This window comes from Zingiber officinale, chromosome 1B, assembly GCF_018446385.1.
Source record: "Zingiber officinale cultivar Zhangliang chromosome 1B, Zo_v1.1, whole genome shotgun sequence".
Lineage (NCBI taxonomy): Eukaryota > Viridiplantae > Streptophyta > Magnoliopsida > Zingiberales > Zingiberaceae > Zingiber > Zingiber officinale.
In genome coordinates this window covers 126,904,117-126,976,205 of record NC_055986.1, presented here as the reverse complement: position 1 = coordinate 126,976,205, position 72,089 = coordinate 126,904,117, and the positions used below count along the sequence as shown (strand labels likewise).

General features: G+C 38.5%; 3 protein-coding genes across 8 annotated transcripts; all 3 read right to left on the bottom strand.

The window, feature by feature from the left end:
- Window positions 1–393: 393 nt before the first annotated feature.
- LOC121978133 (putative casein kinase II subunit beta-4) lies at window positions 394–5,885 on the bottom strand. Of its 3 annotated transcripts, XM_042530512.1 has the most exons (6): window positions 5,736–5,885; window positions 5,396–5,639; window positions 2,756–2,974; window positions 1,109–1,218; window positions 858–1,023; window positions 394–718 (listed from the first exon to the last, which is right to left on the bottom strand). In XM_042530512.1, exons 2-6 carry the CDS (start codon window positions 5,610–5,612, stop codon window positions 588–590), a joined length of 843 nt encoding a protein of 280 aa, XP_042386446.1. In that variant the 5' UTR covers window positions 5,613–5,639; window positions 5,736–5,885; the 3' UTR covers window positions 394–587. The 3 variants fall into 3 exon arrangements, with proteins under 3 accessions (XP_042386446.1, XP_042386449.1, XP_042386455.1); XM_042530515.1 differs by having other exon boundaries at window positions 861–1,023; window positions 5,396–5,885; XM_042530521.1 differs by having other exon boundaries at window positions 2,756–2,971; window positions 5,396–5,885.
- A 39,319-nt stretch (window positions 5,886–45,204) lies between these two features.
- On the bottom strand, window positions 45,205–46,965 carry LOC121978115 (cyclin-P4-1-like). Its single transcript, XM_042530497.1, has 2 exons — window positions 46,272–46,965; window positions 45,205–45,712 (listed from the first exon to the last, which is right to left on the bottom strand). Exons 1-2 carry the CDS (start codon window positions 46,610–46,612, stop codon window positions 45,439–45,441), a joined length of 615 nt encoding a protein of 204 aa, XP_042386431.1. The 5' UTR covers window positions 46,613–46,965; the 3' UTR covers window positions 45,205–45,438.
- Window positions 46,966–47,378: 413 nt separating this feature from the next.
- Window positions 47,379–56,967, bottom strand: LOC121978046 (zinc finger MYND domain-containing protein 15-like). Of its 4 annotated transcripts, none has more exons than XM_042530439.1 (11): window positions 56,750–56,967; window positions 55,804–55,915; window positions 53,632–53,728; window positions 53,356–53,402; window positions 53,182–53,282; window positions 51,659–51,746; window positions 51,159–51,267; window positions 50,331–50,502; window positions 49,436–49,507; window positions 47,886–47,999; window positions 47,379–47,767 (listed from the first exon to the last, which is right to left on the bottom strand). In XM_042530439.1, exons 1-11 carry the CDS (start codon window positions 56,906–56,908, stop codon window positions 47,675–47,677), a joined length of 1,164 nt encoding a protein of 387 aa, XP_042386373.1. In that variant the 5' UTR covers window positions 56,909–56,967; the 3' UTR covers window positions 47,379–47,674. The 4 variants fall into 4 exon arrangements, with proteins under 4 accessions (XP_042386373.1, XP_042386377.1, XP_042386381.1 ...); XM_042530443.1 differs by having other exon boundaries at window positions 53,635–53,728; XM_042530447.1 differs by having other exon boundaries at window positions 55,810–55,915.
- Between the last annotated feature and the right edge of the window lie 15,122 nt (window positions 56,968–72,089).

The window sequence follows — 72,089 nt, the reverse complement described above, 5'->3', positions numbered from 1 at the left end:
TTCTCTAACCACAATTAAAATGTAGTAACCAGTGAAGTGGCAAATTTTAAAGGACAATGAAACAGTGAAGTGAAATTATAAAGTTATGTTCAAGAAAATAAAACAGGTGTACAAATTTTAAGTATATTTTCCTATCCGCCGTGAGGGAAAGAACTGAAGCAAAACAAAGATAAAACTTTAAAATCAAAGAAATATCACTTTGTGGCAAATGAATCCACATTATGCAGTCTAGAACATCTGCATCACTAATATATGAAAAACAGAAATTAGTATGCAAGAAACTTTGATGTTACCATCATTCAGTAGCCATGGAGGATACACGAATTTAATATCAAATCACTTTCAAAAAGTAAAATGGCTAAACCAACATGCCAAACCAATAACCCTGCAAACTGAAGCTAGGAAATGAATTGATTCTGTAAAGTTGAACTTGCTCAGTAGTTACAAGATTAAGATAAAAATTTTTGAAGAATATTAAAGCCCAATATAAACAGTTGCTCATCATCATCTAGGGCAAATCAACACTAACAGAAATGGAAGCCCTCCAGTCAACAGAATTCTCAGCATGTGGCAGCTCAACTTCACCATCATGGTCTGTGGATTTTATAGCCAAACACCCTAGGTATGTATTTCTGAGATGGTTTTTGTGGCTTCAGGTGCCCATACGTCATGAGAAACAGGTGAGGAAACGTAGTTCCAAAGTAAGCTCCATCAATATCTAGAAGGGTCAAGGATTTAAATAGGAGTAAGCTCCATCTATATTTTGCAGTTGACGTACTTGTATTTAGTTGAATATCAATAAAAAAATTAGGAGAAAAGCTACTTGTTGTGAAATTTACAAGAGGGAAAAAGGATACTGCCTTGATACTTGGATCTTGGATAGTATATATCTTCACATTTGGGACAATATACTTTCACAGTACTTGATCGAGGAATGTCAGATTGTCCAACAGGAAGACAAGGCTGACCTGAGCAGTAAACTCGAGGGCATCTTCCAAAATCATAGTTCTTAAACTTTTCAAGCTACACAAATTGTCACTAGAACATGTCATAAATGAAAAATAAATAAGTAAAAAAGAATATATAGAAATTCAAAGAATAATTTTACCATTGCTGCCATCCCTTTACTGGTTAATATGTACCGAACATGAATCATACCATACAGCATTTCTGCTGCTGATTCAACCATCTCATTTTCTTCCTCAGTGAATGTGTCTCCTGCTCAGTCAATAAATCCATTAAAATTACTGAGTTTATTACACTACAAAGCTTGCAATTGACCAACTAAAAGTAATTTAAAGAGCTATAGCAATCTCAGGTAGAAAGTGCAATATAATAAAATGCATAAAACCCAGTTGATCACATACATTTCATATTTTATTGTTTCTATGTGTGTTCTCTATTAGTGTGCATATGTTGCTGTTCGGTTGCATATGCTAGAGGTGACATAGCTAGGGTTATTTTTAGAAAAAAAAATTTGTATCTTGTTGGTATAATCAGCTCATAGTTATATTGATGAAGAGTTGTGGTTTGATGTTTGTTGATTATGTTAAGTAGGTCAAAATTGACCGAATACTGGAGTGTGAAAGAAGACCAAGTGGTTCGACACCAATTAGACATACAAGCCAATGTGCAATAGGTACTAGTCATGATAGTGTGCAATATTTACTAATCATAACAGTGTGCAATATTTACTAGTCATGACATACATGTAAGCATATAAACCAGAAGATATATTGAAAAATAATATGCGAAGAATTTTCAGAATATCAATGTCTAATTCTTATACAGATATGCAAGAGAAGTTCAAACTATTTCTAAAATAAATAGTGGAAATAAGAAGGCCGCTTTAATACCAACTTCACAGTCTAAATTATAATCTCAATTGACTCAAAAATTCCTAAATTAAGTATATGTTATTTGTATGTTTGAACCAAAATCACAACAACCAAACAAAATGTTCATGTAGATATGATTATTCTAACATGACTTCATAGAATTATGCATCAGGACATCATTTCCTTTCAGCGATGTACCAGAAACACTTCAACTTATCTTGCAATTGCCAGATTTGCCTTACATTTGGTGTTTCCCAGAATTTTTTATTATCAGATAGCATTTTCTGATCAATGAATGGTATACTGAATTTTAAGAAAATCACTCAAGCAATTACTTATCACACTATTGCCTATAGGATAAAGTTGTAGATTTACCAAAAAGTAGAAACAAAGATGATAGATATGTAGTCTTCAGGTACTTTTTGCCTTCTAGAATAAGGAAATCATTGTGATTATACATGTCCCCACAACCATAATACTCTTTCTTGAGAAGGAAATAAGCGTTCCAAATAAAGATACTTCTGTTATAGTAAAGGGATGATAGGGAAACAAGTATACTTGTAGCACATATATCCCATCCTATGTGCATTCTATAAAAAGATACAAACACCTAGTCGAGCAGCATGAATGTATTTATAACAGCTTAGATATGTAGGGTTTGCATCCAGGAATATATTTTAGCATCCAATTAATTCAAACAAGAGAAAAAGTTCTATGAAATGATGGATAGTTCTTTCTGAATGTGGTATGAACTTAATGTGCCAAAATACCAAAGCTAAAGAAATTGAAAAGAAGCATTATGAACCAAGCAAATGGAAGAAAATTGATTATAAATTTTTGCTCAAATTACAAAACAAGATCAAGCCTATGTGCTGCAAGTTGTCTTGAAAGGGGGACATAATTCCAAACGAGCTTACCATGAGAAGACTCGACATCCAAGATCAAATCAAGAGCATAATCATAATATGGAACTTGATTGCTTAATTCACATAGATTGAAATCATCTTGTATATAGTCATCATCAACTTCGCAGAAGAACTCATTCCCTCTTAGGTTACAGAACCATGAAATCCAAGATGAATCTTCCATGTCAGATCCACTAACATCTGATTCTTCACTATCTGTTTCTGATTCTTCTAAAGCAGACAGAAAAAGTAAGGCTTATAACCAATGAATGGTGGAAACCCAATAAAATACGAAATTCACTAAAAAAAATCAAGAAAATCAGAGTTATCCAAAACAAACAACATATGTGTGTGAATGTTCACACACTAGATGGGACACCACTGTATTTAATTGGCAGGTGCCATCATTTACATGCAATGTTACAATCAATAAACTAGATGAGAACTGAACAAAGACTCTTAGAGTAGGGAAGGTTTAAAATTAAAATGCATGTTTCCAAATGAAACATGGGAACTCTAAGTTGAGATCATCTACCTTGCACATCCATATAATTGTAAAACTAAATATAGAAATGGCAACAATTATCGGAAAAAGATAGCAATAAGATTGCGAAGAAATCATATGGAATGACAAGGGGTAGAGACCGCTATCCCATCTGACAATCAAAAGCAACAGAGAGCCAAAACAACCAGCTAACCTCCTTTTTTGAACTATATGTCCATCCAGCTAAACTTAACTTGCAGAGGAACTTTGACAACCAAGGTTCTGAACATAAAGCCGATCAAGACCAAGTTCTACGAATTAAGAGTATGGCATTTCAGTAAATAAAATCCTAATTGAAATATCAATGCATCTACAATGCCATGGAATCATAAAACCATTATAGGCACTGAGAATAAAGTAAGGAGTTTTCCACTGAATTAACTAATATTTTTCACAAGCTATTGGATGCTTAACACCTTGACTAACTTGGGTATCACATGTAGAGTTCCATGGGATACCCACAACCTTGAGGAGATTGTCCCAGGTGATCAATTTGGGATGATGACTTTGGGTATCAGCACATTTGGCAGAAAATTTTCTGTTGAAGCACTTCCGGAGAAACTAAACATGAAAAGTGCAGCTCAAATCCATAATCATCTTTAAGGCACTATGTCAATTTAAATAGCAATAACCTACTTGCGCAACAATACTTAGATTGAAAAAATAATGGAAGCCACCTGTATATCACCACCTTTGGGGGGAAAAAAAGGTATCAGTCTTTATTGGAGATTGGAGATGTTTGCATTCCAAAATCCAAATTTGAAGATTGGATAAGAAATTGTTGTCATGATTCACTTCTTTCCTTCAATTTGTTTTTGAATAAAATGAAAGAAAAAAATAAGCAAGATGTTTGAAAGCATGAATTCATAACTATGAATAATTAAAGATCCACAATGGATTATACTTATTTTATAAGACAATGAATAAAAAATTATGGACAAAACAAGAAAGGATTGCATATGATCTTTTTTATTGGGTTAGAAAAAATTTTATGATAAGAGTTCATAGAAAATTATTGTGGTGGGTTTCAAATAAGAAAGGATTATATGATCATATATTATAATGTAGTAATGGGAGTGTGAATTGTGGGTTTAGATCAAGGCTCAGTTCTAAGTCTTTATTTTTTATAATAGTACTAAATGAACTTTAATTTACAGATAGTATTATTCTAATTGATGAGTGTTAACATACACAACTCAATTGAATTGTAAAAAAAATAAGTTTTAGAAAGGTTTAATTTAAGCAGAACTAAAACTAAATCCATAGAAATTTAATTTGAATAAAAAAAATGAGTTAATAATTAATACGTATGGACATGGAAGTCCTTTTTACATATTGAATATATTATTAAACAAAAAATGGAGATTTGGATGAAAATATCAATATTAAAATAAAGATTGGGCTGTTCAAATGGAAAAGAGCTTCTGAAGTCTTGGGTGATTATCTTACGCTCCTTAGGTTAAAACAAAAATTCTAATAAAACCACAGTAAAACTCAGAATGTTTTAAAAATCATAATATTAAGCAATCAGGAAATAATAAGTAAATTTTAATATAGCATAGATGAAAAGTTCTAAGATGGATGCGTGAGATTACTATGAAAGGTAAAATAAAAAATTGAGAACAATTGGGTGTCGATAACTGATAAAATGGGAAAAAAAAAATAGATTGAGATGATATGGAGACACTTAAAGGAAACTGATAGACAACTAATCACTTCCATAGTCAAATGACTTGAATCATTTAACAAAGAACAGATTTAAAAAGAAAAAGAAAGTCTAGTTGATATTGTAAAAAAGTGATTCAATTATCTGAATTTTACTAGCCACATAACATTGTATAGACTATAGAGATCCATAGTAGTTAAGATATAGTAGTTAAGATCCCTGCAGCTGATCTAAATAGATTAGACTTAGGTAGCTTGATGGTGCAAATGATGATACTAGTATATGTGTTATTCATTCCCGATACATAAAAGACCATAAACAGATCTTGAGGAAAAAAAGCAGTAATCTCTTAATGCACATGCTGCGTTCGACAATCTAAAAAAAAAGTGCAATTTAAAACCAAAAAATAATAGCGAGCAAGATAAAAGTGAGGAAACCCTACCATCTGAGCACTTGTTATTGGACAAGGAGGGATGCTCCGGCTGCTTCCCGGAGGAGGTGGAAGGTACAGACAACCTATCCTTTTCCTTTAAATCCATAACCCTCAAAGCAGTCGGCGGAGACTTCTCCAAATGATTGTCGAGGGAATCTCCGAATCTCTTACGATCTGCGGCTCCAATTTCCACCTTCGACCCGCTCCCTCCCCTATTCCAATGCATAACTACCACCTCCAAAACCCACTCAATCTTATAGCAAAAAAAAAAAAAGAGCTCAATCTCGATTCACCAGAACATAGCAAACGTAAATAAATGGAAACCCTGAAATCGAAGAGCAAAACCAACTCTGTTTCCAGAGGCTCTCGATTTGCAGAAATAGGCGAGAGTTCCGGAGATGAAGTGAACGAGAAGTCTGTATTCTCCAAAGCGAGAAAAGACGGGGAGGAAGGAGCGAGGGAGAAAGCGTGCTCGCGGCTTCGGGATCGAAGGATTCGACAGATTGGAGAGGAGAGTAAAAAGGGTAATTATCGTAATGCGTTGGCACTCAGCAATTCGAACACGATTGAACTTCGTCCGTCCGATGGAGAAATTCCGGGTGGATGTCATCGTGCGTCTCTGACAAAGTCTCTTAGCGACGACGATTGCATCGGAGCCGTCAGATATTTCACGGGAATTGTATGACTTTGTCTCCAAACTTTATCGGCTTGTTTGAGGTATTTATTAACCATATTTATGGAATTTCAGATTAACAGGGTCACCATCCTAAAAAATTTTATTAAAAAATCTCAATTCGATCTGATCCAAATTACACAATCCAAATCCGGATAATCGTAATAATACAATTAAAATATTTTTAATTATTTTCTTTTATAATTTTTTTTTATTTCAATATTTTATCATTATCACATTAATAAATATATATATATATATATATATATATATATATAAATATATATATATATATCTTTATATATATATGTATATATATATATATATATATATATATATTGTCTCAATGCCTCCTGCACGATCATGAGCCCTACCGCGAGCCCTCCTTGTCGCGAGCTCTCCCTGCCGCCTGCTCTCCCTACCGTGAGCCTCCTGCCGCGAGCCCTAGCTCTCCCTACCGCGGGCTCTCGGAACCGCGAGCCTCCTGCCGCCTACTGCCGTGGGCCCTAGCTCTCCCTACCGCGGGCTCTCGGAACCGCGAGCCTCCTAGCTCTCCCTGCCGAGGTCTCAGCTCCTCTCCGTCGCCGACGAGTAACAAGTGGCCCTTGTGTTGTTACCCTTGTTCCTCTGGTCAAGTTAATTCCGATTCAGAACCCTAAGTCCATGTTCCCTTCGATTCGATCTGTGGATTCATCTCCTTGATTCAATGTTCCCTTTCTCTCATTTGCAGTAGATCGATTCCGAGAGGAAGGAGGTCGTAGGCCCCCTTCTAGAGCGCGTCAGGACCCTCAAGATCGTAGGACATTTCCTCCATCCCCTTTTTGTGTCCTTATTTATTTGGAATACTTAATTTGATTCATATTATCGATGTCGATTGTTGCAGGCGCCACCGCTTCTGAACTCGCTGCCTTCAGCGGAATCCGGCTTATCAGATATTCTTGTTAGAAAACTCTCCTCATCGTCCTCGGTATGGTGACCATGCTTCTTGTAACGCCCGCCCCTCCTGCTAGTAGGGCGGGGTTACTTGCAAGGGGAAAACATACATGCATATTAAAACTTCTTTTTAATATAAAACAGCGGAAGTACTTATTTTTTTATATTCTTTTAATGAACGAGGTCACGATGTCAAATTTTATCATAAACCTGAATAAGTATCATGAAGTCATGCGAAACATTAACATAAATAAACTTAGTTCATGTCAACATAAAATAACATAAGCAGGTCTTTCTCTTTTTCTTAACCGAGCCACCACCACATATATCTCTTGCCTCTCCTGCGACTCCCCTAGTTTATCCATTCTTTGTCTTTATCTGCGATACAAGGAAAGTAAGCTATAAGCACACAGGCTTAGTAAGATCCTTTCCTACTCACAAAAAACGTATTTCATATCATAATCACATAAGCATATAACAATGGAGACATAATCATCTAAACATCGTATCATGTAAACAGAGCATCATAACATATCATATCATTAAGAAACATCATGCTATATCATATCATAAATAAAAGAGCATCAGGTCATATAGATCATAAGAGCATATCATATCATAAAGAAACATCATGATATATCATATCATAAATAAAAGAGCATCATGTCATATAAATCATAAGAGCATATCATATCATAAAGAAACATCATGATATATCATATCATAAATAAAAGAGCATCATGTCATATAAATCATAAGAGCATATCATATCATAAAGAAACATCATTGATCCGGCGGTAAGAACAGGGGACCCCCGTTCTGGGGAGTCAACGCCACGTGGAAGTCAAAGGGCCAGGTGGCCGACCGGAGAAGGGTGGACTGACCGCCCGGCCGGCCGACCGGTGTCTGACTGATGGCAAAAGGTGCCCCGGCAGGAGTCGGGGTTCCGACGCTCATTGAACAGGATCGCAAGGCCGAACGGATGTCACGCTCGGCCAAAGACATAAGGTAGCATACTGCTAACAGTCTCCACAGAGCACGTTATCAAGAATCTCCCAAGTAGACCACTATATATGACCGGCCGGACGTAAGGCGAATGCTGGCCGGTCGGACCCCAGGCAGGGAGTAAGGAGAAAAGGATAAGGGACATCTTCTGACAGCGGACATGCTCTATAATTCGACCATACTCCAAATCTTACGACCAGGGGTTCCGCTGTCCCATCGAAGACGTGCGTGGACTGTGACAGTATGGTGACAGGTAAGCTCACTGACAGGCCTTTACTTGGGTATGGGCTGAGGACACATGTATACCTCGGTATGTGTGCACCCGCTTCTCCACAGCCCTATATAAAGGCTCTCATCCTTCGACGGAGGTACGCATTCTACGATTCTTGGAGCTACTTTCTTGTTGAGCTTTGCCTGACTTGAGCGTCGGAGGGTCGCCGCCGGGAACCCCCTCCCGGCCCGACTTCTGTGCAGGTTCGCCGGAGGACCGTACGACCGGTCGGAGATCCACGTCATTGACTCGGGGAGCGTCACGTGCCCAGCGTCCGTTGATTCATCTTTCGGACAGGATCAATTTGGCGCCGTCTGTGGGAACGCTCCTGCATCCGATTGAAAACAATGGACGAAGCTGGACGACCACACTCGGTGATGCTCTCCACAGAGGAGCTCGATGCTTTGATCGAGACTAGGGTCGCCAAGCTCATGGAACAGAGACAAAAGTCACAAGCCGAGCGGGCGGAGCAGCAAGCGACATCAGCATCAGGCGGCCGAGCGGAAGCACCGCAGGCCACCTTTGCCTTCCATCGGGCCCTATTCCGCACCCCTGAAGCAGCAGCAACTAATCGAGATCGGGGATCTTCTTCGGATGAAATGCCAAGACGAGACGACAAAAAAGGGAAAGCCCCCCCGAACGGACTCATCGCCCGAGCGGATCAATCGCCAATTTTCAAAGGCTATTCTACGGGACCCTCTGCCCAAGCACTATGTGCCTCCGACGATCGGCGAATACAATGGAACCACTGATCCGGATGATCATTTGGGTAAGTTTGATAACACGGCAACCCTGCATCAATACACAGATGGGGTGAAGTGTCGGGTTTTCCTCACCACCCTCTCTGGATCGGCTCAACGGTGGTTTCAGAGACTGCCGAACGGATCTATCTCAAGTTTCAAAGACTTCCGAACGGCTTTCCTCCACCACTTCGCAAGCAGTCGGCGCTATCAAAAAACCAGTGTTAGTCTGTTTTCCATCAAACAGGAAGCCCGCGAATCGCTCCGAGCCTACATCTAGCGGTTCAACAAAGTGGCCATGGATATTCCAACGGCCACCTCGGAGACCATGATGAATGCGTTCACACAAGGCCTCGTGGATGGGGATTTCTTCCGATCACTCATTCGGAAGCCGCCCCGAGACTACGACCACATGCTACACCGGGCCAACGAATACATCAACGTGGAAGAAGCCCAAGCGGCCCGGAAAAAAGAAACTCCAACCGAGCGAGCTCCCCCTGCCGAGCGAAAGCAGCACGCCGCTCATCAGCCACCCAGAGGACCGAGGGCCGAACCAATCCGCTCCCCCCATGCTAGGTCCCACGTGCAAGAGGTAGCTGCCGCTCGATCCAAGCCAAAGAAGAAATGGATCCCAATGTTCTGCTCCTTCCACCGGACGGATACGCACAACACAAGAGATTGTCGAAGTCTTCCCTTGATCGCTCAGCCCGTTCCCCGGAGTGGCGGTCGTCAATCGCCATCAGCCGACAGGCGACAGAGGCCTCGTGAAGTCGATCGGGCGCAAGTTGACAGGCGACAACAACAGACTCCCGAGCGGCATCGCTCTCCGAGGCGGGAGAATCTCCGGATGTCTAGAGAACGGCCCCGACCGTCCACTCGGGAAGAATAAAATAGAAGTAATACTTCTCGAGGCGAGATCAACATTATTGCTAGCGGGCCAACCGGAGGCGACTCTAACCGAGCAAGGAAGGCGAGCGTCCGGCAACTCCAGATCCATGCGGTCGGCTGCAGCCAAATCAGTTTCGGGCCCAGGGACTTGGAAGGAGCTGAAGTCCCCCACGACGACGCTCTTCTCATCAAAGCGGTAATAGCCAATTACACTATTCATCACATTTTTATCGACACAGGAAGCTCGGTCAATATCATATTCAAAAAGGCATTCGATCAACTGCAAATTGATCGAGCCGAGCTGCTGCCCATGACAACCCCCCTTTACGGGTTTACGGGCAATGAAGCTCAGCCGGTCGGACAGATCCGGCTGGCCATATCGCTGGGAGAGGAGCCGCTCAGAAGGACGCGTACTGCAAACTTCGTCGTGGTGGATTCTCCATCGGCATACAATGTCATATTGGGGCGACTGGCTCTTAGTGAATTCCGAGCGGCCGTTTCCACCTTCCACCAGAAGATCAAGTTCCCCGTTGAGGACAAAGTAGGAGAAGTACGAGGGGATCAACTGGTAGCTCGGCGATGTTACGTCGAGATGGTCCGAGCAGAAGCCAATGACGCTCGGAAGATGCCCCGGATCGAGGTGAACGCTATCACTGAAAAGCCACCCTCTTTGATTTATGAAGAAAAAGAGGAAGTGCAAATTCACCCGACCCGATCGGAGGCCACGACATTCATCGCGTCCGATCTGGAGGCAAACCAGAAGGAGGAAGTGATCCAATGCCTCCAGAGAAACCATGATGTCTTCGTCTGGGCGACGCATGAGCTGCCCGGAATTTCACCAAGTATAGCGCAGCATGAGCTCCATGTCCGACCGGATGCTCGGCCGGTGAAGCAGAGAAAGAGGGATTTCAGCGCCGAACAGAATGCCATCATCCGAGCGAAAGACCGTCGAGCTCCGACGTTAAATATCGAGAGACGAGTCGGCGTCTATAAATCATCCGAGCGGAAGACCGTCGAGCTCCGACGTTAAATATCGAGAGACGAGCCGGCGTCTATAAATCATCCGAGCGGAAGACCGTCGAGCTCTGACGTTAAATATCGAGAGACGAGCCGGCGTCTATAAATCATCCGAGCGGAAGACCGTCGAGCTCCGACGTTAAATATCGAGAGACGAGCCGGCGTCTATAAATCATCCGAGCGGAAGATCGTCGAGCTCCGACGTTAAATATCGAGAGACGAGCCGGCGTCTATAAATCATCCGAGCGGAAGACCGTCGAGCTCCGACGTTAAAAATCGAGAGACGAGCCGGCGCCTATAAACCCTCCGAGCGGAAGACCGTCGAGCTCCGACGTTAAATATCGAGAGACGAGCCGGCGTCTATAAATCATCCGAGCGGAATACCGTCGAGCTCCAACGTTAAATATAGAGAGACGAGTCGGCGTCTATAAATAATCCGAACGGAATACCGTCGAGCTCCGACGTTAAATATCGAGAGACGAGCCGGCGTTTATAAATCATTCGAGCGGAAGACCGTCGAACTCTGACGTTAAATATCGAGAGACGAGCCGGCGTCTATAAATCATCCGAGCGGAAGACCGTCGAGCTCCGACGTTAAATATCGAGAGACGAGCCGGCGTCTATAAATCATCCGAGCGGAAGACCGTCGAGCTCCAACGTTAAATATCGAGAGACGAGCCGGCGTCTATAAATCATCCGAGCGGATGAGGGCAATAAAAAGGATGCGAGTGTCCAAGGGACTCGTCGTCAATATTATTCGACCGTCTCTGCGTTTCGCTCGGCTCAGTACCCAAAGGTACTTCATCAGCATCTAGCGAATGATCTCTGCTATCAAAGCGGAATGTTACGTATCCGGAGTATTACATATTTAGCCGAGCGGAAGGGTCACGCCAATTACTTTGTAAAAATCCCTTTCGGATACTAAAGGTGCGATAATAGATGAGCGGACAACACACATCGACTAGCAAAAGGACAAAGTACGCGAAAGGAAAGCATTGCATTAAAAATAAAACTTTAGGCCGAGCAGCCTAAGTACAAAAAAGGATCATTTTTGGCCGAGCGGTCGAGTTACATACAAAAATATCTACTCTATATAATCGTAAAGATCCTTGGGAATGTTGTCCAGGAGCGCCACTTGATCGCCGGCCGGAATAGTAGTGGACTCCGGAAGAAGACCCTTAGACTTCAGATACGTAGTGGTGGCGGTCTTAGCTAAGTCGAAGGCTGTGTACATCCGCTCGCAGATTTTCTCCGAGAATTCAGGCGAGCGGATGTAACCCTGTCTTAGGGCAGCGACCCGACTTGGCTCGGCCTCTTGATACTCTTTGAAGGCCGCCTAAGAGGCGGTGAGAGCCTCCTTAGTATTTTGAAGCTCCTCCTTCTGCTTGTCTGCGTCGGCCGAGCGGCCCGCCTTCTCTCTATCGAGCTGCTCCATCAGCTCCTTTACCTTCTACTCCAGGCCTCGAGCCTCCACGTTCTTCTTCTCCAAGTCGGAAATGGCCATGTTTTTTCGAGTGGTGGCCAAGGTTATTTTTGTGTCGAGCGACTTGACTTGTCGCTCGGACTCGGCCAAGGCATGGGCCTGATCGGCCGTCTTTTTCTGCTCAGCCGCCAACAAATCTTGAGCTTTCTTCAGCTCCTTTTGTAGCTCAGAATAGGAGGGGCCTTTAGAGCCGGACGGACCGACGGTCGCCTTCAGTTGCCTTAGTTCTTCATCTACCAAGGCCAGGCGGTTGGAGACAGCAATCTCCTCCACCCATCTCTGACAAAAGAAATAAGAAGTTGTTATTGGCCGATCGGAAGGAATGCACACAAGACTCCGAGAGAAAATAAACTTACCCCCATGGCCTGCTACATATGGCTATTGGCCAAATTTCTGAGGGGGATGAGCGCGACGCGTGCCCGAGCGTCGGCTCACATCTCAGCTAGTGGGCCCTTCAAAGTGATGGTATGCTGGGGCGTTGTTGGTTGGTCGGCCTCTGGCAGCAGTTCTTCAGTTGGAAGATGAAGAGTGACTCGTATGGTGCGGCCATGACCTGGGGTCGTCCGACCGGCATCCGGAAGAGGATCAGAGGCCGGCGCCGAAAATTGAGAGTGGATGGTTGAACGCCTGACTGGTTGAGTGGGCGGAAGGGTGCTGACCGGAATAGCCTCAATAGGGGCCTCCGGCTCGTCCCATTCCGAAGGAGTCCGATCGGACGAAATGGCTTCGATCTCCGGAGCCTTTCCGCGAGCACTTGTAGTGGCTCGGGCGGAAGGTTGAACAGCTGATGTGGCTGAGCGGACGAGAGTCTCCACTCGACGTCTTTTCGGAAGAGGCTGCTCTGCCTCCGGAGCTGAGCCATCACCCCGAGCGGAAGGCTCTTGGCTGATGGTTGCTCCAGCCGCTGGTTCTGGGAGAGAAGCCTGAGTGGCCGACTCCCCGGCATGTGTCCCGCTCTCTTCTTCATTTGAGCCGACCGGCTGGATCCCGAGCGTCTCCATTTCCTTTGTTGCCGCGGCTTCGAGCGCCGCCGCTTTTCTCTTCAAAACGCTGGCCATTACCGACTCCATGACGATGTCCGCTGCATAGGAAAGAAGAGAAATCAGTTAGCAATCAAAGTATATGCCCAAGTTAAGTTCTTACCGAAGCTGCTCGGAAGGGGAGTCCGCATGGGACTCAGACCGAAGATGTACATCACTCCTTCATGAAGAAGCTTATTGATGTCGAGTCGTAGACCGACTAGCATATTTGCAGCATGGAGGTAGTCCGGTCGGGTCTTGAATTTCTTCAGCTCAGGAGTGGGGGTTAGGTCGACCTGCCACTTGGTCCGGAAATTGGCCTGCTCGGGCATACGGATATAGAAAAAATACTCCTTCCAATGTTTATTGGAAGAAGGCAGTTTGTTAAAGAAGACTAGGCCGAGCCGAGCTTGGAACATGAAGGTGCCCGGCTCGGACTGCTTGGGGTAATAGAAATAAAAAAAGACGTCCGGTCGGAGGGGGATGTTGTGGATTTTGAACAAAACAACAACCCCGCAGAGAAGGCGAAAAGTGTTGGGTACTAGACTGCCGAGCGGAACACCGAAAAAGTTACAAACATCTATAATGAAAGGATGTACAGGGAAACGCGGACCAGCGGTAAACTGGTCGCGGAAGACACAGAAGGCTCCGCGCGGCGGCCTGTGTGGCCGAGCGGAGGGACCGGCTAAAAGAAGTTCAAAATCACCAGGGATGTCAAAATTGTCTGTCAGAACATCAAAATCACGCTGGTCGAATCGGGACTGCATGGTGGTGTACCATGGGCCGAGAGACTGGTCTTCAGGATGAGAAGAACTAGCCATGATCCGAGCGGAAGAAAGCAAAAAGGCAGAAAGGTAGAAGAAAGACGGCCGCAAGCGAAAAGAGGCCCCAAGGATTGAAATTGGGGAAAGAAATGCGGAGCAAACACCGGAAACAAGGAAGAAAAGATATAGAACCTTACTGCGAGGAAAAGGATCAAGGAAGAGGCGCCGGAGAGCGTCGGAGAGCAGGAATGGAATCGCCGGAGCACCGAAACACCGGGGACGAAGGTAGAAGTCGCGAAAGCAAATGAGGGGAATAGGGGAGAACGAAGATTTTATATGGCGGAGGCCGAGCGGCCTCCACCGTTGGATCCAGGTCACGGGAATCAAAGCGCACATCGCGTCGTCCATTTCGAACCGCCTCGATCCAATCACAGCACCACGCCGCCGCCGTACGATGACGACAGTACGCCACGTGGCGTTCAGCCATTCGAGGCATTTAATGAGTGCATGCTCAGCCTTAATGTCGAAGATTGGCGTAGATTACGAGGAGATTCGAGGAAGGTTGCTGTTGACTAACCTAACGGCCATCCCTGCGGAAAGCCGAGCAGAGGAGGAGTGCCTGAAGGCGCCGCCCGGTTAGGCTAGCAGTCCAGTCAGTCGGACTAATCACCTCCTTCGACTAGACTTGAAGGGGAGGCAAGTGATCCGGCGGTAAGAACAGGGGACCCCCGTTCTGGGGAGTCAACGCCACGTGGAAGTCAAAGGGCCAAGTGGCCGACCGGAGAAGGGTAGACTGACCGCCCGGCCGGCCGACCGGTGTCTGACTGATGGCAAAAGGAGCCCCGGTAGGAGTCGGGGTTCCGACGCTCATTGAACAGGATCGCAAGGCCAAACGGATGTCACGCTCGGCCAAAGACATAAGGTAGCATACTGCTAACAGTCTCCACAGAGCACGTTATCAAGAATCTCCCAAGTAGACCACTATATATGACCGGCCGGAAGTAAGGCGAATGCTGGCCGGTCGGACCCCAGGCAGGGAGTAAGGAGAAAAGGACAAGGGACATCTTCTGACAGCGGGCATGCTCTATAATTCGACCATACTCCAAATCTTATGACCAGGGGTTCCGCTGTCCCATCGAAGATGTGCGTGGACTGTGGTAGTATGGTGGCAGGTAAGCTCACTGACAGGCCTTTACTTGGGTATGGGCTGAGGACACGTGTACACCTCGGTATGTGTGCACCCGCTTCTCCACAGCCCTATATAAAGGCTCTCATCCTTCGACGGAGGTACGCATTCTACGATTCTTGGTGCCACTTTCTTGTTGAGCTTTGCCTGACTTGAGCGTCGGAGGGTCGCCGCCGGGAACCCCCGCTCGGCCCGACTTCTGTGCAGGTTCACCGGAGGACCGTACGACCGATCGCAGATCCACGTCATTGACTCGGGGAGCGCCACGTGTCCAGCGTCCGTTGATTCAGCTTTCGGACAGGATCAATCATGATATATCATATCATAAATAAAAGAGCATCATGTCATATAAATCATAAGAGCATATCATATCATAACTTATTATATCATGCAAGATGTCTTTTAAAACATGTGTCATGTCATGTGCAAGATGTCTTAAAACATATCATATAATACTTAAATATAATATCAACATGAGGGTCCGGCTTGTACCACATACATACATAAATGCGCGCAATCCCTAGGACAGGGTAGCTAGCCCCGAACCTACTAGGGAACTAGGTCCGTACTACGACTGTCGACCTAGGGGCGTACTAAGGAGTCCATCCCTTTTTACTAGACCCGTTCATAGTCCGTCGGCCTAGGGGCGCTTATGGAACTCACCCTTGGTACAAGCCATACAAAGTAAAATAACATGTCATAGTTACTTATCATATCATGAAGAGTGCTCTTAGTCCCAACTAATAGGGAAGCAACTCTTAGGTCTTTACTTGTCATATCATAAAGAGTGCTCTTAGTCCCACTTCATAGGGAAGCAACTCTTAGGACTTTACTTATCATATCATAAAGAGTGCTCTTAGTCCCACTTAATAGGGAAGCAACTCTTAGGCCCTTACTTATCATGTCATAAAGCATGCATACTTGAGCATATAGCACATCATAAGAGTCATCATAATACATGGTTCATAAGCATACATGAATGAGCATATTACTTGTCATATCATAAAGCATGCATACTTGAGCCTAAAACACATCATAAGAGTCATTATAATGCATGGTTCATAAGCACACATAAATGAGCATATAATACATCATAGGAACATAATCATGCATGGAAAATATTAACTAGCATCTCCTACTTCATATCATAGCATGTGAGACACATAGTAAAATCATAATTGGGTCTCTAACCCTAATTCCATGTAGTGGCCGAAAGTTTCAAGCCTAGATCTAGGTTACAAGCAATATAAAAGCATGTGAACCCTAAACTAATTTCATATCATAAATCATTAAGAACCTCATGAGCATATTTAGTTTAGGTTCTAAGCTTCCTAGGTCCTCGGTCTTGTTTGGCCGAAAGTTATCATGCCTAGTTCTAGGTTATAAACCACATACAAACATGTGAACCCTAAACCAATTTCATACCATAAATCATAAAGAACATTATGAGCACATTTAGTTTAGGTTCTAAGCTTCCTAGGCCTTTTAACTTAGTTGTGGCCGAAACTTTGGGGCATGAAACTAAGTTCCAAACAACATACAAGCATAAGAATATCAAGCTAACTTCATATCATATCATAAGGGAAATCATGAGCATGCTAGATTTAATTTTAAGCTTCCTTAGACCCTAAAACTCATCGTGGCCGAAACCATAGAGAGACATGTATCTAAATTTCAAGCAACATTCAAACATGATAACCCTAAGTTAGCTTTATATCATGCCATAAGGAGAGTCATGAGCATGTTAGACTAAGTTTTTAAGCTCTCCTAGGTCTTAAATCCCATCATGGACGAAACCCTAATTCCCTAAGGTGGCATGCATTTAGGTTCCAATTAACATACAAGTGTGCAAACATTAGGTACTCTTCATAACATATCATAAAGCAAGTTATGAGCATGGTAGACTAAATTTTTTAACCTCTCCTAGCCAATTATTTCTATCATGGCCGAAAACTTTATGAGCATGAATTTAAGTTTTAAGCAACCTACAAGCATAAGAACACTAAACTAATCTCTTATCATAGGGTACATATCATAAAGACATGGTGAGCATGTTTAGTTTAGGTCTTAAGCCTTCCTAGGTCTCTTATTTACACCTTGGCGGAAAGTTTAAGAACATGGATCTAAGTTTTAAGTAAGCATACAAGCATAAGATCATTAACTAACCTTCTATCCTAGGATACATGTCATAATAACATAGTGAGCATGCTTAGTTAGGTCTTAAACTTCTCTAAATCTTTTATTCATGTCTTGGTCGAAAGTTCAAGAAGTGACCTTAAGTTTTTAAGCATTCTAACCTCATGGAAAACACATAAACAACTTGTACCACAGGTGAGGGGATACTTACATCCTCTTGCTTGTTTTTCCTAAGGAAGATGGTACCCTTGTGAAGAGGAAGAAGAAAGCTTCCCCCTTCTTGTTCTTCCTTTTGTTTTCTCTTGTTTGTAAGGAGTAGGTCTTGAGAACTCCTTCTTGTGAGCTAGTTTCCTTAGGAAGGAAACCTTAGCTTGGATTTCGAAGATGAGAGATAGAGCTTTAAATCTCGGTGGAGGAGGAAGAAGGAGAAGAAAAGGAGGAGGAAGAAGAAGGAGGAGGAAGAATTAACCAAACTTTCTTTCCCTTCTCTTCTCTCATTCCTATTTATTCCCAATGAGGATGAAAAGTGTCCCAATTCATCCCCTTGCCTTCTCTATCTTCTCACTCTCTTCATTCCCACGAAAATAGCAAGAGAAGGAAGAAAAAGGCAACTTGTTCTTTGCTTGCTTCTTTTCTTAACCAAGAGAAAGAGGAGGAAAGTCACTTGTCTTTCTCTTGTTCCCTTATTTAATCATACTCTTTACCTTTATCTATAATTTCCATTCTTTTCTATTCATGTGTCATTCATGATTCTAGTGGTTATTATACACCAATTTAACTTTATCATTTGTGGGAGGTTCAAGGTTCAAACCTTAACTTCTCTTTCTTTTTATTTCTTTTTGGTTCTATTTCCATTTTCCTTTTATTCTAAAAGAAAAATACCCATAGGTATAGCTTATTATTTCGTGGGTGTTACACTTCTTTCCTCCATTAAGGTTGTATATAGTTTTCCATCGCAATTGCTCATTCACAGCCCGAGAAAGATTACACCTGTATAGTATTTAGATACGAGTAATTTTAATCTTTCTCAGTTAATTTTTGCCATTGTTATTGCTGGATGCTTAGCTGGTCTCTTCATATTAGGCACTTTGAATCTGAAGGTAGCTATATTCTTGACATTCAAGTTCATATTTAACTTAGCTGATGTTCTGTAAGGATAAGATATATGTATGTCCAATATCCAAAAGTAGCAATTGGTATCTACTAATGTATCTATATTATGTCTATGACTTGAAGTTATATCTATATCGGAATCACTTTTGTTTTATTCTGTTAATTGGAACAGTTTTTATTTATTTATCTATTGTCAAATATAATACGAGAGTGCCCAAAAATGGAAGAAAATAGAGTTGATGATCAAGAATTCATTCCCCAAGTTGCAGATGATCGAAAGCCAAAAATTAGAATGGAATTCTCATCTCTAGAGGATGCATATTCATTCTATAACAAATATGCACGAGAAGCCAGATTTAGTTCAAGGAATAGCACGAACAGGAAAAATAAAATGACAAATGAAGTGACGTGGAAACAAATTGTATGTTTTAAAGAAGGACATACAGATTTAATACGACACAATAAACATCCAAACCCTCATCATCTAATAAAGGAAAGAACACGTGGCACAGTTAGAACGGGTTGTAAAGCAAATATTGTATTTGTCAAGAAATAGACGGGACCGAATTTGGTTGTCTGTAACTTTATAGAAGCCCATAATCATCTGCTATCGACTCCATCAAAGGTGCATTTGCTACACTCACATCGTAGTGTTTCGGCAGCCAAAAAAGCATTGACAAAACATTTTTCAGAGGCCAATGTACCAACTTGTCAACAAATGTGTTTATTAGAGATAGAGTATGGAGGCCCTGAACATGTAGGTTGCACAGAAACTGATATTAGAAACTTTGAGAGAAATCTAAGGGAAGAACAAAAGGGTATTGATGTTGAAACCCTGATCGAGTTTTTTACATCTGAGCAAGAGAAGAATTCAGCTTTTTTTTTTACTACGAGATTGATTCAGATAACAGATTTAGTAGGTGCTTTTGGGTTGATCATGTATCAAGAAGAGCATACAGTGTATTTGGTGATGTAATTATATTTGATACGACTTATAACACAAATAAATATGGTTTGATTTTGGCACCATTTGTTGGAGTTAATCATCATCATCAAATAATTCTTTTTTATTGCAGGTTTCTTAGTGATGAGAAAACTGAGTCTTTTGTTTGGTTGCTTACAAAATTCTTAGAAGTCATGCCTAAAGGTGCACCAAACATTATCATCACTGCTCAGGATCCTGCTATGACAAAAGATATTGCACAGGTTTTCCTTCAAACAGTGCATCGATATTATTTGTGGCACATATTGAACAAATTCCCAGATAAATTGGATCCTTTGACTTTTCGAAACCACTATCACAACATAAAGAACGTCATTGTAAATTCTACAACACCTGATGATTTTGAGAAGACATGGGAAGAGACTATCAAGTATGCTAACTTAGAGAAGAATGATTGGTTATCCTTGATGTATGAATTGCGACACAGATGGGTCTCAGCATATTTTAGTCATGTATTTTCTGTAGGAATGTCAAGTAGCCAAAGATCTGAAGGTTCACATGAATTTTTCAATAAATATATCTCAAATAAGAACTCATTAATGGATTTTATCACACGTTTTAATAGAGCACTGAGATACCAAAGACACAATGAGTTAGTTGCGGATCATATTGATATGAACGAACATCCCAAGGTTAATACAACCTGACCAATGGAAACTCAAATGGTTAAGCTGTACACAAAAAAGAAATGGCTGGAGTTTCAAAGTGAAATGACCAAGAGTCATAGTTACTATGTGCAACAAACATTTACAGGAGTTGTCTCAGCGGTTTACCATGTGATAAAATTTCAAAGTTCTTCTTCCTCAAAATCAAGAGTGCTCACGCATAACAAATAAAGGGATTACATATCGTGTAGCTGTATGAAATTTGAGTTCGACGGCATTCCATGCGGACATATGTTAGCTTTTTTCGTATCAACCAAGTATTTTATTTGCCTGATACATATATACTAAAACGATGGACACAAGACGCAAAAGTTGGAGCAATATATGTTTTAGGGGAGCAAAACGTCATTGATGATCCAGATTCAGAAAGGTATTTGATGTCGAGGCACTCAAAGCTATCCTATAAAGCATCAGTATTAGTTGATGACGCATCTATGAGTAATGAGAAGCAACCTTCTTGGATGAACAATTCGATTGTATCTACCACAAAATGAAAGAGATGTCCATCAGTACTGTTAGAGTGTATACTAAAAGCCTAGTTTTTGTAAACATTTATTTTTGAAATAAAAGAATCACATTGGTCAAATGTCTACATTTTATTTGTTAAGTGTAGTTGTTCAATTAATTTATATTGTAGATAACATGGTGTGTGGTGTCACACGCAGAAGATCATGTTATCAGTTCTTTATAAATTATAAACAGTTGTTCACGACTAAGATGGAAAGAAACAAATCATTGGAATAGTCGTAGTGTAATTAGGTATTAGTTTATCTTGACTAATAAATTACACTAGTACACTCTAAGTGTATTGAGTAGGACCATTTTAGGTAAGTTCTTTTTATATTGACTTAATAAAAGAACTAGACCTTAGTTATTATTGAAGTGTGTGCTCTTAATCCTAATATAATAACAAGCATATATATTTAGTATTTATTTCTTTAACTTATCAAAGGGTGAGATTTAGCTTGATAAATCAATAGGCCCGATAAGTTGAGAAATGATATTACTTATAGTGTGTGTCGTTGATTATAAAAGGAAATTGTATCCTAGTAATCTAGGTTGAGAATGCCCCCAAGAGGAGCTCATAAGGATTGTCATGTTAAACCCTGCAGGTGGACTTAGTCCGACATGACAATGAGGTCGAGTGGTACTACTCTTGGAGCTAAATATTAATTAAGTGAGTTGTCAGTAACTTACTTAATTAGTGGGCATTCGTTATCTTAAACACAGGGAGACTAACACACTCATGATAAGAAGGAGTCCATAATGTAATTTGGGATTGGTGCAGTAATGCAATAATAACTCTCTAGTGGAATGAACTATTATTGATGAACTTGAGTTGTGTGTTCGGGGCGAACACGGGATACTCAAGCTCATCGGAAGGCCAAAACTAATTTATCCTCTAGGTCCCTGTCATAGCCTCATTAAAGCCTCAAGTCCACCCATATAAAGCCCTTTTTAGTGTCCAAGAAGAGATCGGCCCATGGCTTGGTGACCAAGCCAAAGGGGTCGGCCAATCTCCTTCACAAAGGGGTCGATTTTTTGCTTGGTGTCCAAGCAAAGAGGGGTCGGCCATAATAAATTCAAATAGGAGGGGTGTTTTGAATTTTTAAAATCTTCTCTTTGTAGAAAACTACAAGTTTTAAAAGAGAGTTTTTAAAATATAAAACTTTCCTTATTTGAATTAGGTCACATGGTTTTAAAAAAAATTTAAAAGTTTTGAAACTTTTCTTTTTTAACCATCCTCATGGTTTTAAGAAAAAAGGAAAAGAAGTTTTAAATTTAAAATTTTCTAACCATGTTAAAAAAGGAAATTTTAGAAGAGAAATTTTAAATTTTTAAAATATGGTTTTAATTTTTTAAAACTTTCCTTTTTTAACATTCACTTTAGGAAGTTGAAAGAGAGCTTGTAAAATTTTATAAGAGTTTTTTCTTTGCTTATAAAATTTTTACAAAGGATATTTCTTTCCTTTTATTGTGGTCGGCCACCCTTGCTTGGTGCCCAAGCAAGGGCCCAGCCAATCAAGTTAATTAATCCATGTTTGTTGATTAATTCAATCAAGAGGAAAGAAAAGAAAAAATAAAAGGGGAAAAGGAAAAACAAGAGGAAGATTTTAATTTTTGTAAAAGTCTTTCCTTATTTGCCTTGGGCAAGTAATATAAAAGAAGGGGAGAGGAGGCCTCATGAGATAACAATTCTTATTCTCTTGTTGGTGATCCTCTTGTGGCCAGCCCTCTCTCCCTCTCTTTTCCCTATGCTCTCTTTTGCTCCTTGGTGGTGGTGGTGGCCGAAACATAGAGAAGAAGGAGAAGCTCTTTGGGTGGTATTCATCTTGGAGGTTCGTCGCCCACACAACGTCCAAGGCGAGGCGAGGAATACGGCAGAAGATCTTGAGGTCATTAGCATACAAAAAGAAGGTATAACTAGTAATTTTCTTCCGCATAGTTATTTTTCTTTGTATGAATTCCAAACACAAGAGGCATTAGATTCTAGTTTTTCAGATTTGTTTCGAATTTGTGTTTTTGTTTTTCGAATTTGTGATTCGATTGTTCCTTTTGGTTAAACCTAGAGTTATATAAGGAAATTAAATATTAACTTTCCTTAAAAGGCTTTGTCTGGGCGGTGGTGGATGCTCTCATACACAAAAAGGTCATGTGTCTTACCATGCAGTCCTGAAAACCAATTTTAGAAATTAATATTTAATTGAATTTATAACATAGGTGGATTTGGATCAATAGTGTTAAGTTCCGCTTGCGATCCAAGTCTAACCCATTAAGAACAGATAAGTTAAATTTGGAATCAATAATGTTAAGTTATGTTTGTGATTCCTAATTTAACTTCTAAAGAACACAATAGGTTATTTAGGAAAGGTTCGACACTTGTACAAAATTTTTGTACAGTGGAACCGGTACGATCTTCCTAGGATTAACCAACAAGTACAACGTACAATGATAGAAGTAAAAAAAAGAAATCAATTGATGAGACCCTTGGTATTATTGATCCTTCTGTAGTAAGAACTAAGGGATGTGGGAAGAGATTAAAATCATCAAATGAAAAAATCAACATCAAATTCCAGGCTTTGTCGTGGATGCAGACATCGAGGAGTGTCACATGATAAGCGTAACTGTCCCAATTTGCAACAAGGGTATGTGTCGATTCAATTTTTCATTTTTATTATATTTTTTCTTGCAATTAAAAATTTATCTTATTATCTTTTGTATATGGCAATGTGTCAATTATCAGATCAAATGAAGATAATTCTCATATCAGTGTTGACGACACATATGAACTGGATTTGGGATCTATAGCTGGTACTATCAAAGTTTTAATTGGTTAAATTATAGTGATTTATTGTTTATTGAGAAAATGAAATTAATAAATTATCTTTATTGTTACAGGTTCTAATAACATGCGCTAGGATGTTGTAATTATCTATGGTTGGTATATCTATTTCCTTTGTTTGTATGTTTGATTGGTTTAGTGCATTTCTTGTATTGAGGTGTTTGTTATTTGGTTTAGTGCATTTGTTGTATGTATCAACAGTGATTAGAGAAACACAAGCTTTTGTTATGGAAATGGAAATGGTCTCCCTCCTTCTAAGGTATGTTTTTCCTACGGTTTAAGGTTAAACATTTCTATTCTTGCTGTATATATTTAACTTGACATGTGTTTTCTTTCAATGAATCCAGTGTTAGAGAAGATTTGCCTTGGCTTTGGTTTCAATTTGGCGTATTCCCTTTGCTCCAGTGTCAGAGAAGCTTTCAGTCAACTAGAATTAGCCAATAATTTTTTTAGTTTGATTATATTGTAATCGAGGAATTATGTTGTAATGTCAAATACTGGTTTAAATTTTATATGTTTCTGGACCCAATTGACCTATTATAGATGGATGGTTAGAATTTGTATCCATTGTGTTGTATGTCAGCAAACAATGTAAATATGAAGTTCATGGTTGCTGCCCAATTTATTTTCTAGCAGTGTGTTTGTTGGCTTTTGCATCTCTGTTATATGCACCTTCCCTTCTGGAAATTGCTTGTTAGCATCAGCACTTATAGTGACTAGATTGTGCCCAATGCTCACATTATAGTAGACATCAACTAACTAAAGCAAATATGACTGACAAGTTGCTGAACGAGCTTTATATTTCTGGAATAATGATCATATCGTGACCTTAATTGCCCATAAAAACAAAAGAAAAAATCGGAACAAATAATTAATTAATTTGAAACAAATCACACAAAGAAAAATGAGAATAAATCCATTTGGATCGATCACTGGATCGATCCAGCTCCTTTCTGTTCGAATGGAAAGGAGCTAGATCGATCCAGTGATCGATCTCCATATCCTGGATCGATCACTGGATCGATCCAGCTCATTTCCATCCGAACAGAAAGGAGTTGGATCAATCCAGTGATTGATCCAAGAATCACTAGATCGATCCAGATGCCCTGATTGGTTGGACAAACAACCTGCAAAATTTTGAAGATTGTGTCCTTATCAAGTTACAGAATTTAGCCTCAAAATATAAATAAAGATTTGTTTTGTTGACCGATTTAAAATTACAGAAGCAGCTTGTCAAGTTGCGTTTATCATTTTTTTTTATTTTGAGCTGACCGATTTAAAGCTGGCATATAAATTATCAAGTTACAGAATTTATCCTCAAAATGTAAAGATTTATCCTTAGAAGAGACGATAATGTTTGTGATTCTTGATCGATGTGTTCACTATCTTTAAATCTTGATTGTGCATTCAGATGGATTGTTCTTAATCTATCAAGAAAAGGGCATTGACAATAACAAGATTGGAGTCCCAACTATTCTGAGTCCAACTAACTACAAGAATATATTGAGATAAAAAAAATATTGAGTTTGAGTTTATTTAAAATTGTAAATATCTATGAATACTGATATTCAATCAAAGTCCCCACAAGTTTTAATACTCATTTATGGTCCAGGGGTGGACCAGGAATTCATGTCCAGAAGATCTGCCCTCGGTTTTGAGTGCCGATCACGAATACAAAATTGAAGCAACTTAATTAGAGAGACAATAATATAATTGATGGATTTCCATGCACCAGTTTCGACAACACGAAATTTAAACTGATGATTTGCATCCATAATTACAAACATTTAACCAATTACATTACAAAACCAACATTACTTAACACTAACTAACAAGATGAACTAACAACGCAATCAGTATTACAGCTAAGAGAATCAGGTTCACCATTATTGATATCCAAATAATTTTCGGTACATGGATTATTCCCGGATTATGTCCATGAGAAGCATTGTGTTCACTTTCAATATTGCCAGATGAACTAGTATCGGGCATCACCTACTTTTGCCATCCATGTTGCCCACATCTGTAATACTATCTTCCAGGATTGTTGGTTAATCTAGAAACACAAGTCATTGTTCTTTGTCCGCAGTCCCTACATATTACAGCTTGAAATCTCGTATTATCGATGCTGCTATGACTTGATGATGCCATGAAATAACAACCTAATAATCAAATTTTCATTACTTAAATTAAAAAAAAATACAACATTCTACAGAAGGAATACTGAACTTGAAAATTTTGGATCAACACGAAATTAAATAAATGACGAAGCCATTTCTCTACAACTAACATGATTTCCAAACATTAGTTATTCATATTCCAATTAAAATCAAGAGTTCTAGTTTCTAATGGAATTAAACTCCAATTCATGGTTTGAAAACAAATCAATATGTTTCTGTAAAGAATATCATTGCCTTAGCTGACAAACTCATAAATTGATTTAGCAATATTTGTTATTCTTCCAGTTGATTGTTTTATTCTGGCATGTATTCGTTCACATGGGCCTATACTGCACATCAAGGTTATCAAATCAAAGTTTCAATCAAAAATTGTTTTGATGCATTCGAATCGTGAATCATTTGAATCGTGAATCGTAAGGTTCATGTTAATCATATAAATAAGCCAAAAAAATTCTACTTACTAAAATTTGCAAGAACATTCTATTTAACACAGTAATACATTACCCTAATATGATTAATCAACTAACACCAATGAAGTAGTAAAAGGAAGAAAACATAATCATGTAGAGAATTTGTGTCTGTAACTCGGTTTGACATTCTCTGAGAAGAAACAATCCTGTTGTTGGTTAAAGATGAGGGTTGGAAGAAGGACTTCTGTCAAAGACAAAAAGAAGTCACTAAAGAAGCAACCTACGACAAAGTAGTCCATTGTCAAAGATGTTGCTGGTCAAACTCAATTATTGAAGGATGAGGAGCTGAGACCTCTTATGAGCGAAGACGCTCTGGGAAGAAGCCAATGAAACACTAGTCTCCAGTGGTCGACGCCCACTGTTGAAGCTCGCGGCAGGGAGAGCTAGGGCTCACGGCAGGAGGCTCGCGGCAGGGAAAGCTAGGGCTCGCAGTTCCGAGAGCTCGTGGTAGGGAGAGCTAGGGCTCGTGGCAGGAGGCGGCAGGAGGCTCGCGGCAAGGAGAGCAGGCGGCAGGGAGAGCTCGCGGTAGGGAGGGCTCGCGGCAGGGAGAGCTAGGGCTCGCAGCAAGAGGCTCGTGGCAGGGAGAGCTAGGGCTTGCGACAGGAGGTTTGGTTTTTTGTTTCACGCGACTGACGTGTGTTGGTGCGGGAAGCATCCGACGATCGAACCTTAGTTTTGATAATGGCAAAGGATTCAAAGTTAAGTTAGTGTGTGATCTAACGTGTTTGAATAAGTGTTTCAGGAAAGTCCTAGCTGCGGTTAGGCAAAGGGAAAATCCTAAGGGGTGGTAACCTTAGGTCCTAGGGGGCGGTAACCCTAGGTGGAGGAAAACCCTAAGGGGTGGTAACCTTAGGTCCTAGGGGGCGGTAACCCTAGGTGGAGGAAAACCCTAAGGGGTGGTAACCTTAGGTCCTAGGGGGCGGTAACCCTAGGTGGAGAAAAACCCTAGGGGGCGGTAACCCTAGGTCCTAGGGGGTGGTAACCCTAGGCGAAAAGTCCAGTCGGTCTGGAAGACTAGACTGGCATCAGGTAATCTCTCCTGAGGGGAGTAGGTGAGGACGCATTCCCCATAGAGGGAACAGTAGGCGTCGGGTCGACCTAGGGTTTCTGGTAGGAAATCCGAAGTCAGACTCGGACAGTCCGAAGACTGTCGTTTATTCTTTACTATGTTTTATCAGATTCTAACGCTGTCTTGCAGGGTATTTTGCTCGGACTAACCTTTGTTTGCAGGTAAGGAACCTGCTGGAAAAAGGTGGTCCGGGCGCCCGGGACCAAGTTTTATCCCCTTCACGACTTCGCCACGTGGAGCATCCTGGTTGGTTGGCCACGTCACACTCCAGGCGCCCGGAATGTCATATAAAAAGAGGGTCAGGGGTGCAGCCAAATACAACAAGACATTCTAAGCTTTCTTCTGTGAAGTGCTGCCATCTAGACGACCTTGAAGTGCTACGACTCGACGTCGACGACCCGAAGCTCAGGCTCTTCAATCTTTCATTGTCGGTATTAGTTTTAGCTTTACATTATTGCAATCTCTACTGTATTCCAGTTGTAATATTTTACGAGCTTATAGTTGTTGCCCACGGAAAGCGATCAAGGATCGCGGGCCTTCGAGTAGGAGTCGTCCCAGGCTCCGATGTCGTTCTGTGCTTGCTTTACTTTTTCCGCTGCGTTACTTAATCTTACGATTCCGATATTTCGAAAAAAGAAATAGCCACGAGCGCTATTCACCCCCTCTAGCGCTCTCAATCCATCAATTGGTATCAGAGCGGGGTCGCTTTGAATTGGTGCAACCACCATTCAAGGAGTCGTCCCACGCCTTTCGTTTTTTCCCTCCAAAACTGTTTTTGAAAATTAATTTTCATCTTTTCACCATTGGTTGGAATTAATGAAATATTGCGTTTTCAAAAATTTGTAGTAATATTTTTTAATATTATTTTAATAATATTTTATTATTTTTTTTCAAAATTCCTGAATTACTATTTTTCTCTGTCGCACTACTAATCCAAGACTAAGTCTTGGAACAAGTTTTATTGCGTTTATTTTGCAAGATTGTCTTTCTAAAAATGGCCCATCAAGAAGGCTACAACACTGCTCGCCCACCGCTCTTCTCCGGAGATGATTTCGGAGATTGGAAGGGTCGGATGGAGGCGTATCTCTAGACTCACTTTGAAGCCTGGATGATCGTCAAAACCGGGCTTCAACTGCCAACTGACAGCGCCGGCAAGCCACTACCGTACGAGAACTGGGACGCAAACCTTATCAAAAAGGTAGAAGCAAACGCAAAAGCAACGTATACACTTCAGTGTGGTTTAACGAATAAGGAGCTGAATCGCGCCGGCCCATTTTCAAGCGCTAAGGAGCTGTGGGAGAATCTGATTGAGCTACACGAAGGTATTCTTGATACGAAAATAGGTAAGCATGTTTTAATAAATAAATTATTTGAGCAGACTAATACTATTCAGGCCGAGGAAGGTGTTGCGTTATTTGCAGGAACAAGCAAGACGAAGAAAGCACTGAAGGCAACATGGTCCGAGTCATCAGATGAATCCGGGTCCGACGAAGAAGAACCGACGAGCTTCCTCGCTCTACCAGTACAAGCAACCATGGCGGAAACTGAGTCTGAGTATGAGTCAGAAACCGAGAGCGAATCCGAGACTGAGTTTGATCGAAGCCACGAATCCGTATTCGTTTCCGAAGGACCAAAACCCACTGTAAGTTCACTACTCGCAGAATTTCAATTAGATAACTTGCATGAATTATTACTTTACTTAGTTAAAAAGTTGGCTAAATCCAACATCCGGATTAAGTCGCTCCAAAAGGAGGTAACAACCCTTAAGGAAGCGACTGACTCGAGCTCTTTAACTGAGTCAGTTCAAACTGGAAGTTCAACTCAAGTCCAACAACTTGAGGAAGAGAATTCCAATTTGAAAGCTCAAATTAAAGAACTCAAGGACACGTTGGAACGGTTCACCTTGGGCTCCAAGAATCTGGATCTGATTCTTGGAAAACAGCGAGCCGTTTACAACAGAACTGGACTTGGATTTAAAACTAAAACAAAATACAAATCATATTTATCGCTAGTTAATAGAAATAATAGAAAAATTGTCCAAGCATGGGTACCAAAATCCAACTTGGTTAATCAAGTTGGAAATGGTCTCTATTGGGTCCCCAAGGATCAAGTCTATTACCTTGATAGACCATATCGAGGCTATGATCCAGGGGGAGCTAATAGAAAAACAATATTAAAAACATAATTCAAATTAATATTCAAAATTAAAAATTCAAAATTAAATTAAAATTTCAAAATTAAATTCAAATTCGAAATTAATTATTAAAACTTAAAATTCATATTCAAAATTCATAATTAAAACTTAAAATTCATATTCAAAATTCGTAATTAAAACTTAAAATTCAAATTCAAAATTCGTAATTAAAAATTAAAATTCAAACCCAAAATTCGTAATTAAAATTTAAAATTCAAATTCAAAAATTTGAAATTAATTATTAATCAAATAGTAGGAGGGTCCAGAATAGCTGGCAACTCCGAAATCTATTTACCCGACAGGGTAACCGAACTTAATCTACCCGAAATGGGTAAACAAGAGTAGATTACCTGGATGGGTAAATAAGGATAGATTAAAAAGGGTTAAATTTTAACTTGAAGCACAGTACTGGTGAAATTTTTGGATGATAGTACGTTGGGAAAACTTGGGCATCGCATGTCTAGGAAGATATGGCTTCGACCTGGTGCATTTGGCCAAGTGGAACTAACTGAAGCTACCCTTAAATGGATCCTAACTAGTTAGACCAAGGTTTAGTATTAAGTTCAATGGGTAGGACTATTTGGAAAACCTCAAAGGCTTGGTTACTTTAATGAGCTCCTTGTGACTCACCATAGCCCAGAAGTTTATCCAAAGAATGCTTACTTGTTTAACCCAAAGCTAAACCTGAATCTAACATAAAGTTAAACTAAGCCCTAAAAATTGAACTAACTCATCTCACAACAATTATAGGGTTCCCTGATTGAAAATTTAGATCGGGTGAGATGACTAGGAAATTAAAATTAAAATTGACTTAAATCAAGTTAATTCAACTAAATTATTTCAAAAGTATTTCAAAATTATTTTAAAAATCTTTTAAACTCAATTTCAAAATTATTTTAAAATTATTTCAAAAACCTTTTAAACTCAATTTCAAAATTATTTCAAAATTATTTCAAAAATCTTTTAAACTCAATTTCAAAATTATTTCAAAAATCTTTTAAACTTAATTTCAAAATTACTTCAAAAATCTTTTAAACTCAATTTCAAAATTATTTCAAAATTATTTCAAAATTACTTCAAAAATCTTTTAAACTCAATTTCAAAATTATTTCAAAAATCTTTTAAACTCAATTTCAAAATTATTCAAAAATCTTTTAAACTCAATTTCAAAATTATTTCAAAATTATTTCAAAAATCTTTTAAACTCAATTTCAAAAATCTTTTAAAACTTATTTAAAATTCTTTTAAAAATTATTTGAAAAATCATTTCAAAATATTTAAAACTTAATTAAAATTCCTTTCAAAATTATTTGAGAAATCATTTCAAAATCTTTAAAACTTAATTTAAAAATTATTTTAAAATTTATTTGAGAAATCTTTTCAAAATCAGTTCAAAATCTTTTAAAACTTCACTCTAAAATTATTTGAAAAATCTTTTCAAAATCATTTCAAAATTATTTTAAAACTTAATTTGAAAAATGATCATTTCAAAATCTTTTGAAAAATCATTTGAAAAATCCCTTGAAAAAATTAATTTCAAAATTATTTCAAAAATTATTTGAAAAATCATTTGAAATATCCTCTGAAAAATTAATTTCAAAACCCTTTTCAGAAGTTATTAAATTCTTTGAAATGCTAAACTCAATTAATTTTTAAATCTTCAAAATAATGGTCATCTATTTGGAATTCTAACTGACATTTTCAATGTTGTAAATTAAAGTAAACTCCATCTCACACTCACTCATATGCTAAACATGCTTGTTAATCTAGAATGAGTGAGATGGAAAATTAGGAAAATAATTTTTTGACCTCTCATGCTTGAACTCCTGAACTCAAAAATTTATTAAGGCATTAATTAAGGGGGAGTGATTTTGAGTCGGTTTTAAAATTAGTTTTTCTTTAAAAATTTTTGACTTGACCTCAAAATTAAAAACTAGTTTTGGCATATCTTCAAAAATTCAAGCTATTTTAAAAATTAAAATTATTTATGACCTGACCTTCAAATTATAACTCCTCTATAAGCTAAATGTTTTCAAAGCTAAGTATTTTCTAAACTTAGCTAATTGACAAGATGTTCTCTAGAGGCAATATTAAAGTTTAAGCATGCTTGTACTTAAAGGCTCTGATACCTGATCAATACCAAATCTTTACTCATGCTTGGACTTTAGGGCTCTGATACCTTACTAAAACAAAATGGCAAGCTATTAAACATTAAGGTTATCGCTTCTCCTTTGCCTTAAGTATTCTTGAAATTCATTTTCAAAGCAGCTCTCTCAAAAACTTTCTCCAAATTTAAATATTTCAAGTGTCCTCTATTCTGAAAATCCTTTTTAAATCTTGTTAGAAAGTTATTTAAGCTGAAATCTTTTAGAAAATTCGTTAAGTTAAAATTTTTTTAGAAAATTATTTAAAGCCTTGAATTTTTTTTAAGTTGAAAACCTTCCTTGAAAATTTTCTTTAAAAACCTGAATATCTTTTTTGTTTGAAAACTTCTGAAGTTGAAAATTTTGTCTAAAAATTTCTGAAGTTAAATTTCTGTTTGAAAATTTTTTCTGTGAAAAATTTTGGAAACTCCCAAAACACACTAAGTTAAAAAGAGTTCCTCTTGGCAAATCACTTCAAACAAAATTAATTGACAAAATTTTGAAAAATATTACTATTCTAAAGTGTTACCTTACGCTTGCTCCTTGCCTAAGTCAAAATGTTTTCTGCTAAATTCTGTCTTGAAAAATTAAGTTTTTCAAAACTAGCTCATTTTTGATATATGGCAAAGGGGGAGAGTAGAGAAATTCAAAGAAGTAAATTCAAATTCAAAGAAAGAGTAGAGAAATTCAAAGAAAATATTTTAAAGGGAGCTTGTATTAAGGGGGAGCTATGTTTATACTTATCTTGCTATCACGCTTATCTTGTGTCTTGTGCTTATACATAACAGCATATTTCTTTTACTTAACATTGAATTTCGGTTGTCATTATCAAAAAGGGGGAGATTGTTGGTGCGGGAAGCATCCGACGATCGAACCTTAGTTTTGATAATGCCAAAGGATTCAAAGTTAAGTTAGTGTGTGATCTAACGTGTTTAAATAAGTGTTTCAGGAAAGTCCTAGCTGCGGTTATGCAAAGGAAAACTCCTAAGGGGTGGTAACATTAGGTCCTAGGGGGTGGTAACCCTAGGTGGAGGAAAACCCTAAGGGGTGGTAACCTTAGGTCCTAGGGGGCGGTAACCCTAGGTGGAGGAAAACCCTAAGGGGTGGTAACCTTAGGTCCTAGGGGGCGGTAACCCTAGGTGGAGAAAAACCCTAGGGGGCGGTAACCCTAGGTCCTAGGGGGTGGTAACCCTAGGCGAAAAGTCCAGTCGATCTGGAAGACTGGACTGGCATCAGGTAATCTCTCCTGAGGGGAGTAGGTGAGGACGCGTTCCCCGTAGAGGGAACAGTAGGCGTCGGGTCGACCTAGGGTTTCTGGTAGGAAATCCGAAGTCAGACTCGGACAGTCCGAAGACTGTCGTTTATTCTTTACTATGTTTTATCAGATTCTAACGCTGTCTTGCAGGGTATTTTGCTCGGACTAACCTTTGTTTGCAGGTGAGGAACCTGCTGGAAAAAGGTGGTCCGGGCGCCCCGGATGGATCCGGGCGCCCGGGATGGATCCGGGCGCCCGGAACAGGTCCGGGCGCCCGGGACCAAGTTTTATCCCCTGCACGACTTCGCCACGTGGAGCATCCTGGTTGGTTGGCCACGTCACACTCCAGGCACCCGGAAGGGATCCAGGCGCCCGGAATGTCATATAAAAAGAGGGTCGGGGGTGCAGCCAAATACAACAAGACATTCTAAGCTTTCTTCTGTGAAGTGTTGCCATCTAGACGACCTTGAAGTGCTACGACTCGACGCCGACGACCTGAAGCTCATGCTCTTCAATCTTTCGTTGTCGGTATTAGTTTTAGCTTTACATTATTGCAATCTCTACTGTATTCCAGTTGTAATATTTTACGAGCTTATAGTTGTTGCCCACGGAAAGCGATCAAGGATCGCGGGCCTTCGAGTAGGAGTCGTCCCAGGCTCCGAACGAAGTAAACTCCCTGTGTCGTTCTGTGCTTGCTTTACTTTTTCCGCTGCGTTACTTAATCTTACGATTCCGATATTTCGAAAAAAGAAATAGCCACGAGCGCTATTCACCCCCCCCCTCTAGCGCTTTCGATCCATCAACGTGGACGGCACCGCACGACACTGTAGGTTTCTCACCGCAGCAGATCACCCTGTTGGGCGTTACAGGAGACGAAAGGCTTCGTCTCTTTCGCTGCTGCAAACGGAAGTTTGCTGCAAACGCCAGGGAGATGAAGGGGTGTCCTTTCCCCTTCGTCTTCCACAGCCTTCCTATAAAAGGAGCGTCCAAGCACAGATCCGGTTAACGAAGAAAAACAGAGGAGAAGGTTTCAAAGGTGATCAGAGAGGGCAGAAGTGTGAGGCGACAGTGATTTGGTCGAGCAAAGGAGAACGTCCATAGGTTGGGATTTGGCTCGTGGACGTTGAAGCGCTTTTCGGTTGCCCCGTGATCGTGCTTCCGACAGCGGCAGCCTCTTCATCGACCAGTGTCTTCGGTTGTGATTCTTCGGGAGGTCACTGTGAGTGATTAAAATTTACTTTGTTTAATTGCTTTTTCATGCTTTCAAAACCACCAACAATGGTATCAGAGCATGGTTTTTAAAACATGAAAATCGACGCGAAAAGGCTCGCGTTTTTCTTCTTCTATCATGAAGAAGAAGATGAACAGTAACATTGTTTGTCATTTGAATCGATTAACCAATCGATTTAATTGAATTGGATCGATTGAAATTTTGTTTCAATCGATTCAAAATCGTGCACAGTAGTTTAATCGATTCATGGATCGATTGAGAAAAAAAAACGCGAACAGTGTTTTTTTTTTTTTATGAAGCGCAGATTCTTGAATCGATTGAAGACAAACAAAAACGCGAACAGTGCCGTTTTTGATGAAGTACAGTGAAAGCTCACTGAATCGATTAAAGGCATGAATAGTATTTTTTTTCGAAGCACAGTGAACCATGCGGAATATATATATATATATATATATATATATATATATATATATATCCTGTTCGTTGCATGCATGAAGTACTGTTTAAAGATTTAATTGAATATTATTAATATTCTGATAAATAAACAGTACATGAGTAAAATTTTAATTAAATATATTTATTAATTAATTAAATACATAAGTAAATGTATTATTAATTAATTAATAAATATTTAATTAATTTATAGTTCAATTTACTGAAAATGAAACCCTACCAACTTGTCCAATCAAACCCAGGTCTGGTTTAAATTATTAGTTGATTTAAGAAAACCAGTTTGATTCAATGATACCTAAAGTTGGTTCAAATTATTTGTTAGTTTAACCAGTTCAGTTCATTATTGAATTAATTAGGGGGATCTTGATTACAGAAGTTGGGTTGATCAAATATGACCGGATTAATTCTGTTGTGTCAGATTTGATCCATAAAATTAGATTTGTTCTAATGGGTCAGACTTAATCCATTAGGCATTGGATGAATCAAACGGACCTAAGTTTGATCAATAAGTCTAAGATTGACTCAAATGAGCTTAAACAATAACTGAACATAGGTCCAATTAGATTAGTTCTAATGAGGACAATAGACTAAGTTTAACATCCGGACTCCTGATTGACCGGTCTAATGGGTCAGTCGACTTAAACTCCTGAAAATCGAGAAGATTTATTTTTCTTTATTTATAATGATGGTATGCCTGTATAAATTAAATTAAACTAGTTTTATACTGGTTAGTCGGTTTTGTACTGACTTATTTAAATTCAATTTTTTAGATGGCACGGACGATTACCACATTGACTCGTCGCGAAGTGCGGCGAAACCAGCTCCGAGAGGAGATTCAGGAGATAGAGTATAAGTCTGCTTATGGAGTCGACGGACATGTTAGACGGTTGGATAGACTATATTAGAAACTTGAGCAAGAAGAGTTTCCAGTCCTGGACAGTTATAGGATCTGGGCATTGATGCATTCATTGCCAGAGTATCCCAGGGTAATAGCAGACTATGTATGGGGGCTTCATGAAGGACGCGTCACATATTCAGTACTGTGTGAGGAACTACTTCACCATATGGATGAAGAAGAGCCTAAAGAGTCTGAAGAGGACCAGGAGATGCTCAAGGAAGATCCAGAAATGGATCTGATGGAGAATCCTGAAGCTGCCCCATCTGAGATTATCCCAAATGAGTCCAGGTTAATAGGGATAATGTTGGTTGCCACACTAGGGTTTGTCCTAGTGGGAGCAGTGCTAGCCTATCTAGTTTACTAGTGTTCTGTTTACTTTCGTTATGTACTAACAGAGTTAGCTCATATAGTTTTTTGAGTCATGTAATAATTTCTATTGTTATGTATGAACAGAATTATATAATGAAAAGTTTTGTTATATGTTAACAAACTTGGAAATGATTAGTTCATTTCAGGACATGATTAGTTCATGTGAATATAATTTGTTCATATATCCATATGATTAGTTCATATGAAAAATGATTAGTTCATTTTAATAATGATTCGTTCATTAGATGAGATGTGTGTAATATGATTGATCAGTGTTGATTAGATTAGAACATACAAATGATGAGTGAAAACAATGTTATCACTTGATTTTGTAAACTAATTCTAATTTACACTGAGTCAATAATTAATTGCACATATATGAATTACACTGAAATAATAAATAATTTATTTATTTATGTAGATCATGGCAACTAAAAACATCATAGCTGAACTCAATAAGGGTGAGAAATTATATGAGGATAACTACAAAACTGACACCTCAAGATACAATACATTCTTGAGGAACAAGAAGTTCTAGAGGCTGTGAATCAATTCATGGAGGAACCGGTTGATGATTCTACAACACAACACAGACGTGACCTTGATGCCTATAAGGCATGGAAAAGGAAGGACTCTATTGCTAAGGGTATATTGATTAGTTCAATGATGGATGACCTGGTATTTGAGTATGAACCATTACCATCTGCTCATACTGTCTGGGTAGCCCTTAGAGAGAAGTACAGTGGAGTCCGTCTAAGTAAGCTCCGTCAGCTAACTATCAAGTTTGATAGCTATAAAAAGCGCTCGAATGTTACCATGGCCAAACATCTCAGGGAGATGGGTAACATGATTCGAGAGCTTAAGACTGCTGGTTATACGTTGACCGATGAACAACAGGTTCAGGTAGTTATCCGTTCCCTTCCTGATTCTTGGGAAACAATGAAATAGAATCTGGCGCACAGTGAGAGTATCAAGACTTTCACTGATGTCTCACGCTATGTTGAACTTGAGGCGGAGAGGATTGAATCCTCAAGGATTTCTGGTCAAGCTTTTGTAGCTGAAGGTTCTGGTTCCAAGAATAAGAAAAGATGGTTTAAGAAAGGAAAGGAGGCTAATGTTGTTGCTGCGAAAAACCAAATCAAGAAGAAAGGAAAGAAATATGGACAAAAACCTAAGAGCAAGTTGACTTGCTTCAACTGTGGCAAGAAGGGTCATTTTGCTCGGGAGTGTGCTGAGCCTAAAAAGGTAGATCCATTTTTGTCTTCTTTCCACGAGCAATATGTTGCAAGTACAGTGTTGTTAGCCGATTCGTATCCTTTGTGGATTGTAGATTCAGGAGCAACGAACCACGTAGCTCGTGATCGAGCTACATATGTGGAGTATCATCGGGTACCAGCTGGCAACAAATAGATATATGTAGGAAACAATGTAAGAATTGAAGTCAAAGGAATTGACACTTGCAAGCTCAACCTACGTGGTGGAGGCACCTTGTTTCTACATGATGTCCTGTACGCTCCTGAGATTCGACGAAATCTGGTTTCCGTTAATTGTCTTCTTGATTTAGGTTACAATGTAAATTTTTATAGTCGTTGTGTGAAACTTCGAATTAACTCTGTGTTAATTGGGCATGATTTTGTAACAAATGGTTTCATAGTTCTTGATGTAGAATCAAATAATAATGATGGTTGTTTTTCAAACATTGCTCTTACTAGTAATGCTGATGTTAATGATGAAATTTGGCATGCTATATTGGGGCATATAGGACAAGAACGAATGAATAGATTAGCTAAGAAGGGTCTTTTAGACACTCATGCAACTTGTCTATATGTGAGCATTGTCTTGCGGGAAAGATAATTAGGAAACCATTTGGTAAGACTATTAACGTTGAATCACCATTACAATTAATTCATTCGGATATTTGTGGTCCAATGAATATGAAGGCTAGAAATGGGAGTTCTTATTTCATTACATTTATCGATGACTTCACACGCTTTGGTCATGTGTATTTGATTTTTCACAAATCTGAAGCATTGGATTGCTTTATTCGTTACATGAACGAAGTTGAGAATCAATTGGAACGTAAGGTTAAAACCTTGCGCACTGACCGTAGAGGAGAATATTTGTCTGATCAGTTCAAGATAATGTGTAATGAGAAAGGGATTATTAGACAGTTGACTATCCCTGGAACTCCACAGTAAAATGGGGTTGCTGAAAGAAGAAATAGGACTCTTCTTGAAATAGTTAGGTCTATGATGGCGCAGGCCAATTTGCCAATCTCCTATTGGGGAGATGTATTATTAGTTGCGGCCTATATACTTAACAAAGTGCCTTCAAAGTCAGTTCCATCTGCCCCACATCAACGTTGGGCAGGCAGGAAGTCGGATTTAAGTAATTTGAGACCTTGAGGGTCAGCTGCCTACGTTCATGATAAGACTCACGAACATGAGAAATTATGACCCAGAGGTAAGAAGTGTATCTTTATAAGGTACTCTGAGACTTCTAAGGGTTATGTTTTTATTGGTGAGCGACAAGATGGAACCATCTCTGAAATAGAGTCAAGAGATGCTACTTTTCTTGAAACTGAGTTCCCAACACGAGGTGAAGTTGATAAGATAATTCCTCTATATGAGATAGAGAAGGAGGATAATGTTTCTTTATCAACAAATCGGGAGATGCCTGAATCTAGTCAACCAAGTGGGAGTAATTTGTCACTAAATTAATCAGTTTCTCAACCGTCTAACCTTCGAAGAAGTAGTCGTCAGATTATTCCTCAGAGAAGGTGTGATATTGAGAATGAGTCATTGATGGTTCTCCCAGTTGACGATGAGGAACCTCGAACAGTTGAGGAAGCTTTGAGAAGCTCGGTTAGAAAAGAATGGAAAGTTGCAATGGATGAAGAAATGGAGTCAATAAGAAAGAATCAAGTTTGGGATTTAGTCGATCTTCCTCCAGGCCGAAGGGTCATTGGAAACAAGTGGATTCTCAAAGTAAAGAGGAAAGCAGATGGATTGATTAATCGATACAAAGCTCGATTAGTTGCAAAAGGATATACCCAAATGGAGGGTATTGACTTTGAAAAGGCATTCTCCCCAGTTGTGAAGTTTGTGTCAATACGTGTCATCCTAGCTATAGTAGCACAATATGACATGGAATTACATCGGATGGATGTAAAAACGGCTTTCCTTAATGGTAATCTTGACGAAGAAATCTATATGGTACAACCAGAAGGTTATGTTGCTGAAGGCCAAGAGAAAAGAGTTTGTAGACTTAGGAAGTCTATATATGGGCTAAAGCAAGCGTCAAGATAATGGAACATAAGATTTAATGAAGTAATATTATCTTATGGTTTAGAAATGGTCAATGAGGATCATTGTATTTACCAAAGAAAGGAGAAAGGAAAGTTTGTCATTTTATCATTATATGTTGATGATATGCTAATAGCTGGAAGCAACATAAAGTGTGTGATAGAAGTCAAAAGTTAGCTTTCATCACAATTTGACATAATAGATATGGGAGAAGCAGAGTACATCTTAGGAGTGAAGATTGTTAGAGATCGGTCAAAAAGGCTCTTGGGTTTGTCTCAAGAAACTTATATCACTAAGATGCTACAACACTTCAATATGTCAGATTGCAACATTGAACAGACGCCTATAGCGAAAGGTACTGTTTTGAGCAAAAGTATGTATCCCAAGACTCCTGAGGAAATAGCCGAAATGAAGAAGAAACCATATGTCAGTGTCATTGGTAGTTTGATGTACATTATGTTGTGTACTCATCCTAATATAAGCTATGATGTTGGCTTAGTTAGTCGTTTCTAGTCAAACCCAGGATCGAGACACTGGAAAGCAGTGAAGAGGATATTCAGATATCTCAAAGGAACAGTGGATTATTGCCTCTACTTCCAAGGATCAGAAATGAGCCTAAGTGGCTACACAGATGCAGATTGGGCAGGGGACCTTGATGACAGAAAATCCACATCCGACTATGTCTTCTTGCTGAATGGTAGCGCCATCTCATGGAACAGCAAGAAGCAGGCTTGTGTAGCCTTGTCGACAATGAAAGCTGAGTATGTGGCTTATGCAGCGGCTGTGCAGAGGTTGTCTGGCTAAGAAGGTTCCTGAAGCATCTAAAGATTGCTGAGGATAGTGGGAGTCCTGTTACTGTGTACTGTGACAGTCAAGCTGTGATAGCTTTTTCCAAGGATCCCAAATATCACAGCAAAGGTAAGCATATAGAAATTAAGTATAATTTTGTAAGGAATATTGTTGACAAGAAAAAGATTATTCTTGAGTACATCCCTACACGGAATATGTTTGCTGATCCTTTTACTAAACCATTGACTAAAGAGTCATTTCATAGACATGTGAAGTATTTGGGACTTCGAATAATGTAACTAATTGTAAAGACATTTTGATAAATGAAAAATGTCATGATCTATTCAGTGTATATGTCTTTGTTACATTTGAATAAAAGTCTCGATAAGCATGTTGGCAAATTGAGATTGGTCCACTCACATAGGCAATCATCTCTATTTGTTTAGTACAAATAGAGGTAAGACCGTTACTTATGGAACAACTTATGTAGTTGTGAATAGAGACATACCCATAAGTTAAGGTCGCCTTTATATTTGTATCAAGATGAGATCATTTGTGTAATGATTAGAGTAAATGCACCCACCATTTACTGAATCTGCTTGAGGCCAGATTAGAATTCATATGTTGAATTCAGGATTAGACATTGGGAATGTCTAGATCGAAATCTGTACAATGTTAAATTTTAGGAAAAATATGCGCTCTTTTTGGAAAAGAGATTAACATCGTAGCATGTGATTCATACCACATGTGCTATGGCGACAAGAAGGGTAGTAGGAGAATGGATCCCTGCTTCTCTATTATGTGAGACCCTTGAGATTATAAGTCAATCTCGATTTTACCCTAAGTGACTATTTATTTGTCTACTTGAAGTTCTGATCAGTGTCTGCTACTTTAGCATGTTTCTATTAGCTATGGATGATTCGGTCTATGGGGCATAACTAGGAAAGCGACTGATTAGAATGAATATATTCTAGCTAAAAAGGAAGATTAAGATTGATTTACATTTGTGACATTTATTCACTGGTACCGGTTACATTTTTAGTTCAGTACATAAAATGTAATTGTGAATAATTTGTTTGATTGGAGATATTTAACATGCTCTTGACATATGGTCAATATGAGGGATTAGAGATGTTCATAATGATGTAAATAATTTAATCTAGGATAAAGGCAAGTCATTTATGTCTCTGATTCGTTCTATGGACATATGTCTCTGATTCGTTCTGTGGAGCAGCTAAGTAAGGTGTGACAATCTTCTTAGCAGTTAAATGCTCAATGTGCTTGCTGTCGCACGAACCATTTTCCCTAATTTATGGAATTGATGTTCTTATTTGGTATTTGTGACTAAATTTTGTTCTGGTCTTCGTGACTTGATTCTCATAAAGTCTATGTGACTTATTTGGTCTATGTGACTAATTTGCTCTGGTCTTCGTGGCATGATCACCTTGTAGTTTATGTGACTGACATGATCAATGTAACTATATAACCTTGTGGATTGACTTGGACGAGTGGGAGATGTTGGGCATTACAGGAGACGAAAGGCTTCATCTCTTTCGCTGCTGCAAACGGCAATTTGCTGCAAACGCCAGGGAGACGAAGGGGCGTCCTTTCCCCTTCGTCTTCCTCATCCTTCATATAAAAGGAGCGTCCAAGGACAGATCCGATTAACGAAGAAAAACGGAGGAGAAGGTTTCAAAGGTGATCAGAGAGGGCAGAAGTGTGAGGCGACGATGACTTGGTCGAGCAAAGGAGAACGTCCAGAGGCTGGGATTTGGCTCGTGGACGTTGAAGCGCTTTCCGGTTGCCCCGTGATCGTGCTTCCGACAACGACAACCTCTTCATCGACCGACGTCTTCAGTTGCGGTTCTTCGGAAGATCACTATGAGTGATTAAAGTTTACTTTGTTTAATTGCTTTTTCATGCTTTCAAAACCACTAACACACCCTTGGCGCCTGAACCCCAAAAATAAATTGGGACGTCTGAGAGTGACTCCGGATACCTAGACTCACGAGGGTCGTCAAAAATATACATAGAACGGATATACAATCTATAAAGCCAGCTCTAGACCAGGACTATCAGGACTTTTGCTCAAGGCCCATATTTAAGATATATATATATATTTTCTATCTAAAATCAACTATTTTTTTCTCTTCGTTTCTTTCTGAAGCCCTCATCGAAGCCTTCGCCGAAGTGCCCATGATTCTCCTCGTTGAAGCGCCCTCACGATTCTCCTCGCCAAATCACCTCGTGATTCTCCTCGCCAAAGACTCCTTGTCGCATCTTCCCCTGCGACGTCTACGAGCCCTCTCTGTGCGGCTGGAATGTTGGATTGCCTCGTTGCTTCACACTTTGCAAATCCTAAAAGGTCATCATCTTTGCTCTTCTATTTCGATCAAATCGTATGACTTCGGATTAAAGATACGGCTTGTGCTCCCACAGTGCCCTAATGTATTTTCCAATTGCTTATTTTGATCTTAGATCTGAGTATTTTTCAAATTTTAAAAATTTGTGTTCTAGTAGATTGAGATTGTTATGGTGATGTCTATTGGTGTGTTAATTTCTATTTTTTTTTTCCCCCGATGACTTTGGGATTTCGGATGAGTTTATGTGAATGCACAGTTTGTTCCGTTTTGGAGTTTTTGTGTCATATGTAGTTATTGTTTGCAGGATTGTGGAATTTTTGAAAAACCTCAAGGGGGAGGTGCTGGACATGAAGATAACTTTTATTTTGTTGAAATGTGATGTTATCATAAATGTGGATATCATGAAGATTGATTTATCTGATATGGGTTTTTGAAGTTTGATGGCTTTGTTCTTATATGGGTTTTTGATTATTGATATGGATTTTTTGATATGGATATTTCATGGGAAATCTCAAGGGTGAAATTTTTGATAAGGTTTTTATTATTGTTTTGTGTGGCTCTTTTTATCTCTGTCAGAATTTGAGGTGGTATAAGAATGGAGGGTGACGGAGTTGTGTTTGAATTTGCTACAGATTTTCGTTATTTCGTGACATGTTGTGATTGCTTTGATTTTATGATGTGGCATGGGTGGACTTCTGATTGTGAAACTTTGTTAGAGTTTTGTGTTCAATGTTTTTGATTCTTGGATGTATATTTGAATGGAGCACTGTACAGAACGTGGGGAATTTGAGGTCAAATTCTTTGGTCCAGAATCTTCTAGAAAGAGGAGATCCTGCATATTCATTGGTGGGATAAATTAGACTTCACCTATTTAACAGATGGGGTACAGCCCAGCCATCCAATGTACATGTAAGGGTTCAAGATTGGTCTAGGAATCCTGGACCAGAAGATCCTTGTCCGGAGACTTCGAAATGATGGAGAGATTTAAGGAGTTCAAAGCTGATCTCATTTTGGATTTTGTAAATGGGTGAGGAATGATTTGGTTTGCTCTTCTTTTGATTGTAAAGTTATTAGTGTCTTGAAATAAATTTTACTAGAAGGTTAGGTTTGGCCCTTCTAATAAGGTTTTTCTCCTTTTCAAATAATGACATGCCCTTTATAACTTAAAAAAATAATCAAGATTACTTCATCTATAGAAATAAAATTTTATAGAATAAAATAATTATTATTTAGATTAATAAAAGAATAAAATTGAAGCATAATTAATAGTTGCGTCTAGAAATTTTAAATAACAAAGACTGACTCTGACAGTTTGAACCTGTGAGGTCATCAAAGACTAGTGTTCAAAAATTTAATTTTTTTTTTTTAATTATTAAACCTTAAATTTAGGTAAACTCAGTTCAATCTGAATCCAACCCAATTCTAACATAATCCAAAATCCTGAACTCAATCCGACTCGAATATGAAAACCCTCAATTCGCACTTGAATTTTTTGGATAAATTCGGATCAGATTAACAGATCAACTTCATTTTTGATACCCCAAAACTAACGCATTTAGTTAGCTCCGCAATTATAACCGAATTAGTATTCGGACAAGACTTGTCAACAAAGAGACATAGTTTAATTTTTGACAAGTACAAATACTATTTCAAGGAAGATGGACTTGCAATAAATACGCATGATGATTTAATTACTGACAAATACAAATGCTACTTCAGATTATCTCATGGAAAACCGTGATTAAATAAATCTCCATGATTTATACTCTTCCAGAGTGAGGGGGCGTTCTCAAGTAACCACGATTTAACCTTTCGCCAACAGATTACCCATTTAGTTGTCTAAGATGTTCTTTTTTTTTTGTGGAATTTCAGGGTAAGTCAATATTCTGTAAGCAAGTTAATTCGAAATTGAAGAAACCGAACAAAGAGATCCATGCACCAAACGATTTGCATACCTCTGCTTTGGAAGGTCCGGATTTGCGTGGTCGGCGGCGACCTCTGCGTTTGGGAACTGCAAAGCTATCGGTGCCGGGTTAAATAGCTCTGCTTCATCACGCTGAGTCTCACCATGGCCGCCATTGGCAGCTATCGATATCTTTGGGCAGGGGAGGGCGAGTATACGTACTGTGATCTTTTGTCTTTGTGCTCCTCTTTTGTTGGTGATCATGATCATAGTTGCTGCGGGCAGTCACATCAGCGTCGATCATCCTTTCCCTCTTCGAAGGTCGTCCACGGCGCTTACGTGACCAGGAACCAATGCCCTCTTCAAATATTATATATTTACAAATTAAATTGATAAGCATATTATTAAAAAAAAAATCGCCATTCAAATCTGTTAGTACAACTTGGAGAAATCAACTTGTCGATCGGTTAGTTAACAGAGATTAGTATTCTATTATTACTAATAAAAAAAAGTATGATAATAGGGAAAAGTTCCAAAAAATATATTGACCCTAAATTTCCCAAAACCATTTTTAAATTTCCCAAAATAATGCTAGACCAAGCCAGTGAAGAAGTCCCTAAAGACAGATAAGGACTCCATATGTTCAGGAGAGTCTCACATGGCCTGCAAATGGCCATGTTCTCCAAATTAAATGCCCCTTAACTTAACTACAAAAGGGCCACCTCATTCATGCCCCTACATAACAACCATATCACGTACCATTGTCTTCTCCAGGCTAGGCCAGGCCACCACCACTTTGGGGTATCCCCCTATAATATATATACACCTTGGCACATTCATTCCAGATCACACAACGCAACTACTTCCCTTCAGTAGTGGTTGCCACTACTCTGTTGATTCACAAGTCATGCCGATCGATCACAAACGCAACGAGAAAATTTTAATGAAAGCTTCAGAGGAGAATATGCACAAGGGAATCAAGTGCTGCACACACCATCACCAATTAACAGATCTACAGTAGCCCCAACAAAGCAAAAAAGAAATGGCAAGATAAGAAGAGTTGAGTCATGGTTCACATGCCAAAAGTAGTGAAAGAAAAGGAATAAACTAGTTATGATTAAAGAGAGTGGTATCAGTGTTCATATAGCCAGGATATGGCTGATCAAAAGGCTGGTCTATACAAACACCAATCAAACAGCAAGCTGCTTCTGCCGGCAGCTGCTGGGTTCTTCCTCAGTCAAGCAACAGAGCGACCTTGAGGCAGCAGCAGCAGCAGGAGGAGGAAGAGGAGGAGGAATTGATTCCGTGCACATTTCCTTCTGAAGAACAGAACAGTAGTAGCTGAAGGTGACAGGAGTAACATTCAACTCGAAGCCTATGCCAAACAAGAAATCTACTTCCAAGTAGTTCATCTCCATCAGACTGATCCCTCCAACTTTTGCATAGTATGCGTTGTTGTAGTATCTGCACACATAACGGATTAATTACTAAAGTTAAGAGTTCCAGACCTTTGATGAAATAACAAAACAAACAAAAAGACCATTAATTAAAAGGCTCAATATAGAAATTTTCTCATGTTCTCGACTAAATGTTGTAGGTTGATATCCAGTTCATACTGTTACAGTATTCTACTTGGTTCTTTGAAGATACAACCTGAAGAAAGCCACCAATTCCAACAAATTGCCAATTTTCAATGTATGAGAAGGACATTCTGCCGAATGGCTGCAAGTATGTCTCAAGTCTCATTCTGTCGACACACAATTTATTTTTTCAGATTGATTGATCATCATTTGGAAAAAAACATGTATCCACTGCATTGTTAGTTGGCAGGTGTAAAGAGAGGGGGAGAGAGAGAGAGAGAGTGTGCAATTAATGGGATAGCAAGTTGAAGCACAGTAAATCAGCAGATTGTAAACAAAGGAATTAGGAACCACTAAGCTTGGATCATAATTGAGCGATGCAATTGTTAATTCCAAGAGCTAATTGCTCTGTTTCTTGAGGAGAATGGCATTTAGATACATACATGTCGTCCATGAATTTGACGGCGGTGAGGACGCTGGTGATGAGGAGGCGGTGGACGTTGAAGGAGTCGAGGGCAACGGCTTGGCGGCTGCCGGCGAAGCGGTCGAGGTAGATGTACGCGACGACGTAGCAGGAGGGACTGCAGCAGGCGTAGCGGAAGATGCGCTCCAGGTAGCGGCGCACCGAGATGGACGGCTTCCGCACGCCCTGGAAGGCCGACGGAGCTCGTTGGCCGTCGGAGGCAGCGTCGTTGCGCTCCGCCTGCCGCTGGAGGACGGCTGAGAGGACGGAGACGACGGCCGGAACGGCGAGCGGTTCGTCGGCAACCGGTTGCTCTGCCATGGCAGGAGATCTCGCTCCCGCTAACTCTTTGCAGAGGTGGTGGCGGTGGTTGGACAGATTGGAGAAGTAGACATGTCCAAAAACATATTTATATAAAAACTTTCAAGATGGGACCAAGTTTATTTATACTTTTAGAGAGGTATGTGCTTTAACAGAATTTATCCAGAAGATTGTGAAAGATTGTGAAGAGTTCTGCAGGTTGAGCTCGAGTCCATGGGAAGGTATATGAAAGAATTTTGATGCATCATTTGGTCAGATTTCAGTTTATAGACTAGATTCATTTACCATGTAATTTGTAACCCATGGCTCGTATTAAAACCAAGTTAGATTATGATGATAAAACACCAACACAAAAGAGATAAATCATTAATGATTATTAATCTTTCAAACCAAGTCAGATCATGCATACCGTTGAGAAGGGACTCTTTATAATATCTCCCCCTAGAATTTACATTGTAGTTAATAGTTATGATTGGATATATTTTGACACTGTAATTTGGACATGTTTGATGTCAAAGTGCTATTTGTATAATTACTATTATTTGTAAAATTGTTCATTCAACGAATGCAATTTGCAAATATTCGAGGGTGCCTATTAGCACAATTAATAAAGGCATTAGAAAATGTCAAAATCTAAAGTTTGAAATTTACTTTCCTTCCTAAAATCAAAGTTCTTAAGCAAGTGCTCGAGAACTTTATAATTATCTTGTATAATAAAAAAAACGAAAGCAGGTGCTTGAGTTTACACGAGGAATGACCACAGGAGTTAAACGAGGATAGATCCAATATTGTTCTTTTTAACATTTATTTAACTTCATAATGAGACAGTGGAAGTCTGGAAGATTAGGTTGCACACGAGAGAAGTATGCAATACGTTAACTAACCAAAAGAAAGGTATCCTTAAAAGTTGGTTGAGGGCGTATTTTTCACGTTGATCCAAACTTATATGTCCATCCATATATTATTGTTCTTTTTCACCTTGAACTACCACATACTGTTGACCTCGCAGTCATTACTTTTGGGGAGATATAAAACGTCTTCAAGTATTTAAGCTTGAATGCGTCACATCCCAAAGAGGAAGCAGTTTGAGTAGCAAGGGAGATATAAAACACTATCTTCCACCACCATCGGTTGCCTAAACGGATTTATTTGGATCTGCAAAAAAAAACAATAAGAATAACAACAACAACTACTACTACAACAAAGTTATTGAAGCCTTGTCTAGGCTATAAACCATAAATTCCAGGGTGTAAGAAGGTGAACAACAATATACCGGCAATCTCAGTGGCTGGCCTGTGACAGAGCTAATGCAGTTAGCAGCTAGATTTGCAGCTTCCTCACAGAAGTCTGTAAATATTGCTGGAATGCCCATTCCCTTGATCAGTTCCTGAGACCATGAAGATCAGTCAATAGGCCACATGATTAAGCATTAACTCTGAAGCTGTTTCAAAGAAGAGAAAAATCAAAACATAGTTCAAAAGAACAGTGAGTTTTGATTTATGTTATACGGAAACTAATAGTTTCGACTTTTGTTATATGGAAACCAACAGTGTACAGGAAGACTGGAAAACTAGTATATATCATAATCGCAACACCAACCAAGACTCCCACCAAGTTCGAGAATTTGCCTGTAATTTCCTGATTGCGTTGGATTATTACATCAACAGCAAACAAAACAATATAGTCTTGCATGGTTCAGCTTTACTGCCTCATTTCGTCACTATGGGGGTTAAGCATCAAATTATTTATTGGAGAAAGCAGAAAATCAGAATCATAAGCATACACTTGTTCAGGATGATTTAATGTCTCTATCTCGACAAAAATAATACTGGTGTTATGATATTAGATGTGAAATAGGTTGTCCTCCGAGTATTTCAAAAATTGTACCAGTTGTAGGGATGAGAAACATCAGCCAAAGGAAGTTGGTACCAATACATGGTTTATCAATAAAACCATTTTCATGCTGATTTGAAATCATTTGTAGCCTAAATATCAAGAAATTATCAGACTTATAGTCAGGAAGAAAGGTACATGACCTGCTGCCAGATGTGAAGAAATGCATACGTACTGTTCATTCATTTGTAGACACTTAACTAAAACTTGCTGCATTTCAAAATGTACAAAATTGCATCAAATCACTACTCTGATTCCCGTATATCTAAATTCATCAGATTTCGAGCAATGACTCATCAACATATGCATCAATGCAACAAGCACAAGCTGGAGGGTTATCACCAATTAACTAAGACGATGACACATTGCATTTCAAACTTTTAATCAAGAAAGGAGTTTGAGAAGGTAAAATGCCAACGACTCCTACAAATATTTTGAATTTATTGGGGATTAATAAAAGTCAGGCATCCATGCCCTTGGATCGACCAGTGATCAAACAAAATGATGGTAGAACTATAGGGTAAAAAGACCACTATGAATATTTTTTACTTCTCGAGGATTCATGGTGGTCTCAATTTTCAAGTCCATAAGCAAGAAAATAATGATGAGGTTAGATTATAATAGAAGATTGAATCACATTAGCAACATTATATCTCTAACTCTCCTGGTAATTGTATTGGTATTATGGATCAACCCAGTCATCCAATATTCTCAGGCTGGTTACTTCTGTCCTGAGGTTACAAACTGTGGGAAGTTTGATTCCACAAGGTTCACTGAAGTTTCCAAGAATGGCCACCAGAGTGTTTCTAAGTTAACAACGGCATCTCTAATTACATGGAGCATGCATCATGTGCAAAAAATTCCACAGTCAAACAGTATTGCAGATGATCATAGCCAAAACGAAATAGTCCTAGGATAAAAATAACTTACAACAGTAGGCAACCAACTAGAATAAGCAGCAACACCGGCATTTGGAGCAATAATAAGGTGAGGATATGAGTCCTGTGAACCAATACCAAAATGAAGAAGTTGATAAATGTAAACATGACCTTAAGGTCTACTGCAATATCTGCTTAAAGAGAATGCAACAAAACCACGTATTCCTCCACAAGATGTGCCTGCGGCAGTGGGTGCCTAAACCTAAAATTCTTTAGTGAGAAGGAAAAACATTATTAATCTAAAGATGCTTGAATTTTATACTCAAATTATGATCAAATCATCTAAAAAAACTATTTTATATCTAAAATTATACCTAAAGTTTAAAAGGCATAAGCTATCACTTAAAACTATAACAAAATTTTTAACAACTCTTAGAAATTAAAACACACATAGAATTGTTAAACTTTTAAAAGTTAAAATAACATTTCTGAATTGATTCCTAAATTTCAGCAGCAGCATTTTGTTTTTTATATTGAAATGCTATCTACACCAATCACAAATCTCAATCACATTTCCTTCCTGGCTCAACAGTGTAAGCACACTCATGCTGTGCATATTTTCCCACGAGTAAACCATGGTTTTTCTCCTTTCATGATACAGACGAACTTCCTTTTTTTCCTTTTTTTTCCTTGACTTTCTTTCATTTGCTAACACTTATACTGCCAGTTCAGGGCATTAGTTTTCAGTGGAGCGAAAGAAGCAGTCGGTGAAATCAAACACCTCAAATTAAACATAATATTCTAGAAACGCCTGCACTGAATATACAATCAATTCAAAGAAATTGTTAAGAACAAACTTAGTCTGAATCCACATTATCCTGATTATTCAGCAGCATGCAATATCTACTAAAAAAACTTTAGAGTTCCAAGCCTCAATTAAAACTAACCTTTATTATGGTCCTATATCTGTCATGATAGAAACCTTTGTGAAGCCTTATTCTTACTGTAGCATTTCTGTGATTTGATCCCTCTGCCACAGAGTCTGGGTATAGTGATTTACAGATACAACTCTCTTCTGCACATGGAAGGTACTTGCAAAGGCTTACTGTCTCCCCATCCCTGTGATTTAATAATTGGATAAGACCATCAAAAAGGAAAACTATGAACACAAGTGTCCAATAGTCAATGTCTGGATCAATTTGACAACACAAAAAAAATACAGAGAATCTACACAATAAGATGGATGAGATATCAATAAAACATGGTAGCCTGTACAAGGGGAAGATGGAATGTCTGATTTACTATGGGAATGGTATAATAGAAAACCACAAGGTTCAACCTTCTATATGCTTCCTCGTTCTACTAAAATTGTTATTCAAGGAAAAGGAAACAAACTCAGATTTTTAGAAGCCCAACAAACTGAAATGGTACCATGCTCTACAAAAGACAGTTTGTATTGATTATATAACCATTTCAGCACAATGACCAAATAAAAAATAATTAATTGTTATATGGCAGTGGCAGGCAGAAAATTAAGCATGCTGCAAACATGATGACTGCAACATTCAAATCATAAAATAAAAGAAAATGAAACAAATAGCCCAACAAATTGAAATGGTATCATGCGCTCAAAAAGACAATTTGTATTTATTATATAAAGTGAATAAGTAAAAAATAGTAAATTGTTGCATGACAGACATAACATTAAAGCATGCTGCAAACATGATGATTGCTAAATTCTAATCACAAAATAAAGAATGTAGAAGAAAACCAACCTGAATTGTGGAACTGCCGGACCAACAAGATTCAGATATATTTGAACTCCAGGAAAAAGTGCCAACAGCTCTCTAAACACTCCGAGTTGCAAAAGTTCTTTTTCAGGTCCTTCATATAACAACTTAAAAGTGAATTCTATGTACTAGCACAGAGAAAACAAATATCATGTTTTACTCACCATGACCAAAGCAAATAGTATGATATAGATTAAAAATGAAACATGCAAATTAAAGGAGTGCAGAGCAACTTGAAGATCACTCTATATATAGTTTTGTACAATCTAATGCTGCTAATAATGCTTGTTAAATTAGTTGAGTTCATTGAATCTAGTTTACTTTAGTTTGTGAGGATAGTCTGCCAAAACCACCACAGTGTATATATATTTTAAGTGCAAGACTATGCATGATTGATATCAAATTTCCAGCTTGCGAAGGAGTTTAGAGTAGTTGATACAACGTAAGCACATAAATATCAACATGTAGAAAAAGAGATTCTTTACCTAAATAGTGTATGTTCAATTCAGCTTTAACTTTTGAAATTGAGCTATGGGCAGACAAGACTTGAAAGCAGTGGTACACAGTCAGCGGCTGCAGTGCAAAGTGAAATAAGTACAACTCCTTGCAAAAAACTGTGATTTTTCTCCAAAACCAAGACTATGCAAAAACAAGTAAAGCTATAGCATTCTAACAGTGATAACGGAAAGGATAACAACAGAAATAGAACAAGAATATTGCTTTGTGGAGACATTTTATTGACGGGTGATACATCAAAAATCACTTTTAAGAACTTCCACGTTTATTTGGTTTTGTCTACAAGTGGTTCCAAGATATAATAGTCTTTGAAATAAAGCTTCTATTGAAGTCACACTCACACTCACAATAAGGAGTACACAGTTCAGATTAACTACTAACAATCATGTGGTTAAATTTGGGGAAAAGAAAATATTGTATTACCTGATTAAAGATATTACATGGGCATATAGACTCATGATAAAATCCTAAACTAAACATAGAAGTACCAATATGGGACTCAATCCACTTCACCTAATAATCTTATTAACTCTAACACTATTACCACTCCTCCTTAAGTTGGAGCTTAGAAACTGTTTATGTCAGCCCCAATAGTGTAGCCGAGTTGGTACTCAGGTGGCAGAATTGTTTTGTTGGGCAAGGGTCGATTCCCGCAAGGTTCATTCATTCACCCGAGGATTAAATGCCCTTCCACCTAGGAGGCCGCTCGGTATGTGATTCGCTGTGGGACCGGCGATGAGGAGCGATGAGGATGAGCGAAATCACCATTTTTGCTTCATTAGATACTGTTTATGTCCACCTTGTTACATGATCATGATGAAGCAGAATCATAATATTAGAATCATAATATTAGCACGCAGGTAGCTGAAACAAAACTTAAGGTATTGACGGAGCATGAAATCGCTCATCGGTTAGACCTCAGACCAACACATAGTTAATAATGTCTTTTGACTGCAAATCAGCATATCAGCAACTAGAGAGGATAATGAAAAAGGGACAGAGTGAAATGAGAATGAAGAGAGATCCCAAGAACTAAACTCTCTCAAGTGGACTTCCATCTAAATAAGCACAGTGAACGAAGAGATCGTGAAAACTGACGCTCCTTTAGAGAATCAACAAGAAAAGAGACCACTCTCCTCTTCACATTCACTCTCATATTCGGAGACAAAGTAGGCACCAGGTAAACTAATGTCTGGAGCTTTCTAAGAATAGCTACTTCAATGTTTTATATTAGTTTGCTGGGTATTATTAACAAGAAAATGTAACCTATGCATTCTATGTGATGTGTTTACGAATCAAAAGAATCAAGTGCAAAATCTGCATAAAGGTGAGAACTTCAGATGTATGGGAGTAGTTGAGCTCACAGTAAGAGATTGGTGACATATGAAGTGTAGAAGGCATCAAAAAGAAACTAAGTTTTTCTAGATGCTCAAGTACACAAGACAAGGAGAATGGAAGTAACACAATTTTCAAAAATCAAATGTTTGAGTACCCAATGAAGCAATAATGCAACTGGTGAATGAAGTGGCAGATGTCTCCACTGGTAATAGTCATCCCAGCAGCTCAAGCAAGATGATAATTGACTTCTAGGCTCTGGCAGTAGTTATGTGAAATAGCTTATCAAAATATTCAAAGAAGTGTTATTGAAATATGGCATGATAGATACCATGACATGGGCATAGAGAACTTGGCAAAGCCCAGTCATCATATAACCTGCATCACAACAGATTCCATGACTAAGAAATAAATGAAGATACTTCAGGATATGCATATTAAAATTGCACAAACTATCGACCTAATGGCTGATAGATTAAAGGAGATGATCTTTCTCTAGTCAGAATGATATGTTTGTCAAATAACAGAACAAGTAGCAGCAAGAATATGATGGTCAAGGTACAGAGAAGGCATTATTCTTGAAGAAAAAAAAAAGTAAAAATGCCACAACTCATCCATTGGAATGGTAGACCCACAGCTGCATTCAGGTTTCCATAGCCCTATCTGGTGAAGGCCCTTTGAGCTCAGCATGGAGCATCTACTCTCTTGCTTTTACATACACCAAAAACAGATTTTCAATAATGAAACAGATAATAAGATGGATAAAATATTGTTGAATAAATTTCAGAAAAATCTATAACATTATACAACTGATGCCTTAATCTAAGTATCAATTAACCTGCTTAAAAAATATTAATATCTAGAAAAATTAAAACAAAATGATGCATAAAAGCCTTAAACCAAATGCACGACTACCACACTATACATTCTATTATATTAATAAATGTTCTTAAAGGTTTAAAGTTGAATATAATCTACATACAAACTTTCACATGAACTACATGAATCTTAGTATCCAATATGATCTAATGTCATTAAGGACTTGGTAAATGCACAATAACACATGAATGCCATTTTTTTCGAATATAATATAGCACCTTAATCATCTTCTCTCTCACCCTTGCTCTTTCTTATGATGAAACTCCCACTTGTTCCTACAATCAATTCCCTAAGCAAATAAGGTGACAGAAAGATTTCTCCAGTGGCGCTTTCCCTTTGTTTTTTTTGGCAAAAAAAAAAGGAAAGAAAAAGACTAGGAAAATTTTCATGTTTTCCTCTATATTATTTCCACCCAATATGGTTGGAAAAGTCACATTCACTTTCATGTATGATGGAGCTCAAATCAAACCATAAAAAAAAAAATCAAATTTTTTATTAATTTTTTTTTACATATTAAATTTTGAAATTTGATTTTCCCTCTCTCTTCCCTACATTTTTTTTAGTTTTCTTTCCTCCCCCCTTTTTTTACTTGCTATTTCTTTTCTTTGTAGGAAACATGGCCAAAAATATATACCTCCAACATTGGAGATAGTATAAACTTCAAGTTCTTTTCATTCCTTTATAAGTGCATCATCTACAAGGGTTTGACAAAGGAGGGGATATTGCAGGCAAGGTAGTGGTGACCTGGAAATCCTAACCTGATGTAATATAAACTTTTTCTTTTCCCATCTTGGAGTGAGTTTATTTGTTGTTGGGGTGTGTTGAGATTCAATTAAAGTCCCACATTGGAAAGATTTAGAAAAGATCATGAGTTTAAAAGGATGTAGGATATCTCCATTGGCAAAAGACCTTTTTGGGAGAGCCCAAGAGCAAAGCCATGAGAACCTAGGCCCAAAAGTGAATAAAATCATGTCATTGTGGAGATATGTGAATATCCTTTAGGCACAACGACTGGTATCAAAGTCATAGTCCAAATCGGATACCATGTGGGGTGGTCTTAAATGAAATTGAAAGTGGGTCTGGGGTAGGTCAAGTTGACTGTATGCTTGCAAGGAGGCCTGGAGCAAGTCAGGGTGACCGGATGCTCGCAGGGAGGCCCGAAGTAGGTCAAGGTGATCGGATACTCACGGGGAGGCCCGGAGTAGGTCAAGGTGACCGAATACTTACGGGAAGGTCCTGAGCAGGTCAGGATGACTGGATGCTTGCGAGGAGACCTGAAGCAGGTCAGGGTGACCGGATACTTGCGGGAAGACAAATAGGTCAGGTGACTGGATGCTCGCAGGGAGGCCCAAAGCAAGTCAAAGTGATCGAATGCACGCAGGGAGGCCTGGAGCAGGTCAAGATGACCGGATACGGATGCTTGCGAGGAAGCCCAAAGCAGGTCAGGATGACCAGATACTCGCGGGGAGGCCCGGACCATGAGAGTAATTGTGGTCCTTCGTTTGAGGGGAGGATTGTTGAGATTCAATCAAGGTCCCACATTAGAAAGCTTTGGGAAAGATCATGGGTTTAAAAGGATGTAGGATATCTCCATTGGCATGAGGCCTTTTAAGGAGAGCCCAAGAGCAAAGCCATGAGGGTCTAGGCCCAAAGTGGGCAATATCATGTTATTGTGGAAATATGTGAAGGCACAACAAGGTGAGCATGCGTGCAATGGGTTGGAGATTTTCGAAAATGGTGTATGCTTTCCGCTAGAAGTTTTGCAATTTGAAACTCAGAGAGAGAGAAATTTCTCAAAGAAAAACAAAGACCATTAATTTTCGTACTATTCGAACATAAATCCCATAGCTTACAACAAGATATTGGAATCAAAAAAGATAAGCATGAATAAGCTGATTACCATTACCATCTTGCATAAAGAATGTGAAGGGGAAATCACTCAGTACATCCATGCGCTTCATCTGCTCTTCAAGCCTTGCACATTCTTTTCTGTGCTCACTCCAATGTGAAATCTGAAAATGAATTGTGCAAGGATGACATGCATGCTAATATACCCAACTAGACTTAAGAAACTTAAAAGAAACGGTGGAAAATGAAGCATAAAGATATTCAACTTTGAAGCACAAATAGAACACAGGACAATGACAAGATGATTAAGATTTATAAATACATTTTTTCTGAAATGATTATACTGGTACTATAGGCATCACACACAACTTTCGAGAGGTGTCATTAACCAATCTCAATGGTGGTAACAATTTGCTAGGTTACAAATACTCAATCAAAGAAGAAATAAGTGACAAACACACAAATTGGCATACAGAGAATACAAGTAACAAACACGCAAATTGTAAAGTATAGAACTGAGAAGAAATAAGTGATGAAAGGCAATCTATCTGACTTTGCATGATAGAGCATTAATCTGCCACAATGAAGCCATTTCTGATGACCACATGTGTATTTCAGAAGTAGACTGGCATCTTCGAAGAATATCTTATATTTTTATTCACTCCCAATAGAATGGAGAAATCTTATTGCCAGGCTATTAATCATCTTCTGGTTCGTAAAGAGTTACTTAGAGGAGGTAGGTTGGCTAGTAAGAGGAGTATGGACACGGAAGTACGTAGACAGACAATAATTAGAAGGACAATAAGCTTAGATCTGGCAAAATCTTCAAAAGCAAAGATATTGGAGACGAAAGTACGTAGACAGAGAAGAATTAGAAAGAATGCCGACGAAGCTTATACACGGGAGCGAAGGGGGAAAACCTATCCGAGTAGGCCTGACAAACGAAGGGCCGTAATAATAACATGCGATACTAGGCAGAAGGGAGGGTTTTGACTGACTTGGTGGTTCGTGGAGCAGTATGCGACGGCGCCGCAGAGGCCACAGCGCCGGGTGGGCAGGCCTTGGGTGCAGGGCGTTTCACTTCCTCGCGCGGCGCACTCCGTCACCGTTGGCCAGCGCTGCCTACGTCCCTGCTCCGCTGGGGCATTGCTGGCCATGTCTCTTTGACCTCGACCCTTCTGTGCCGCTTCGAGGGAGATGGCTAAAGCGACTACGCGAGTCAGGTTATATATCTTCATATATTTTTACCTTTTATTTATCTAGGGTTGCTCATCCGATCCGAAAAAAAAAAAAAATTCTCATCGAGGAGAATAATCAAATCATAGTTTAGTTATCTGAAACCTGATTTAATAAAGTTCGTTTGAACTCGTTTAATAAGATTAAAATAAATAAATCAAATTTAAAATTCACAATACTAAGATTTGTTAATTTGTAAACATATTTGTTATTAAGTTCAGAAATTAATTTATAAAAAATAATAATTTTAATAATGAATTTATAAATTTTATATTTTACTTATAAAAAATATAAATAAATATATTAAATTTATTTATTAGAATAAAATTATAAATTTAAATAAATAAATAATTTAGTTTTTAATGGATATTTAAATTTATAATTTATATTTATTAAGTTCATTTAGGCTCGATAAAAACTCAAATAAGCTCGTGAGTCATAAATATATTCGTTAAATAAATGATTATAAATAAGTCAAACTCAAATATTTAAAAGTTCAACTCAGCTCGACTCAATTATATACCCCTATATACAATACGAGAAACAAACTCTCGTTATTTAAAAATCCATCCTTTCGTTTACTATCACAGCAAGCCTGGGACGCGGCATGTGAGAATTAGAATCACTTTTATTTAATTTTATTACTCACTCTTCTATTAAAATAAGGAATAATTTAACCTTTAATTTGCTAAAAATTTTAATTTTAAGGGTCACCTAAAAGTGTGTATCGAATGAATGTATAAGATAACAAACCTGAGATCGGATCCTCTGATCCACTTTTGATCAAGGGATTCCGAACAGACGAGCAATTAATAACATCTAAAATAAGCACAACAATCCCTACTATCCAAGTAGTTACTACAGTAGCAGCTACAACATGTAATTGTTACTGCCCAATAATTATTATACATCAATTGATACCTTGATCCTTCTACTTTACGAATTAGTGATGAAGAATAGACATGGCATTTTAAGTTGTAGTGTTTATAAGTCTTATGACTTAAACTCTCCCACGATGTATTAACCCCTTGAACAAATTAGTGATGAAGAATAAATTTTTAAATTTGTTTCTATCCAATATTAACTACAATGTGTAGTTGTTTGCCGAACAAGCCAAACAATCTTTTCTTACCATGTAAATAATCCTTTTTGATAAATTTTAATTTTTTTGTTATATAATTTTTGTTAGTAAACTTGTCAACATCATTTCCTAAATTTCATTTGATGGTAAGTTATTTTATTTTAAGTTGTAATTCCTTCTAATTCTAATATATTGTTTATACATAATTCTAAATAATGTATTTATTATAAGGAAAACATATGTTATTTTTATTGAGAATCAGTCGGGTATTTATTATTGGTGCAGGGAGCACCAGATAATAGCAATCAACCTCTAGGATTTCAATGTTTGACAATATAATAAGATATGGTCAAATTGACCAAGGATTGATCCAAACATGACTTGATATTTGGAAGTGAGTAAAGTCTAACCAAGTCAAAATTAACTAGATAACTAGTAAGGAGAAGTCTAGTCAAGACCAAACAACTAGCAGAGGAAGTCCTAACTAAATGTTAGCAAGAGAAAATCCTAGTGAGTGAAGTCAGGAGATAAAAGTTTTAGTGAGTGAAGCTAGACTTTGATGAGTGAAGCTAGAAGGTGAAAGTCATAGTAAGTGAAATTAGGTCCTAATGTGTAAAGCTAAGCGGTAAAAGTTTTCGCGAGTGAATCCAAACGGTGGAAGTCTTAGTAAGTGAAGCTAGGTAGTGGGGATTCTAAGAAGTAAGCCTTAGGTGGTAAAGTCTTGGATGCAATCCAAGCATGAAGCCTAATAGGTCAGGTAGACTTACAAGAGTACGACCTGATCCAAGGGATTGACCTTTAGGTGGTAAACTTTGAGGAGGGGCCTTCGATCAAAAGGTAAGCTTAGTAGGTCAGATAAACTTATAGCAGTGCAACTTAATCTTAAGAGATTGATCATTAGGTCATAGACTTGGAAGAGAGACCTTCAAGCAAAAGATAAGTCTTGTAGGTCAGTTAGACCTACAAATATAGGCTAGGATACTTAATTGTATTAAGACACTTAGAATGGATGAAATGACAATGACATCGAATTGAAATTACTTTGAAAATGTTTTCAAAATCTATAGATTGTTTTATAAAAAGTCATTTTCAAAATAGATTTAACATATTAATGTTTTATATTACCTTAATAATTTTTAAAAGCCTATGTATTTTTTAAAATATCTTGATTGTTGATCAATACTTAGAAGTCTATATCCCTAGGTCAATACTACAACCTAGTCCTCTAGATACTTAGGTAGATTTTCTTGTAGTGAACAAGGATAATTAGGATGTGTAAAGTTAATGGAGAGGTACATATGAAAATTGTTTTAAAAATTCATGAAAATATTTTGAAAATTCTTGAAAAGAGTTTGAAAATTATTTATAAAACTTTTTTGAAATTGTTGAAAAATTTTGAAAAATATTTTTGAAAACTCATAATTTCAAAACTATTTTGAAAAATATACTTTAGCTGTTCTTTTGATTTGGTTCAACCCCTTAAATATATAGGTAGTTTTCCTTGTAGTTAACAAGGATTTTTAAAGATATGTCAAGTTGAGGGAGAGTTCTAATTAAAAGATCAAACATATTTTTTAAAATCATTTCAAACAATTTTATTTTACAAATATGTGAAAACTCCTTTCGAAAATCTTAAAAATTATTTTAGAAATTATGCTTTGAAAAAGTTTGAAAATTATTCTAAAAAGTTTGAAAAATTTAAAGTTTTTTTAAAATACTTAGAATCTTTTGTAAATGTTTGTGAAAATGTTTTCAAAATTTATTATTGGTTTAAAACCTAAGGAGTCCTTAGGTAAGTTATTTTTTATGTGTGTCAAAAAGAGAAAGTGAACCTTAAGTTAGACAAACTAGTATCTCCTAGATTGATACAAAACATGTAAGACCTAAACATAACTTAAAATTATTGTCAAACATCAAAAAGGGAGAGATTGTTAGTGTAAGGAGCACCATATAATAGCAATCTGTTAGAGTGTATACTAAAAGCCTAATTTTTGTAAACATTTATTTTTGAAATAAAAGAATCACATTGGTCAATATCTGCGTTTATTTGTTAAATGTAATTGTTCAATTAATTTATATAGTAGATAACATGGAGTGTGGTGTCACACTCAGAAGATCATGTTATCGGTTCTCTATAAATTATAAACAATTGCTTACGACTAAGATGGAAAGGAACAAACCATCAGAATAGTCGTAGTGTAATTAAGTATTAGTTTATCTTGACTAATAAATTACACTGATACACTTTAAGTGTATTGAATAGGACCATTTAGGTAAGTTCTTTTTGTACTGACTTAGTAAAAGAACTAGACCTTAGTTATTATGGAAGTGTGTGCTCTTAATCCTAATATAATAACAAGCACATATATTTAATATTTATTTCTTTGACTTATCAAAGGGTGAGGTTTAGCTCGATAAATCAATATGTCCGATAAGTTGGGAAATGATATTACTTATAGTGTGTGTTGTTGATTATAGAAGGAATCTGTGTCCTAGTTATCTAGGTTGAGAATGTCCCCAAGAGGAGCTCATAAGGATTGTCATGTTAAACTCTACAGGTGGACCTAGTCCGACATGACAATAAACTTGAGTGGTACTACTCTTGGAGCTAGATATTAATTAAGTGAGTTGTCAGTAACTTACTTAATTAGTGGACATTTGTAATCTTAAACACAGGGAGACTAACACACTCATGATAAGAAGGAGCCCATAATGTAATTTGGGATTTGTGCGGTAGTGCGATAATAACTCTCTAGTGGAATGAGTTATTATCGACATGACAATAACTCATTCCACTAGAGAGTTATTATCGATGAACTTAAGTTGTGTGTTCGGGGCGAACACGGGATACTCAAGCTCATCGGAAGGTCAAAACCAAATTCTCCTCTAGGTCCCTGTCATAGCCTCATTATAGCTTCAAGTCCATCCAAATGTAAGGCTCTTCTTGGTGTCCAAGAAGGGGGTCGGACCATTGCTTGGTGACCAAGCAATGGCCGGCCACATCCTCTTATAGGGGTCGGCCCTATTGCTTGGTGACCAAGCTTGTAGGGGCCGGCCAAGATTAATTCAAATAGGAGGGTTGTTTTAAATTTTTAAAATCTTCTCTTTGTAGAAACTATAAGTTTTAAAAGAGAGTTTTTAATTTTTTAAAACTTTCCTTATTTGAATTAGGCCACATGTTTTAATAGAGAGTTTTAAAAATTTTAAAACTTTCATCTTTTTTAACCATCCTCATGGTTTAAGAAAAAAAAGGAAGATAAGTTTTAAAATTAAAATTTTCTATCATTAAAAAAGAAAATTTTGTAAGAGAAGTTTTAAATTTTAAAACATGGTTTTAATTTTTTAGAACTTTCCTTTTTTTAACTCCTACTTTAGGAAAGAGAGCTTGTAAAATTTTATAAGAGTTTTTCTTGTAAAATTTTATAAAAAATATATTTCCTTTTTCCCCTTGATGAGGTGGCCGGCCACCTTGCTTGGTGCCCAAGCAAGTGGCCGACCATATTAAAAATAATAAAATCATCACAGAATCAAAATTGGTGATTGATTCAATCAAGAGGAAAGAAAAGGAAAAATAAAAAGGGGAAAGGAAAAACTAGAGGATGATTTTATTTTTTATAAAAAGTTTTTCCTTATTTGCCTTGGGCAAGTAATATAAAAGAAGGGGTTAGGGGGCTTCATGAGACACAACTCTTATTCTTTTGCTTGGTGATCTCTTGGTGGTCGACCCCTCTCTCCCTTCTCTTTTCCCTTTTGCTCTCTTCTCCTTGGTGGTGTTGGTGGCCGGATTTTAGAAGAAGAGGAAGAAGCTTTTGGGTGGTGTTCATCTTGGAGGATCGTCACCCATACGACGTTCAAGGCGAGGCGAGGAATACGACAGAAGATCTCGAGGTCATTAGCTTACAAAGAGAAGGTATAACTAGTAATTTTCTTCCGCATCATACTAGTTATTTTCTTTGTAAGAATTCTAAATATAAGAGGCAATTAGATCTAGTTTTTCGAATAAGTTTTTCGAGTTTGTGTTTCTTCTTTTTCGAATTTGTGATTCGATTGTTCTTTTTGGTTAACCTAGAGTTATTTAAGGAAATTAAATGTTAGCTTTCCTTAAAAGGCTTTGCCTAGACGGTGATGGTTGCTCCCATATCCAAGAAGGTCATGTGCCTCACCATGCAGTCCTGGAAGCTAATTTTGGAAATTAATATTTAATGGAATTAATAACATAGGTGGATTTGAATCAATAGTGTTAAGTTCCGCATGCGATTCAAATCTAAACCATTAAGAACAGATAAGTTAAATTTAGAATCAATGATGTTAAATTCCGTCTACGATTCCTAATTTAATTTCTAAAGAACACAATAGGTTATTTAAGGAAAGGTTTGACACTTGTACAAAAATTTTTGTACAGTGGAACCGGTACATTTTCCTAGGATTAACCAACACAATCAACCTCTAAAGTTTTGATATTTGACAATATAACAAGGTATGGTCAAAATTGATCAAGGGTTGATCTAAATAGGACTTGATGTTTGAAAGTGAGTGAAGTCTAGTCAGGACAAAATTAACCAGATGACTAGTAAGGAGAAGTCCAGTCATGACCAAATGACAAGCAAAGGAAGTCATAACTGAATGTTAGGTAAGGGAAAGTCCTAGTAAGTGAATCTATACCCTAATAAGTGAAGTCAGGAGGTGAAAATTCTAGTGAGTGAAGCTAGGCTTTAGTGAGTGAAGCCAGAAGGTCAAAGTCCTAGTGAAAAAAGCTAGACTCTAGTGAGTAAAGTTAGGCGATAAAAGTCTAGATAAGTGAAGCTAGGTGGAGGACATCCTAGTAAGTGAAGCTACGCAGTAGAGATCCTAAGGAGTAAGCCTTAGGTGGTAAATTCTTAGATGCAGTCCAAACATGAAGCCTAGTAGGTCGGGTAGACTTACAAGAGTGTGGCTTGATCTTAAGAGATTTACCCTTAAGTGGTAGACTTGGAGGAGGGACCTTCGAGCAAAAGGTAAGCCTAGTATGTCAAGTAGATTTATAGGAGTACAGCTTGATTCTAAGGGATTGACCCTTAGATGGTAGACTTAGAAGAGGAATCTCCAAATAAAAGGTAAGTCTAGTAGGTCAAGTAGACCTACAGATATAGGCTAGGTTGCTTATTTATGTTTTGTATGGTATTTTGTAATAACTTGGAGCTAGAAGCAAAACAGAGAACAGACAAATGTAAATGGATAAACCAGACTTGACTCAGGTTGAGCCAAACTCAAATCGGTTCAATAGACTGAACCAGCAGTTCAGTAGACCAATTGGGTTCCGTCCAGATTACTGAGTTGTCAGAAATGTTGACATGGGAGATGATGTTGTAAAAGATCTGGTTCAACTTTATGATTTGGATGAGAATAAGGATAAGCCAAATGATAAGGCTTGTTCCAGATATGACTTCATCTAAATAAGAGTTGATTCAACTAAGGATTTGATCCAACTCTATAAAAGGAGACAAAGACTCTATGTTAATTATCAATTCTTCTACCACTCTACTCTGTACTTGAAAGAAAAGACAGCAAGGTGAAGCTCTGCAGTCGGGAAGCTCCAGGAGGGATGCGCTGCGCTTAGGATTTCCTGACCAATCGCTATCATATGTTTGCTTTTCTATTTACAAGTTGTGTTTTAATTTATAATATTTTCTCCGCCTCCAGAAAGTTCCAGAAAGGAGACCACTAGTGAGCGAGCACCTCTTGTGAATAGGCCTTGGACGTAGTGACCCCTGAGGGATGAGAACCAAGTAAATCTAGTGTGTTCTTTCATTTCTATTATTTATTTATTTTCTGCTGCATACTTACCTTAATAGAAAGAATGAATGGTGAAATAAAAAAGAAAGGCGATTGATATTCATCCTCCTCTATCGAGGTGCACCGATCCTACATTTATGCACCTTGATAGAAGCATCTAGATAAGTTAACAGTTTTAAGAGTGCTATACACCAGTCCTTCAAGAGTAAAGAGGAGGTAAAAGAGCTTATGAAGCACACTTTGATAGAAATCTAGCACCTACCTCTTTTACATCGAGAGGAAAAGGCAATTCGTGCGCGGCTTCAAATATAATATCAAGTTCAAACTTAGAGAGAAAACTATCGAACATTGAAAAATTTAGAAAAGTAAAAAATACATTGGAAGAGATAAAACAACAGTTAGATTCTCTATAAATTAGTAATGAAGAATAGATATGATATTTGAAGTTCTAGTGTTTATAGGTCTTCTGGCTTAAAACTCTTTCACGATATATTAACTCTTGAACAAATTAGTTACAAAGAATGGACATTTAAATTTGTCTTATTGTCATTGTTTCTATCTAGTATTATAGTTTACATTATGCAATTACTCTTTTGCCCTTATGATTCTCAATGTAATGACAAATTATAACCCCTAAATCGGGTTAATTTTTATATTATTAAATTTCTTTTATTCTCTCTCTCCTTCCATCCACTATTCAAAATCTTCGCTCATCTTTTACAAATGTTTTCTCTTGCTCTCTCTCCTTCAGAAGAATCATCTGAGGATTCTTCTGTCTCTGCGAAATTTTCTATCTCAGAAGCTCATTTTATTTTCCAGTGAAGTTTCATTGCCCTTTTTTATCACTCAATTAAATCATTTTTGTATATATTATTTCTATTTAATTTCTTAAATCTATTCTTCAATCTTGATGTGGTAAATTAAATAGGACTCTTGATCAAGCTCATAAACAACATGTGACCTCGTCCTGTATAAGGATTCTAACACTACAGTGAGATCAAGCAAGAAATGCCTTGAACACTGCCCTTCAAAGAGAGAGAATAGTTGAAGCCAAGCTCGCTCTATTAAATCAACAATCGTCTAAGACTGCTGCTATTAACTATGGGATCCAAGAAGAGCACTAAGAGAGGAGCTTACTTCCCCTATAAATATCTTTGGAGCTTCTCTTATCAATTGTCTAGTAAATCATCGATTTATGGATCTTTATTTTTCTGAGATTGATAATTACCCAGTAATCCAAAGTTTGTATTATTCATTCAATAATAAAACAAGTGATTTTCTATCCCTACTTTCTAAATGATTAATCAAAGGAATGCCTGATTTATGATCTAATGAATCAGTCTTGTTTCTATCTAGTATTATAGTGTTGAGTGTAACTCTGTTCCATGTTGTAGTAACTACTATTGGATAGCTGCTACAACATGTAATAGTTACTATCGAGTAGCTGTCAGATAGATGCTACAACATGTAGATGTTACCCGACAATAGTTGCTACAACGTGAAAGCAAAAGTATATTTTGCAATTACCCTTACTACACTCATAGTTCCCAACGTGATGGCAAGTGATAACCCCTAACCTAACCCCTATATATGGACCACAACATCACATATATTAGATCTACAATAATATCTATGAACTTAACTAATACAAATACAATGACAACAAGTACATCAACTAATAACCGTTCGACGAGAGTATGGTAAACCTAGCTTCATTTCTCAAAGGGTATGTTGTTAGAACCTAGAACAATAAAGATAATTATAAATCAAAATTTATCAATGAACCACTAAATAAAATGAAATGAAACTTTGATAGTACCAACTATAGATGTCAAATGTGCCAAGAAGATAACGACATAGTTATGCTACTTGTTTACCTTTGGATGTCATGAAAGGATCGATGAAGAAAATGAGGAGGCTCATAAAAGAGTAATGAAACGGAAGCGATAAATGAGAATGTTCCTTCTGTGACACCATCAATTTTAAATGTGCCTCAAACATATCCTTCTCATTAACTCCATTATTTATAATTAATGGAATGAGCATGTGCTTCTCACATGAGTATGCAACTCCAATTAAAAGCTTAATTCTATTCTCTTCAACCCTAATTCCCAAATTGGTGAAACTCCATCTAAGATTTATTACATTCAATTGGGATAACAAGATCTGAAGGGCTAACAAGAGGACTCGAAAACACGTCGTGATCATCAAAATCGAACAGGAGAAGAAGGAAGAGGAGTAAATAAGTTTGGAAATGGTGAGTCATTTTATTTCAACTCCAATTTTTGATTATTTATTGTATTTTGAAAATAAGTTTAAAATTTTTTGTTGCAATTATAGGGCAAGAAATATGTTGTGTTTGTTGGATGAAACCCTAGCATGTGTAACACTTGGGAATACACACAAATGTAAATTAACAAATTTAACAAAGCCGTACACAAGTCCTATAGAACTAGTGAAGAAGTAGTAACAACATTTATTGTGTATAAAGAGAAACAAGCTACTACATTTACATGTGCTGAGAAGAAACCTTCGAGCTCAACATTCGCATCAATCTCAAGTACCACTTCGAGTTCTAGTAAGCCCAACCAATCTAATATGATAGCTAAACTTATGGATGCACAGTTAGAATTGGCTAATGAGCATCGTAACCATTATTTAAAGATTACAGGGATGTTATATGAGATACAACAATAATTGAAAATTCCTGATATTAGAGATGATGCTAAGTAGTTTTTTTTTCTTTTGTAATGAAAGTCGATGGATGTATCAAGATAAACATATGTGCTCATGATATGTATTCTAAGCTTCTGCTACTTATGTTATGAATGATCTTCAAGTATTCTCCAAATTTTCATTGTTTGTTTTGATAAAGTATGAACAAGAAAGTTGTAAGATGGTAGAATGTATAGGGACAAGGATAAAAAAATATATAACTAACATACTCACGTGAGAAGCACATGATCATTCCGTTAATTATAAATGACAGAGTTAATGGGAAAGATATCTTTGAGACATATTTAAAAAGATAAGGGACGCATTCAGTCTCTAAAATTTTTTAGGGATATAATTGGGACACAGTAGAAACATTAGGGATATTTTAATAATTTCCCCGTCCCTTGAGTGGTCATTGTATGGATATGACACAAGAGTAGGTAGATCACCATTAATTAAATGATAAGGTGTCATAAATTCATTATTTTCAAAATCAATTGGCCTTTTAATTATTAGAGTTTAGTGTTTGTTAGTTGCATCGATATTAGCTACTACAACATGTAGCAACTAATCGACAATAGCTGCTATACGTTGTAGAAGTTAATCAGCAGTAACTACTACAACGTGTAACAGTAGCTACTATATGTTGTAGCAGCTACTCGAGAGTAGCTGCTATGCTATGTAGCAACTTTTGTCGAGTAGTTGCTACAACGAGCAGAAGCTTGATAATATATTTATAATAGTTATACAATAGATCCAAGTTTTTGGTATATACAATATATTTACATCAATTATATAATGGATTACACCAGCTTGATAATTTATAGCTGTTTTACAATACATTTACACTAGCTTGACAAAAAATTATTGGTAAAAATTGACATCAATTTTACAATAAATTTATATCAACTTTTCAGTCATCAGTGTTTGCTAATAAAAATTTTATGACCAACATGGAAACTAAATTCTCTCAACCTAGCTTATCCAAAAATATTGGGTCTTCTGTACATTAAACTCTTGACGTACCATATAATAAAAAATACATAATCTAACCTGAAAGATGTAGTTTTTTTGAACGGTTAATAATCTAATTGCAAATAGGAAAATGGGGATGCAACTAAAGTATGGATTAACATATACTTATTGATCCTGTCCAAAAGTCGAAGAGACGGATGTTGGGGACATGGTGCTCTTGCTGACCTTCGGTGGACTTCGCTCCTGCCTGCAACACAAATAGCGTCAGTGTCGAGCCAGGGAAGGGGCCCCCGACGATGACCCTCCGACGCTCAAGTCAGTCTCTGACGAAGTAAGAAGAAGCGAGAACTGTAGCGCAACAGTAGAAATAGTGAGAAAAGCATACCTTTATCGATGCTTAGACTCCCTTTATATAGAGCCCCGGGAGCGCGTGTGCATGCTTCCCAAGGTGAGCACGCATCTCAAAGCTTCCCCTGAAAAGACGTGTCAGTAAAGTGTCCCTGATACAATACCTTAACGGGCCAAGCATATCTCTGAAGTGACAGTGGAAGCTTCCGTCGTACGATCCTCTGTTTGACCATACCGCCTATCAGCGACACTAGCTCCCAAAAGGATGTCGAAGGATACCCTGCTGCATCTGTTGCTTGGTCGAGCAGAATGACCGCTCGGTCGGAATTCTGCTATCCTTGCACTGTCTGTTGTCCTGCCGAGCAGGATAGTCGCTCGGCTGAAAGTCCGCTGCCCAAGTGTCGCCCGTTGCCGGGCCGAGTGGGATGGTCGCTCGGTGGAAGCCCACTGTCCATATGCTCGATTGATGCACCGAGCGCGATAGCCGCTCGGTGGGCAGTTCATTGTATGTGTGCTAAGCTGATGTCGAATTTGCTGCTAGGCCGAGTGGAGGAGCCACTCGACTCGGCTTCTACGTCCCTTGAGCGTCGGTTTGATTACTCTGTACCCGTGGTCGGAATTGTTGGTGCAACCTTAGGTCAAGGTTGACCTGATTGACCCGACTCGAGTTAACCTGACTCGAGTTGTATTTTGATGTTTGACAAGAACAAAAGAGTTGTATGTTGAAGGGAGTTTGGCATGGTGAAAAGTCCAAGCAGGGAGCTTGGCACGGGAAAAGTCCAAGTATGAAGACTTGGCACGAAAAAGTCTAAGCAGGGAACTTGGCACGGAGAAGTCCAAGTATGGGAATTTGGCAAGTGGAAGTCGGAGAAGGCTCGGTAGCTCGTTCTCCGGACTAGGTCAGAGAGGGCTCGGTAGCTCGTTCTCTGGACCGGATGGAAGTCGGAGAGGGCTCGGTAGCTTGTTCTCCGGACTGTGGTCAGAAAGGGCTCGGTAGCTCGTTCTCTGGACCGGATGTGGAAGTCCTGGTGAGTGAAGCCAGGCAGTTGGAGAAAGTCCTGGTGAGTGAAGCCAGGCAGGGGAAAACCCTAGTGAGTGAAGCTAGGTGAAAGTCCTGGTGAGTGAAGCCGGACAAGGGAAAATTCAGATGGATCAAGGGTGATCGGACATCTGGTGTTGAGAAGTCCAAGTAGATCAAGGGAGTGATCGGATACTTGGCACGAAGAGGAAAGCCCAAGTGGGTCAAAGGGATTGACCGAACACTTGGTGGAGAATTCTAGCAGGTCAAGGGAGTGACCAGATGCTAGGAATGATGAACCAACAGGTCAAGGTTGACCGGATGTTGGTGTAGAAGCCTGAGGTTTAGGGCTGGGGAGTTTGGATCGGTCTGGGGATCGATCCAGTGATACACTGGATAGCCTGATCGGTCACCAGACCGATCAGTAACCATCCAGTAGCCTACTGTAGGTTATCTGATCGGTCTGGAGACCGATCAGACAACGATCAGGAGGCGCAAAGAAGTTCGGGAGAAGAGAAGCCTGATCGGTCTGTGGACCGATCAGGAGGTTCCCTGATCGGTCCATGGACCGATCAGAGACGGAACAGAAGCGAAGGCTAGGGAATGGATCGGTCTGTGGACCGATCCACATGGAGCCTGATCGGTCCACAGACCGATCCAGGCACTAGCCGTTGCGACGCAACGGCTAGATTTCTTCTGTGTTTCTTCGCTTTCTTCGCAGGTTATAAAAGGAGGGCTGCTGCTGCGAGCCTCCACTCTTTTTTTTTTCTTCTTCTTCCTTGGATTGAAGCTTCTGCTTCTGTGCTCTGAGGTTCTGAGCTTTGTTGAGCTCGCTTCCGAAGCTTCGCGTGAGCTTCCAGTCGTCGATCAGCTGCTGCAGTTGGGTTGTGAAGTTGCTGCTTCATCGCCTCCGGTCGACAGAGAAGGCAAGCGAGTGTTGCATTCATATTGTTGTTTGTATTTGCTTCTTGCTTTCCTTGTACTCCTTTCTTGTTGTTACAAGTATTGTGGCGAGGTTTCTCCACCCACAAGAAGCATTTATTAGCCGGTTCTCTGGGGACTCATCCACCGACGGATTGATAGGCTACATCCACCTTACGGACACGCCGAGGAGTAGGAGTTTATCTCCGAACCTCGTTACATCGGTTTGTTTGAGGTTTGTCTTCTTTCCCTTTCGTTTCTGTGTTTATTTTCCACTGCGCTAACACGTTTTGTAGAAAGAAACGACGATTTGGGGTCGGCTATTCACACCCCCCTCTCTAGCCTTCATACAAAGGATCCTAACAAGTGGTATCAGAGCAAGGTTGCTCTTCGTCGGATTAACACCCGGAGGAGCACAAGCTAGAGAATGGATCGACTCGGAGAAGACATCACGTTTCCACCCTTCTACGAGTGCTGCGACTTCGCGTATTGGAAGGTAAGAATGAGGTATTTTCTTATGACTAATCTTGAAAATTGGAGTTGTGTTCAATTAGGTTTCAAGCATCCGATGAACAAGAAAGGAGAAACCCTAGAGAAGAAGGAGTGGACCAAGGAGTAAATCCACCAATCAACCATCAATGATGAGGTAACGAAAATCATTGAATTTTCTTTACCTAATGATATTTTGTGTAAGATAGGAGGATACAATAATGCCAAGGAGTTGTGGAACAACTTGGCCAAACTCCATGAGGAGAGCCCCAATTCAAGCCATGAAGAGGAGCCTAGTGAGCCAAGTAGCTCATATCGTGGAGGTAAGGAATTAGAAGTTGAGGGCTACTCAACATCTAAAGAAGAAGAGGAGGTGAGTTCTTCTTCAAGATCGGAGCACGAAGAAGAAGCTTCTACCTCCGGGAGGGATGAAGAAGAGAGCATACATCCATCCTCAACCCTAGGTAACTCAAACACTTTAAGTTCAAGTAAATTGCATATAATGTGTTTTGAGTGTAGGGAATTTGGACATTACAAGAGTAAATGTCCAAAGAAGACTAAGAAGACTCCACCGGCGCCAAAGATCAAGGAAGTCGGAGTCCCAAAACGCAAGGGCAAGGAGCACGTGGTGTGCTTCCAATGCAAGCAACGAGGACACTATAGGAGTCAATGTCCAAGGGGGAGGCAATCTCACAAGGACAAAAGACCAAGCACGTGTAAAGGGGGAGCAAAGGCAAACCCTAAGGTATCCTCTAAGGTTCATTCTTGCACTTCTAATAAGATACATGCTAGTAGTCTTATTGCAATTATCAAGAATGATAAGCATGATAATCATAGAAATCAACATGTGTGCTTAGGTGCTAAACATCTTAGCTTAGATAAGAACAATACTAGGAAGGTCAACCCTAGGATTAACTCATCTAAGGCTAAGGAGAACCTAGGTAGAAACCCCAAGACAACTAGACATATGCCTAGGAATACCTCAAAGAAGAATGATAAATTAAAGGTTGAGGTATTAGAGAAAGAAAATCAAGTCTTGAGGTCAAGACTTGACTCTCTAGAAAAGGCTCTTAAGGATTTGACTCTAGGGTTTAAGGGTCAAAAACCAATGTCCAAGGACAAGAAAGGTTTGGGTCACAAACCTAAGTCCCAAGTGGTCAAGCCCACTTATCATAATGTTCCATTCGATTATGGAACAAAATCTAGGGCTAGGAAGACCATCACCAAGGTCACAAGGGGAGTCACCCCTAGAGTTGATCTTGATGAGTCCCAAATGACCAAGGCTCCAAAGCCTAGGAGGGTCATTAGGAGGGTTGCTAGGGAAGTCATCCCTAGTGAATACTTAGTGAACCCAATGAGCTCCAATAGGTATTGGGTTCCTAGGAGCGTGATTTCATCACGCTAGATGAGTTAGGGTGTGCCAACCTTACTTGAATAGGGAGTTAACCTAATCATGGCAAAAGGTGGCACTTTAGGAAGTTTCAAGGTGCAATCAAGCCTTGAAAATGAAATTGAAAAATATTCCTAAGGTGATTAGGATGTGCCAATCATATTTGAGGAGTTGTCTAGAGTCAATTTAATTGGCACATAGTGATCTAAACATCCTTGATATATGATCTTAGATCTATTACACTTAGGAATATAGAACCTATGGCAAGATGATCAAAATTATCAAAAATGGCAACTAAGGCTAGTTTTAGGTATTTTCTATACCTTTATGTGCTATTTGCCATATATTGTTTGTCATATACCATGTCATGACATCATATTTATTTTATGATCA

Bases quoted from the DNA above. Each gene is read 5' to 3' on its own strand.
- LOC121978133 (XM_042530512.1), bottom strand. From the start codon at position 5,612: ATGCATTGGAATAGGGGAGGGAGCGGGTCGAAGGTGGAAATTGGAGCC. The intron at 1,024-1,108 runs GTAAAATTATTC...CAATTTGTGTAG, and splicing joins GTAAAGGGATGGCAGCAATG to CTTGAAAAGTTTAAGAACTA. The intron at 719-857 runs GTATCCTTTTTC...TGACCCTTCTAG, and splicing joins AAGATCCAAGTATCAAGGCA to ATATTGATGGAGCTTACTTT.
- LOC121978115 (XM_042530497.1), bottom strand. From the start codon at position 46,612: ATGGCAGAGCAACCGGTTGCCGACGAACCGCTCGCCGTTCCGGCCGTC. The intron at 45,713-46,271 runs GTATGTATCTAA...TTATGTGTGCAG, and splicing joins GTCAAATTCATGGACGACAT to ATACTACAACAACGCATACT.
- LOC121978046 (XM_042530439.1), bottom strand. From the start codon at position 56,908: ATGGCCAGCAATGCCCCAGCGGAGCAGGGACGTAGGCAGCGCTGGCCA. The intron at 50,503-51,158 runs GTTGGTTTTCTT...ATTAAATCACAG, and splicing joins CCGGCAGTTCCACAATTCAG to GGATGGGGAGACAGTAAGCC. The intron at 49,508-50,330 runs GTTAGTTTTAAT...ATTGGTTCACAG, and splicing joins GATATAGGACCATAATAAAG to GACTCATATCCTCACCTTAT.